This window comes from Lotus japonicus, chromosome 4 (assembly GCF_012489685.1).
Source record: "Lotus japonicus ecotype B-129 chromosome 4, LjGifu_v1.2".
NCBI lineage: Eukaryota > Viridiplantae > Streptophyta > Magnoliopsida > Fabales > Fabaceae > Lotus > Lotus japonicus.
Genome location: NC_080044.1, coordinates 13,841,209 through 13,912,878, shown reverse-complemented (window position 1 = coordinate 13,912,878; position 71,670 = coordinate 13,841,209). Strand labels below are relative to the sequence as shown.

Sequence of the window (71,670 nt, the reverse complement as noted above, 5' to 3'; positions counted from 1 at the left end):
CCAACCACTCTCTTCATTGCACCTCATTCTCAGCCAACCTTCTCCCTACAAGCCAAATGCTTCCACAAAAAATGAAAAATAAATTGCACTCAAAACTTCCTTGCCTCTTTCTCCACAATTGAATTGTCTCAATCCAATCAGTTAATAATTTTGTAAACCTATTAAATGGGGGGTCACTTTAAGTCCATGAATTTGACTCCAATTAAGTGAGGAATTCACATAGTAGGTAAAATAACTCATCAAAATTATCAAATAAGAAATTAATGGTTGCGAACTTGTGATCATATATTTACAAGTGTATAATAGATTATGACGTTCTTTAAATTTTAACTATTGATTTCTCAATTAATGGTTTTGATGGGTCTAGTTTACCTTCAATTGACTTCCACACTTTAAATCAAAATCAAAATCTAAATCAATGTAGGTTATTTTAGACCAACAGAAATATTATTGCTTAGTTAGAGATAAAAATGAACTAAACTTCTATCATAATTTAAGATGAAAGTTTGTTTACATTGCATTCAACTAGTAGATATATAGAGTAAGGAGAACGTTTATAATGAGAAATGAGAGAGTTAAATCTTAGCCGACCATTGAACTAACAATGGATTGTTTATATTAAAACATACACTTACGTGACTTTTATAAAAAAAAAATCATATGATTACTAAACCCGTTTAATCTCAACCATTTTTTTATGGTTGTACGACCATAATTTAATTATCTCATCTCTTATAATAAGCATTTCTCTTGCCTAATATGCCTCATGTTAAATATCATTTAAGCATTGATTTAAACAATGGAAATTGTGACTATGCAATTTATAAAATTATTTAAAATTCAATTATTAATTTCAAAAGTAATTAGGGTAGCTATTTTATTCAATGGCTTCATTCTTACTTTAAAGAGTTAAACTCAAGTAGAAAACAAAAACTGCACCCCCTAACGTTTATACTTGTATAGTTTGAATATATTGGACTATTGTTAAGGGTTATTTTACAACATGGTATGATCTACTTATACTTTCACATAATCAATTAGTTTAAACTCAAATATATTAAGCTCCTTTTATAACATATTTAGACTTTGGATCTACTTACATTTTCCCATATTCAATTCTTAAGACTTGGAAGCTACTTCCAGAAAAATAAAAATCTCAAAATTAATTAGGATCAAAACGTAGAAGAATTTTCAAACATTACTTAAATAATGTAGTAACTAGAAAACATAAAAAAATAAAAATTAATTATTATAACATAATAAATTCATTAATTACTGAAAATAAAGGTATTTACTATTCTTGAAATTTAGATAATACTACTCTGAAAAACATTTATTGGATTTGCTTATTTTAATAATAAATTAAATACTCCTTTGAAGTTTGAATGAATGAGAATGAGACTGAGAACAGTTTCCCACAAACTGTAGAATATCCAAATCCTTCAACCCCACTCTTTCACTCAGTCAACCGTCCTATACACGACATGTCCGTCCTCTTCTGTCCAATTCTTTGACCAAGTCCCTTTCATTCATTATTATTATTATTATTGTTTTTTCAAACAAAAACAACCCCTTCACTATGCACATTTAAACGCAACCCAAAGTTAATGAGAATCCAAGACACACAAAGCACCAAAGATAAAGTAACCCCAAACAGTGGAAAACAAAAAAAGAATAGAACAAATCAACCCACTTGCTTTACTTTACTTTTTTCCCCACTTTCAGATTCAAACCCGTTACCAAATCCACCATCACCTTGACTTTCTTTTCTTTCCAACCAAAAAAAAAAAAACAATTTACTAGTACTATAATGGTAATGGATTCTTCACAGTGTTTGTTTGTTTGTTTCAGCCTCGAAGACAACGAAAAAGATAAAGGAATCCAATCCAATATTGTAACACAAACCAAACAGCCTTTAGCTAAAATCTAATGATCATCATTCATCAACATCAATTACCTTTGAAATTGCTTGTCACATTGATTAACATGAACTTAAGATGATTCTAAAATGAGATTAGTAGCATCTGCTGCAGAGAGAGCGTGATTGTGCTCTCCTTCATAGGTCACTACCAGCATAGCAGCATCATCCAGGGCTCGTTCTACATGTTTTCTTGCTGGGCAACCTCTCACACTACTGCACTTGTAATATCCCCTGTTTTTGTTCAAGAGAAAACAACAACTCAGTAATAACACTAACAAATCACACACCCAGATTCAATATAGATCTCAAAAAAACACCATAAGAAGAAAACTAATCACTAATCAATAATCAATCACAAACATTTGATCAATTTAAGCAAGTTTAAGCTATATCTCAACACAAACACATACCAATAAGCATAAACAGAGTCATAAACAGGGGAAGAAGATTAAATTCAAATTATATTGGTATAATTGATGATGTACCTTGGATGAGGGGATCCTTTAATAGGTTTCTGACCATATTTTCTCCAGGAATAATCATCTGGTGGAATATCAGCCATCTTCAAGCTTATTGCTGGTACCCTCACAACCCTTTTCAACCTCATTTTCCTGCTGTATGCACAAATTGAGAAGTTGAGAACAGGGCATTTACTAAAATTTGAAAAAAAAATTTGAACTATTTTTCCTGAAATGATAAAGGAACGATTTCTAAGCAAGACCCAAATCTTAATTAAGCAATCAACTTCAACTACCTTTTTTTGGAACAATGACAGCGTCCAGATGAACTGCCACACTTTCCAGAACCCAAGGTTTCAGAGCTGCACTTCCTCTTTAAGGAGGATGATGACAGAGGAGGCTTCCCTGCCGTGATCTGAAAAGACCCTGATGGCGGCGGAGACGACGACGACGGGTGGTGCTTGGTGTCGGTGTCGCCAGTGAGGGAGGAGATGAAGGAGCTTGGAGCAGAGGTGTAGGATGAGAAATTGAGGGTCTTAGAAGATTCCTTCCTCTCGAGGGTGGCGGTGGTTGCTGCTCCAATTTCGGGGGGTTCTCTGTGGTGGTGGTGGTGGAGGGTGGCGGTGGAGGGTGGGATCTGCTGCAAAGGGATGGCGTTGAAGATTCTAGGCTCAGAAGGAAGGTGCTCTGTTTTTGGGACTTGGTTAATTGGAACAAGAGGCAGAGGAGCTCTTCTGAAGCGAGCATGGCCAGTTCTGGTTCGACCCAGAAGAGAAATCACCCTCTTGAACTTGGAAACTGCAACATCCGCAACAGCTCTGCAATCGTTCTCGATTTCTATGGAAGTAAGGTTGGGATTATGAGGTGCAGAGGAAGAAGAAGGAGAAGAGTGATGATGATGAAACTGCTTCTGAGTCTGAGACAGCAACCTGATGAGCTTCTCAACGCTCTCCAAACCAGAAGCGGCTTCCTGGACAGCATTATCTTCGGATTTGGATGTGAAACTGTAAGCACCCGTCATGAGCTCCACTGCCATAATAGTAGTTATTGCAGAAGAAACACCATGAAAGAAGAAGGAGAAACAGAGAGAGAAAAGGGTGTTGACAAAGAAGGAGAAGAAGAAAAAGAGGGTTTGGTATTAATGGTAATAGGGTAACCTGGTCAAATGGGTACCATAGGATTCGGTTTGTTTGGTCCACTGCTCTGTCATCACGCTACTTTGTTAGCTTTTACCGTCAAATGCAGGCGTTATTGCGAATAAAAGATTTCATAGGGCATAATGGTCACTATATTTTTTTGAAAGGGCATAATGGTCACTATGAATCCACAAAACAGTTTTTTATTTTTTATTTTGGGTTTTGATTCATGAATCACTCTTAAGTTTCTATAGTCCAAGTCCGCAGGTCGGCTCGCAAGATCGCGGACAATTGCAGGCTATAGTCCAAAAAATAGAGACCGCTTAACTTTGGACCTACGCGGAGCAGGCCAGTGCGGGGCAGGCTTACGAGGGTGAAAAAGGAGTAAGAGAGACCAAAGTCTGCGGGCCGGCTCGAGGGACCGCGGATTAGTGTGAGCTATAGCCCAAAAAATAGAAGATCGCTTAACTGTGGGGCGGGTCAGCGCGGAACGGACCTACTTAGGGCGGGGTTTGGTTGCGGTCATCACAATAGATGAAAGCATATCTATAAAACTTCAAGTATTTATGGAAGTATTTACAGATCGTACATCCAGCGAAAATCAAATACATAATTTTTTCTAATGAGAAGTGATACATCTTTACAATTTTTTTTCCTTAAAGAAACAAACTTTTATTAGTTATAAAAAGAAAACATACATCCTTACAAGCTTAGCATAATGTATTGAACTTTTAGAGGAGTCATTTTAAATAATTAATAAGCCATCGGAATTATTGAAGAAGTCTTTCAAATAATTAAATGATTCATCAGAACTATAGTTAACAAGTCAAATATTAAGACTATATAATAAATACATTTTTGACTATATAATAAATCCTTGTGCAGTATAATAAATTATGGTACTTTGAAAATTTTCGTCATTAATTTCACAGTTAATAATTTCATTTCCAAAACTAATTCGGAAATCAAACTGTATGGGTAAATTGTACACCTCCTTAGGATTTGTCTCTATTGATATTTACTTTATTATTTACGAAACACTAATCATTTTCTTATTCTATTTGGAACATTACATTGACCTCCCCGTACTTTATCATTATTACACGACTTCCTTTAAAATTTATTATTATAACACTTAATAATACGTTATATTATTTTTAATTATAAATGATATATAAATGAAAAGAGCTCAATGTGTTTTATAAAATAGAGATGAAATCAGTGTCATAATGATCAATCTTTGGGAATATGTGTACAATTTCCTCGACTACAAGACATAGTGGTCATTGTGAAGGGAGAAAACTTTCTTCATGATGGATTTTGAATCTTTAACTTGAGGAGTCATTGTGCATAATCAAAATAAGTCATCAGAACTTGGTGTCTATGGAGAATGATTTATTGAGATCGACCTATCTACTTAATGTGATCTCCGAGTCACGAGGAAATTAAAACGCAAGACATCAGCGACATGTTGGGAAGACAACATAGGTTCACTCCTATGTAAGAATGTTAAGGGATCTTATTTGGGAGGCTTGTCCGCCAATAAGGATTTTATTAGACAAAAGGGATCAAAACTGTCGACTGATCGAGAGGTGAAAAATTAAACTCATAATCTTTGTCCAGCTATGCCAACCTACGTTGGCACTAAAGGAATCATTTTGAATAATTAACTAAGTAATCATAATTTTAATTAAAAAAATTAATTCTAAGGTTATACTAATAAGTATTCTTATACATGTGTATAATAAATTATGGTATTTTCAAACTTTTAATTATTGATTTTACAATTAACGTTTTGGCTCTAAAATTAAGTGCTTGTTTAGTTCCTCGAAGTGGAATTTCAGAATTAATTTTAACAATTTACAATCAATCAGGGATCCATACTAGGGTTGTCCATCACATGACTTTAGGTGGGTCCGTACCATGAGAATTGACTTTGTCGGGCAAGAAACACCACACAACCTAGACCGCCACCATCCGTTTAGATTTTCGGATAGTTGAGTTTCAAATTAGGTGGTTAAATGGGTGTGTGGGGTGAGTGGTTCAGGTGTTGGGCAACTTGGGCTTTTCACCCAAACAATAGTGCTTGTCAAGAAGAAGATGAATAAGCGGCGCCGCTCGTCGCAAGTAAAGAGGACTGACTTGGAATCACCGAACAAAATAACCAATTTACGAGTAAGCAAAATGATTGAAAATGAAATAAGGGAGAGGAAACCCTAGTGTAGTACCTTTTAACCCACAAGCCTTTTTCCGAGGGAATGAAAGAGGAAGGATACACCATTGTTCATAGCCTTGTTTTACTTGGAGAGAGAGAGAGAGAGAGAGAGAGAGAGAGAGAGAGAGAGGTGCTGAAGTGCATAAGAGAAAGAAAGAAAAGGGAGAGGTGAGGCTAGGTGTTTTCAACTCAAGTGAGTGAATGAGATTATGAGAAAGAAGAAAAGAGGCTATGACTAGTGGCTTAATGCCCTCATAAATGGGTTGGGCTCCGTTCCATCTCTCCCTCCAGCCCTCACTCTCGTAGGAATGTGGGCCTGGAAAAGACTTCTATCACTATTTTAGTCAGTTCGTTTGGGCTGGAGTCCAAACAAAAACCGACCGCTCTAACCCAGTGAACCCATTTCATTGACCTGCCCCAAATTGCTACCAATCGTACGCGACCCAATTTATGGGGAAAAAGATGTTTGTTTGCTCGGGTTCGGTTCAGGCCAATAATTGTTGGACACCCCTAGTGCACACGGGTCGGATCAATCCAGTGGACCCAAATCTATCTGAAGCTGAAAAATATATATTGGGTTAGATTCATGAAATGGATTGGGATTTGGAAAGTAAAAATTCGATGAATTTGGTCGAATTACGGGTCGGAGAAAATGAAATATGAATCAAACCATGAACGCGAACATATGTAATTACTAGTGTTTTATTTGGATTAATTTCAAGTGTCTTACACTTTGTTGGGAAAAATTAATAACCTGCTAGTCGATTCCCACTCAATATCATGTTGTTTGACTCATTTAATTCCATTTGCATTACTCTTTTTTTTTGCTACATCGGAAAACTATTTGCATTACTCTTTGCCACTTTTTAAAATTTTCTTTTTCATTTTTAATATCTAATATTATTTTATTTGATCAATCAATCAAATCTCACCTTAACATCATAGCTTCGGGTTTAAAAGTAAAAAAAATGTGAAACTTGATCAAAACCAACCCAAGTACTTTTGATTCGTTCAGATTATATTTCGGCTAACCTGTGTAACCCCTGAAATCAATTATGGATGCTAGATTGATATTTGAGAGTCATAAGTTGAAACATAAATGTATGGAAACCTAAATCACTCCACTTAAACACACTATTTTCAATAATCAATTTTACTAAAATTAATATTATTACTAATCCACGAATGCACTAATTTAAGCATGGAACTACAAAACATAGTACATGTGATAGATATAGGGCTCGTTTGTTTCTGCTTAAGAAAAAAGCGATTTTGCTTTTGAATAAAATAATAATAATTTATTTTTAGTGATTTTTTGAAAAGAAAAAATTGATTTATGTTTACATACAAATATAATAAGTATTATGTACATTAAAAAGTAATTTTAAACTTTTTGAATATAAACCATAAAAGTGTTTTGTCATACTATAAAATATTAAAATTACATTATTAAAGGACATGATATATACTTTTTATATTAATTAAAATAATTATTTAAGGATAAAATTGCAAATATGAATTCAAAGCGGTGTACCATAAAGATAAAATATAATTGAATTTTTTTCTACTTCTTTGTAATTGATTATTTCATAAGCTGCTTATAATAGCTTACGCAAATAATCAGTTTAATTTATGTTTTCTTAAATGTTTTTTTTTTCAAAAGCACACAAACACATAAAAATATAAAAAAGTGATCATTTTTTATTAAGTGATTATTTTAAAACATTAGTAGAGACAAATGGGCACATAATCAATTGCGAGATTTTACAAGTTAATTTTTAAATATTTTCCTAAAAACTTCTTCTAAATGTATCTGAATATACTATTTAAATTTAATTTCAAATGATTTTACAAGTATAGGATACACAATATAAAATTGCAGTGTAGGACTGAACATTTGTGCGTTCCTCATACATGGGTGGGCTCCGCTCAAGTCAAAAGCTAGCTCGAGAATTAAGAATTACCCTATTTTATATTAAAACCATCTTGACCATATTTCTAATTAATGTGAAACTTCGCTGACAAATTTCAATACAATTATCCAAACACTTTCTATGTAACTATGTTCTTTTATTATAGCAAGCTACGCCTATTTGATTGAATTTTTGAATTTTTTTATTTTGTGTGTTAAGCGGAGGACGTTGACCTTTTCTGAGATGGTGGGGCCTTTATGGGGTTATAATTGATCTGAGGTTTTTTTTGATAGGCAATGGATTAAATATATTGAAGAGAAGTACAAGGGGTACTTGGAGGTTACTTGGAGGTGTGGTTGTAGGCGTGCGGTGAAGGGCAATGTGAATGTGTGTGAAGGAGAGCCGGGATCCTCTCAAGTGTAAAAAAAACTTGAGAGTGTCAAGTTTTACCATTTCACTATTAACTTTTGTGTAGATAATAAATGAAAAATAAAATAAAATAAAATTAATGGTGAGATGATGAAACTTGACATTCTCAAGTTTTTTTACACATGAGAGGATCCAAACCCGTGTGAAGGATGGGTTGGTTTTGACAGCATATGCAATATTCATAATTCATATGCTCAAGTTGACTTATATTGACACCATCACCATGCATGCGAATATCGAGGAGTGTTATTGTTGTTTTTCTTCCTTCGTGTTTTTCCCGTGTTTTCTACCTACTTTCCTTACCTCATCAATTTCCTTATCTGCTTTCTTCTCTTCTCAGCATCCTTTGAATTTTATCCACAACGGGTACGACATTTCAATAATTCAATTCATCAATTGGTGCATGCGTTTGAACGAAGACTTGGGGCAATTTTCAATATACGGTCCTTTAATTTGGAGTAAGAAAAGGGTGAGAGGAATTTTTAAGTAGAGCATAGTTAATTCAACTAAAGTCTCATTTGGAAAAATAACTTAATTAAGCGCTTATGATCATACGCGCTTTGATATAAGCGCTTATTCATAAGCTATTTTTAAAAATTTATTGAAATAAATTAAAAATAAGTTGTATATAAGCATAAGTTGTTTTTCATAAGCTATCATGAGTAGCTTATGAAAATAAGCTGAAAATAGCTTATGGCAGACCATAAGCTGTTTACATAAACTCTCCCAAATAATGACATAAGAGCTTATGCTGTCAGATAAGCTCAAATAAGCTCTTTCAAACTGGACCTAAACAAGTTGCAATTAGTTAAAATTAAAAGGTTTTTTTACTTTCCTCGCTAGTTTTAACTATGAATAATATGAGAAAATTTAGGCATTGAACTATTTAATTGATGCAAATTTACTCGTTCTATTCTTTAACACTTAAATTGCTAGCTCAAACCACATAATTAATTTTTCTGGCTAGCAAGTAGCAAGGGACCGGAATTGTATTCTCTACTACATTATGCAACTTTAAACTCAAAACTCAGTTAACTCACCAACTTGTTGTGAGAGTTTGTGAACAATGTAAAATGCTAAATACAATCTGATTCTCATTCAATAGAAACTTCAGTATTTATACAATGACTCAACAACTAACATACTCTAACTAACTTGAAAGACTAACTCAACAGAGCTTGGGCCCAACTACACCTATATTACAAACAGCCCAAGCCCACATACAACTAACACCCTCCCTTAAACTGAACTTACTTCAAGTAAGACAGTTTAACTTCAACTGATCACAGCTACACATGCCTAACTTCCTTCTAAGTCTTACAAAAGAATCAACCTTCAAAGGTTTAGTCATGATATCAGAAACCTGCTCATCTGTACTGCAATGCTCAAGTTCTATCTTGCCATCCTGAACCAAGTCCCTTAAGAAGTGGTACCTCACATCTATATGTTTACTTCTTTCATGTAGAACTGGATTCTTGGACAGCTTAATGGCAGAGCTATTGTCACAGAAGATCTTAGAACAATGGCTCTGAGATGAGCCAAGATTGTCCAGAATTCTTCTAAGCCAGATGCACTGACAAGCACACATGGCAGCTGCAATAAACTCTGCTTTAGTGGTAGAGAGACTTACCACTGCTTGCTTCTTAGAAGACCAAGCAATTGAACCAGTTCCCAGAAGAAAGACATAGCCTGAGGTACTTCTGCGATCATCAAAATCCCCTGCATAATCACTATCAGTGAAAGCCACAAGATCTTCATTTCCCTTCATGTTATACAAAATTCCTAGATCAATAGTTCCATTCAAATATCTGAAAATCCTCTTAACTGCCAACAGATGCAACTCGGTAGGTTTTTCCATGTATCTGCTAACCAGACATACAGCATACATGAGATCAGGCCTAGTAGCAGTAAGGTACATCAAGCTCCCAACCATTTGCTTATATTGAGTAGCATCCACCTCTAAACCACCTCCTCCTTTAGTCAACTTGCTGTCTGGTACCACTGGATTTCCAACTACATTGCTGTTCTGCATTCCAAACCTCTCAAGTATTCCTCTAGCATACTTCCCTTGACATATGAAAATCCCCTTAGAATTTTGTATCACCTCTACACCAAGAAAATAGCTCATCTTGCCAAGGTCACTCATATCAAACTCACCTTTCATTGATCTTTTGAATGCCTCAATCATTGACATACTGCTGCCAGTAAAAATAAGATCATCAACATAGAGGCTCACAATCAGAATCATACCCTCCTCATCATGCTTAACAAACAAAGTATGTTCTGAAGGACACTTTATGAATCTTTCTTTGAGGAAGTAGGACTTAATTTTACTGTACCAAGCTCTTGGAGCTTGCCTCAAACCATACAATGCCTTTTTCATTTTATACACCTTAAACTCTTCCCCCTTCTTCTGAAAACCCAGTGGCTGATCAACATACACTGTTTCCCCTAACTCTCCATGTAAAAATGCACTTTTAACATCAAGCTGAAATACACTCCATCCTCTTATTGCAGCAAGAGCCAAGATGGCCCTGATTGTGTCCCACCTAGCTACTGGTGCAAACACTTCAGTGAAGTCAATACCATGTTGCTGAGCATACCCTTTTGCTACTAGTCGAGCCTTATATTTCTCTACTTCCCCTTTCTCATTGTACTTGGTCTTATAAACCCATTTAACTCCAATACTCTTTGCTTTATCTGGTAAAACAACTAAATCTCAAGTATTATTCTTCTCAATTGATTCCATCTCTTTTTCCATTGCCTTCCTCCATTTCTCATCACTAACAGCCTCCTGAAATGAGGAAAGATCAGTCAAGGATGCCAGAACATTGAGGCTAAAATCTTCATCATCTAACTCTTCTCCACTAATAAACTCTCTCATCCAAGTAGGCTGAGCCATAATTCGTTTTTCTCTTCCTGATGAAGTTCCAGGCATTTCAGTTGCTGTGCTAGAAGACTCAACACTTCCTGTATTTCCCACAGTAGGATCTGAAGCAGCTTGACCTTCAGTTTGTAAGTCTGCCTGAGGTGATTGCCCTCTGGTGTCACCATTGGTACCATTATTTTCATCACTTAAATCAACAATGTCAGCTGTTATATCCTTTCCTGAGTGTCAATCCCACTTATCATCCTCATCAAATACCACATCCCTGCTTACAATAATCTTCTTTGTAACTGGATCCAGAAGTCTGTATGCCTTTGATTCTTCACTTACTCCAAGCAAAACACATTTGATGCTCCTATTGTCAAGCTTCTTCCTGTTGTTCTCAGGAACATGTGCATGAGCAGTACAACCAAATACCCTGAAGAAATGGACTGAAGGCTTCACATTACTCCATGCTTCCTCAGGTGTTACATCTTTAACTGCCACAGTAGGACTTCTGTTTTGAACATAGACTGCCCAATTCACTGCTTCAGGCCAATACTCCTTTGGAATTTCCTTCTCAGAGAGCATACTTCTGACCATATTCATGATGGTTCTATTTTTCCTTTCAGCCACCCCATTTTGTTGAGGGGTGTATGATGCTGTCAGCTGCCTCTTGATCCCATGCAAGTTGCAGAAATTATCAAAATCCTTGGATGTGAACTCCCCACCTCTATCAGTTCTCAAGCAACCAATAGCTTCCCCTGATTCCTTTTCAGTAACTGCTTTGAACTTCTTAAACACTTCTAGAGCAGAAGACTTTCTCAGCTAGGAAATACACCCAGGTTTTTCTACAAAAATCATCAATGAATGTGATGAAATATCTCCTCTTACTGTTAGATTCTGGCTGTATGGGACCACATATGTCAGCATAGATCAATTGTAGCCTTCTTTGTGCTCTCAAATTACTCTTTTATGGGAAAGGATCTCTGTGCTGCTTCCCTTTAAGACAATCACAGCAAATGCTCCCAGTTCCACTAAGTGTGGGCAAGCCTCTTACCATTGATTTATGAGAGAGAGTTTTCAGACCACTTAAACCAAGATGCCCATATCTTCTATGCCACAGAACTAAATCATCATCAATGGACACCTTGTAACAGCTAGGGGTAATGACATTATCCAAGACAACAAACATTCTATTGGAGGACATTTTCGATTGCATAATGAGTCCTTTAACAGGGTGATAGACTCTACACCAACCCTCCTGAAATACCACATTCAAACCTTTCTCCTGTAATTGTCCTACACTTAGCAAATTGTTCTTTAACTCAGGAATGTAATAGACTTCAGTTATTACTTGGTCAATCCAGCAATTTGCAATCTAATGTCTCATTTTCCTTTCACAGTCATCTTGGAATCATCACCCAATTTAACAGTTGTGGAGAAATCTTCATCTATCTCATGAAACCAATCTCTAACACCACACATATGATTACTACAGCCTGAATCAAGGAACCATACCTTTCTTTCTGAGATTTTCCCTTTGACTTCTGTGTGTGCCATAAGTAAAAGTTCTTCTTCATCGTCTTCCATTTCAACATAGTTTGCACTCTCCTCCCATTTAGGACACTCATACTGGAAGTGACCCAATTTGTGACACTTGTAACATTCGACAGTTTCTTTGTTGAAATTGCCTCTTCCCCGACCTCTACCACCTCTTCCAGATCTTCCTCGACCTCTACCAGTAAATTTTCCAGAATTTGACACCTTCAATGCTTGTTCTTCCTCCTTGTAGCCACGCATTCTCTGCTCATGAACCAGTAAGCTACTCTGCAACTGGTCAATTGTAAGAGTACCCACATCATTTGACTCCTCAATTGAACAAACCACATAGTTGAATTTCTCAGTCATGGACCTCAAGATCTTCTCCACAATCGAGGTCTCTGTGATTGCTTCTCCCTGTATCTTCATCTTGTTGGCAATTACCAGGGTTCTTGAGAAATACTCGTTCACAGTCTCTCCTTCTTTCATTCCCAGCACTTCAAATTCACGCCTTAGAGCTTGCAATTGAGCCCTCTTCACCTTGGTGGATCCTTGACACTTCTGCTTCATGGAATCCCAGATGTCTTTTGCAGAATCTTTGCAGAGAATGGTCTCCATGATGTTCCTCTCGATTGATTGAAACAGATAATTCTTGGCCTTGAGGTCCTTCAATTTTGCTTCCTCATGTGCCTTTGTTTGCTCCGGAGTTGGATTCTGAGGAAGTGCAGGAATCCCTGATTCAATCAATCCCCAATACTCCTTTGATCGCAACAGATTCTCCATGAGCATAGCCCAATGATCATAGAATCCATCGAATTTGGGAACCGATGGTTGCAGAAAGGTTGATTCCTTCGATTGATCTGCCATGCTTGCCTCTTCTTTGCTCTTCTTGATCAAGCTTCTTGATTGGTCTTTCTCTTCTCCGCCAAGATCCCAGTCGTTCTTCTCTACTCAGCGGTTCTCTTCTCTGCCAAGAACCCAGTCGTTCTTCTCTACTCAGCGGTGATCAAGCTTCTTGATCGTTCCTCTTTCTCTTCTCTGCACTTTCCTTCGTTCAATCACTCCCTTCCAATGGAACTGCGGTTCTATGGTTCAGACCCCTTGCGGAGCTCTGATACCAAATGTGAGAGTTTGTGAACAATGTAAAATGCTGAATACAATCTGATTCTCATTCAATAGAAACTTCAGTATTTATACAATGACTCAACAACTAACATACTCTAACTAACTTGAAAGACTAACTCAACAGAGCTTGGGCCCAACTACACCTATATTACAAACAGCCCAAGCCCACATACAACTAACACTTGTCACTTATATATTTATCAAACTCACTTTCAACCTCAAACTATATTTTAAAACAAAAATATTCAAACATAAATCACATTATAATCAACCCACATTGATTTAAACTCTGTTTTATAAATTCATACTAACCCAAACTATATTTGAATTGAAATCCAAACACCCATTAAATCATTTCAACAAAAATTAGTTGTAATCCGTTGAAATTATAAAGTTTTATTGCTTTCCCTCTAGTTTTAACTATGGATAATTTTGAGCAAATTTAATCTTCAACTTTTAATTGATGCAAATTAAGTCTCTCTATCCTTTGATACTTAAATTGCGCAAACCACAGCTAGGGAGCGAATCGTCTTCTTTACTACACGAACATCTTCCACATTTTCTCCATTCCTTTGGTTCACAAGTCATAACCACTATCTTCCAACATAGAGATTATAGACACACTTTCTCCATGCACCTTATCAACAGCTTCAAGAGAGATCTTCTAAATCTCTCAAGTTTCTTTGGAAGTAGAATGTACTGGACAATACATGATTTCATCTCCCGACAAATGAAAGTAGGTTCTTGATTTTTTTAACTCCAACAAATTCTCATTCTCATTAAGTGGCAAAATAGCTTTATTTTTAGGTCGAGTATAACCTTTCTCTATAACCTCAATCTCAAGCATTTTGATAACCTATATATCAATGTCTCTTTGTGGAACGACACTAATTATCATAATTCCTTTTAGTAAGACGAAGAAGTTGGAACAAATTTAAGACATGCTTACCATCTATCTGTTGGAAAAAATAGTGATATTTCAAAAGTTTCAAGTCCCACAATGCTTGTGTATTGTACTTTCTAAAGATTTAGGCTTAAACCTCATATTAGTCCCTGTCTTTGTGTCGCCGTCTGAACCAGGTCCCTGACCGGAAAAATTTGTGGAATCAATCCCTCTTGTTCAAAAACGTATGGAGCCAGTCCTCGCCGGCGCTTGGAGCTCCGGCGAGGGATGAAGTGGCATGCTGACCGTTTAAATTAAGGTGACGTGGCACTTAAAAAAATAAAAAAAATAAAAAATAAACAACACATCAGAAATTTTTATTTTATTTAACAAAAATTAAAGCCAATTAACAAAACTAACCCTAAAATTTAATTAATTAAAACAATTAACAAACTAACTCTAAAATAAAAACAATCTACAGGAGAACTTTCTTCCTTTGAACACCACCAAGAGCTGCTTGCAAATCAAAAGAAGAAGAGGTCGAGAGAATGTCATTAGCAGCTTCCATCTCAACCAGCGACACCTCCTTCACCTTGAAACCCTAAGCCAGGAAGCAAGCCATATCGAAAAGAAGAAGAGGAAGCTTTGTTTCATACCCATACCAAATCTGCCTTCTGCTTCTTCATCTTCTCCTTTGTTCTGGATCTGATTTGTGGGCTCAATTTTTGGGTGAGGGTGGGTTTCTGTGGTGGGTAGCGGTGGGTTTCTGTTGCGGATTGCGGGTGAGGTGGGGTGGGTTGCGATGGGTTCTGGGTGGGTTTCAGGGGTGGGTTGCAGGTGAGTGAGGGATGGTTCAGAAGCTTTGTTTTGGAAGAGGAGGAGAAGGAGTTGTGTGTGGTGGTTGCTGCGCTGTGCTTCAGGTTGGGGAAGAAGGAGAAGAAATTGGCAACCACAATCAACTGATGTTCTATGAACATGGCCACCGTGAAATGAATTAGAAAACCCATATGGGAAACCAGGCGCTCCACCATACATGGTCGCACCATGAAACCCATGCAATTATAAAACCACCAAATGCTAGTGACAGTGTGAAATTCCCAAATCTTGCTGGTGCTGCAGGGGCAAACCCTCCCAAACCACTTGTTGCTCCAAACCCATGTTGAGCAAAGGGATTCGGTTCAGGCAGAGGAGGTGATGAGGAAACTGGAATTGGAAGTGTCGAAGGAGGTGATGAGGAAGAAGAAGAAACTGGAACAGGAAGATCTCCATGGTTGGTTCAGATTTGGGGATTTTGGGGTTGATTTTGATTTGGGGAGTTAATTAGATTAAGTTAATTAATTTAGGGTTAGGATTAGAAATAGTTAATTTATATTAATTAAGCCTTAATTTAAAAAAATTAATGCCACGTCACCTTTATTTAAACAGTCAGCATGCCACTTCATCCCTCGCCGGAGCTCCGAGCGCCGGCGAGGACTGGCTCCAAACGTTTTTGAACAAGAGGGATTGATTCCACAAATTTTTCCGGTCAGGGACCTGGTTCAGACGGCGACACAAAGACAGGGACTAATATGAGGTTTAAGCCAAAGATTTATATACCAAAACTCTCTTATGGATGATGTCAAAGAGCATATTAAAAAGTGGGTCTCGCGCGCATGAGAATTGCACACATGGGCTGGGCTTGTTTTTGCTATAATTTTCTTTTATTTTTGTGCACCTTACCCGGAAATTCTTATTTTTCACAAGTTCACCTCATTTTTATCACCCAAAATTTATTGTGAAGGCTACTTTGGAATTAACGGATTTTCCCTATAAATAGAAGCCTCACTTCACTTCTCACCCTCTCTTCCTTAGTCCCAAACCAGTTCCTGAACAATCACAATTTTATTTACTTTCTCACCAGTTCTGTTACCCGAATTCGCCGAAGGAAGTTGTTTAATCCTGGGGAGGTGTTCTGGATATTCCGGGATAAAACCTTCAAGAACAGCGAATTCATTTTCGCGACTCAGCTTGTTTTGTTGCAGGTTCTGATCGTGGTGTTGTTGTTGCTGTCAAGATTGCTGTTTGGCGTCAAATATCCAACACTATCAACTTATTAAGTGTTTCTCTTGACTCACTAAACTTTGTTAGAAAAGTAAGATGTAGAAACTCTAGAAAATGAGATAATACTATTATGTTGACACGTATGCTACATGAGTTGATCTTACATTTATAATCGAGTAATCCACAACAATTACATACTCAATTAAAATACTATGTAGATATAATGCTAATGATTGGTTTTAAGTGGTTACTAAAAAAAAAAAATCAACTCATGTCACGTAAACACTACTATTATTTTTTATTTTATAAGGTATTCCCACAATCGACAATCATAAAATTAATATTCTCAAGATTCGGAAATTACATTAGGTGGATAGGTTAACAAATCATTCTTCATACACACCACCCTGAGATCGAACTCTTGAATAAATACTTAAAGATAAATCTACCGACTGTGTTGGACCTTGTTGGCTAATAAACTATTATTTTTAAATATTGCTGGAAAAATTTAACCTGCACAAGTAAAAAATTGTGTAAAGTTGCACAATCACGTTTTTACCAATAATAGCAGGTTTTTCAATTTTATTTAAAAAATATAATTAAATACTTAATTATTAGTAAATTTTTTAATGATGGTTTAGGTTAATACTAAGCTCTCTCAAGTCTCCATCCTCTCCCAAAAACCCTAATACCCAGATCCCTTCCATCCATAGCCGCCGGCCACCACTCTCACCCTCTCTCCTACCCGCGTGGCCGCCACACAACCACCGTCATCATCTTTCCATCTCCACCATCATTCTCTTCTTCACGACGCTGGCCGCACATGGTTATTGCCGCGGTGGCACAAGACACAACAGTGAGGAGGCGCGGTGGGGGGTTTTGGTCATGGAGCGGTGGCTGAGGGTCTGGTGCGAAGAAATCCCCTCCCTTTTATCTCCCTGTCTTCTTCTCGGCTCTGTTCTGGGTGGGGATTTTTAAGTTAGGTTTCTGGGTTCGTGCTTGTTTGTTGGGTAATTGATGGCTTAGTGTGGTTGGGTATGGAGGCCGGTGTCGGTTGTTTTCCGATCTGGGGTTTCTGGGTTCCAATCTGGTATTTCAGGCTTAGTTCACCAAACCCATCATCACCCATCACCCAAATGGTGCCCCGGTGCTCATGGAGGAACCCACAGATTTTTAGATAAAGAGAAAGTGGAGCAATGGAGCAGAGCGATGACGATCTGGCTCACCTTCCTTTCTTCTTCTTCCTTTCATGATTTGTATGATTTATGGGTTTGGGGTTGAACCTGGGTGGGTGTTGCTTGAAGATGAAAAGCATTGATGAAAGTTGAAGATGGTAAAACTGAAGAATGGGTTGGAAGAGAATGGAAGATTGATGGTGATGATGAAGAAATTCTCGGTTGTAAATTGAAATCAAAATCATGAATGGGCATATGTTGATTCTTGTCTTCTAAACATGTAATTTGGATCTGAAATGTTAAATCACGTTGATCTTACCTTCTCCCAGTTTTGATTTTTTTTTTCCTATTATTGAAGTTTCTTAAAATTATTAATTATTATGTGCACTCTTGTGAGTTTTCAAAGTCCGGGGAACGAAGAAGATGGATGATGAAGGGAAAGTTTGTGCAGCCTTAAGGACAACTTAGTCATTCAATATTTCATTGTACACAAACTCTCAAATTAAGCATAGGTAGTTTTGTAAAAATGCAAATAATTTTCACCATATTGAATCACAGCCGTTGGTTCCTTTATCAACTTAGCTGTCTTTTACACTCCCAAATCACTTACTTACGTTTAGCTTTCCAATAAGGCAATAACACTGAGACTTTTCGTGACTCTTTTCCTTTCGAAACGTATCTTATATTCACCGTTCTGTTCCTTTGGGATTCACCATTTCACAATCTTCGTGATTCACCTTCCATTAGGTACGAATGTTTCTTTTTCTGTATTCTTTCTTCTTCTGGAATCTGGATTCGCCTCACCCCCATGTATCCTGATCTCACATAATCACATCCTTCGCATTTCCTAAATTTGAAATTGGGAATCAGGGCTCGGCGAAACGACGGGGATGCATCAGTTATGAAGGCGTCGTCGTTCCATTCACCTCTTCCGGTTTCCATTCAATGCTGCTTGAAATCCCACCCTGCAGTTCAACAGTTGTTCCTTTAACAGTGGATGGGTTCTGGCTGATGGAGGTGTGGTGGAAAAGAAGCGACCGAAGGTGCGTTTGGTGTTGCCGACTTGAGGAGGCGATGACAAGGTCTTCCATGAGGGAAACCTGAAAAGGGGGCAGATGACTTCTTCTGTGGGGTTTTTGCTTTGTTGCTGTTAAGCTTTGATAGAATGGTGCTAGGGAAGAAATCTCCTCCATTTCAACCTCGAAGTGCTTATGGAGTTAAGTGTCATAGATTTAACTTCTCCATTTTCCAACTGATTCTATCTGTTTCTTTTTTCCTTCATTTTCTATACTAATTATTCCATATCTCATGGCAGTGACAGGTAAACAAAGTCTTACAAAATGATTGGACTGATCGGAAGTGTGTCAAGGTGTTGCTGAACTGAGGCAACACTATACTATCGAAACTGTCAGAGGAGGGCATAGATTTGTGCGTGATAGTGGTTCTGAGCTTCTTCCAAATACTGCAATTGAGGTTTGCTTCCATTGACTATTTTTGTAATTGTATTTGATCTGATTTTACCAATGGGTAATACATATTCACTTAAAATTAATTGTGGAGCCTTGCCCTCCATCCTCCCAATTGACTGCATTCATTTATGTTTCCACAGCCATGTCGATACATTTTCTCACCATCATCGCAGATGCCGAGGTTAACCTCCCCTCTTCCCCTTTGATTCTCTCAGCTCAACTCTTATTCCTTTCGACTCTCACGCGAACCATCAGAAATTGACAATGCTTTGTCCTTATCCCTTTCTCTCTCTTAAATTAACATTAAGATTTCTCTACTCCTTTGTGCAACATTGATCTGCTACTATATTGATTAATCATTGGAGAAAAGCATACCAATGGAACAGGTATGATGATAAAGTATAGTTGTGATGAAATTCCGTCGGCTCCTCACAGTATTTCTAAAGGTAACATTTGTGTTTGTGCATGTCTGTGTGTTCTGAATCAAATTTGGTTCCTTTATCAGTTTGGGAGTCACTGTTTTGTTATGGATATGCAGAGTGTTAGGGAGAGAGGTTTGAAGCTTTGTTTTCTTTAACCTGCTTCGTAATTTTGATTCTGTTGGCTACAAATGTTAAATTACAAAACATAATAGGAAAATTACCCAAAAGGAGATGAATGAATTAATTATTTGGTTAATCTGTGGAGGGTTAAGAATAACATTCCCTGAGGAAAAGAGTTTGGAATGTTATATGACTGAGTAGGCAAAACAGAATTGAAAACTGAATGAGAGAGAGAGAGAGACAGAGAGGGAGATAGCATATCATATTTTTCTTTTCATTTCGTTACTTCTCCTTTGCTGCTATTGTTTGTTTGTTTTTTTTCCTATTTCGTTACGAGGCAACATGGTTCACATCATTTTGCTGCATATATTAGCTTTTAATTAGAAAGAGTCCTGGAAGGTTAGTTCTATTTTTTCAGGTTAGTCCTGTATTTCTATGATTGGCTACAAAAGGTACGTGAGTTAGAAGCACAATCACACAATAACAGAAATGATGTTGAAATGAGATTCCAAACAAAAATTCTTACCACTTCATAGTATACCTTTATTGTATTGATATTTAACCATTGCGATTTCTATTTTGATTGCTAAATTTAACCACTTAAACGGGAGTTACGGTTTAGAAATAAAGTCACTTTTAATTAGCTAATGAAGGTTTCACAGTTACAAAAATGAATGGTCATAATGCATTAAGTGTGTTTAAGGGTCATTATTATTTGTTATGTAACCAGTAAGCATTAGCTTTGCCTATTTAGTATTTTTAATTGAGGTGTTAGTGTATTGGTTATGAATTACTGTGTTAATATGGAGTGTCTTCTCACCTGCATGTGTAGGATATACGAATGAAGTGAAAAAAAGCTTTAGAGCATAGAGTTCCTGATATCACAGTCACAGTGAATCCTAAAAAGGTATGCTCTGTGTTAATGTATTGTCTGATAATCAATATTTATATCCACCTAAGAAATCAAATGTAATATTTGAGGCAACATTTTGCACTTTCAGTGAGAATATTTTTTATATTTTAAGGAGGGTTTCTTTGAAATCTGCCAAGAAGAAGGCGAGAAGTTCATGAGCCTCATGGTAAATCCTATGATCTCATCCTATAATTTTTCAAGATTGAACGATTGGAGGTTATCATGTTAAAATACCAACCATCAAACAGTTTTCCATTTTTACAGGTAAGCAATTTCTGAGTGTAGTTTGTAGACGGTTTTTGATTGTAATGTTGTGGTTGGAGAACAACTTCAAAGAAAGTCATGCTTGCCTGGAGTTATGATAGAGACATGGCCCAATGCATAAACTGAAAAGAGATTGGTCTATTGCATGGCTTTTCTTAGTGCTGTTGTAGTTCTTTAGCCAGCACTATTCTGATATGCTAAGATTGATGTTATTTGACAAGGACTGGTGCTATTCAAATTTTTATTTCTTAGTGAAGACCTTACACAAGGGGGGTTTCTTTCTACTAGGACTGGTGCCATCATCTTCTACTTGAACTGATATTTTAATGTGAGTTACAAATGAGCCCAGAAGGAGATACTGTGAAGCATACACAAGGGGAACAAGAACATGTTTTGATGTTATCTTTCCATTTCTGTGTAAATCTATATTACTCTCTTTCTATGTAAGACTTGGGCTGTTAAAATTGGTGTTCTCATCACTTTTTCTTAATTTGATTTTGCAGCTTTCACTTTCACTCCCGTTTCAACTGAGGGATGTTGTGGATGAGTAGATGGATTCTGCCTATTTTGATCTTTAATAAACTGATATTGCCTGTTTTGGATTATGATGTGTGAAAGCTTTTCATTTAACTATTTACTTTAAGTGATGTGAATTCCTTTCCAGGTGAACCATATGCAGAACTTCTCTGATTGATAACTCTGTTATTGAGGAGGCCATAGGTAAGTATGGAATTATGAGACCGTATCCATGAGATCATGACGGTTAGGCCTCATTTTAAGGAGGCAAACAAACTTCCTTTGGCCATTTAAGTTCAAGGCTCCTTTGTCGCGCTTAAAGAAGAGGAACCACTATGTTGAAGGAGGTAATGCCGGAACCAGAGATAATTATGTCAATGTGTTAACCAGTGCATGAATTAAGCAGTGGCAATGTCCAGAGATTAGGGCTAATCAATATTTTGTAGGCTTTAGAACAGGATCAGACATTTTCAATTTGAAATTTAGGAAATATAACACTTTTCTGGCTTTCAAAAATCATTTTGCTATCTTCAAAAAAAAAAAATCATTTTGCTAAGATTGAATTTGTTTTCCATACTTTAAGTTTGAGTGATGAGTTTCATGTGATAATATATGGATGTGCATGTTCCCGACTCGAACACCGAAAAAACACATGTCTTACACAAAAAAATATATGTTTATGAACGTCAATAATATAAACATGAAAACTATTGGCTAAAATTCATTTTTAAATGGTCAAAGTTTGTTGATGTAAAGACAAATCATAATAAAATTAAGAAAAAAAAACAATGATTAAATGTATTATATAATGTATAAAAAAACAAAACACTAATAGAAACTTCAATAACTAAAAATAAGATTTAGTTGTTTGTCCCCCCAATTTTGTCAGTTTTGTTCGCCGACATCCCAATTGTTTTTTGCCAAATCAGAAAAATAACTTTATTTTAATTAGAAAAATAACTTTATTTTAATTGAAATTGAAAACAAATGTAACTATTCTTTCTACCTGACACGATTGATGTTAGTGTAAACTTAGTAGTTACATATTATGAATAAAAAAACAAAATAAAAGTTTATTAAAATGTTATTAAATACGTCTTAAAACTTCATATTAACTTTCCATTTTTTTTTATCTCAGAAAAAACATTAGAGCAATCATTATTCTCTATGTTACTTCAAATCTGCATATTAAATTATTATATAAAAAATTGTTATACAAAAAATGCAGCATTTGGATTAAACAAGGACAATTTTTCAAAGCATAAAAAAAGATAACACAAAAAAAAAAAGTGTTTCTACAAATCAAAACAAAGCACATTTACAAAGGGAAATAAAACTAACATATTTATATTTTTCTATATCTAAAATTAATTTTATTTTTTAATCCTTTTTTAATTCATAAATTATCTTTAAATAAACAAAACAAAAATAACACATACTATTCTTCACGAATTCATGTGATTAAAAAATTTTAGATCCCTTGCGGCATTTATGAGACAAATCATTTCAAGGCTCAGAGATGATATTAAGTGGGTAGACATGTCTCAACAAGTCTTTCTTCATACACATTACTTGCAAAATAACTTTCAAATTTATGTTTTCTTATATCTAATATTTATTTATTTTTTATTTTAATTCATAAAATTTCTTTTGATAAATATAACAAAAATAACATAAAATTTTAAAAACTTTACGCTATAAACAAAAATTAATATCCCCGTGCAACGCACAGGTAAAAGTGTTTATGAGACGATCATGTCAACAATTAATTAAGATAAATTGGTGTTGTTTTTTTATATGGTTATGGAGGAACAAAGAAAACTTTCATTTAAAGAGCATAAACAACAGCTATAAGATGAAAGAACGAACTCAATATTCGCAAGCATTATTTTGAAGTTGTAGTCTGAACACTCAAAGATATTATAATATTTACTAATAAGCTCAGTTTCAACCAACTTTTTGGAGGAGAATTTGTTATTGTGGAATGACAATAACAACAGGAAATTTCAACTTCATGAAAATATTGTATCACAATTTTAAAAAAAAAATTCAAAACAAAAAGTCAAAACTAGCTGAAATAAATGATGAAACAGAAGCATCAAAATTGACATTTACCACATCTAGAAGAGGTCGATCCCAGGCTAGAGGAAGCTCCCTAGAGGTTGGGCGCATATGAGGTATTTGTTGTCACCAAAGATGGACGCGATGCAGCAGCACGTCACAACAAAGAACCCAACGAAGCGAGAGGCTGGTGACGGAACATGTATTTCAATCCCCTTGAATGGAGTAACATCAGCCAAGGTAAAAACAAATCACAGATAAAAATCATGCATATAGATAATACAACCCACTATATTGTCAAGGCAACACGCAAAAAATAAGGGTTGTAAAACAAGACAAGTTAAAAGAATGTGGTGTGTCGTCTCATGGGAGACAAGACACCGCAGACACACTAAATCCATCACAATGCCATGACCAAACAAAAAAACACATTTATAAAAAAAAAACCTTAAAAAATTCTTATACAAAATAATATATTAATACAAAAATATCTTTTAAAAAATAACGCAAAAATAATAAAAACACACAAAATAAATAAAAGTGAAAATCCCCCGTGCATCGCACGGGTAAAAAATACTAGTAAGGTTAATAAGAAAGAGGGTTAAGGATAAATATTATAATTAGGAAATTTGTTTTTTGATTTTTTTTTGAAAAAACCTGGAAAACCTACTATTGTAGGTCAAAAGGCACTTGTGTAACCTTACACAAGCTTCTACACGTGTATGCTAAATTCCTCCAATATTGCTAACCTATCTTTGCGATAAGGAAAATGTCCAGTGAACTTTGCCATGTGGCTCATTTTTTATTTTTTCATTTAATATGTTGGAGGCTTTTAATTTGTTGTGTGAAATCCTATGTGTTATGTCTAAACTAGTATTTTTTACCCGTGCACGGGGGACATTCTTTTTTATTTTGTATTGTGTTTTTAATGGATTTTTTAAAATTATTTATTTGTATGAAAAGGAGAAAATTGTATTTTTTGTGATAATTAGGTATTTTTTGTTTATTAAGGTCTTGTTTGGTACCTGTATTAGGCATAATAATATAGGCTTATACAATACATTATAGATTTATACATTGTTTGGTGCAAACATTGTATTGTGTAAGTTTATCAATCAATCACTCTTATACATTAAAATTATGGATTATTCAATCCACCCAATAAATAATGGATCAAGCGTGATAGAATTGTGATGTATAAGGCTACTTTTAATCAACCGCCACCCTCCACTGCCCCCATCACCACCGCCTTCACCGCCATGCTCTACACTGCCACCACCACCACTGCTGACATGGTTGAGCATGCCGGAGAAGATGAACAGATTTCCACTGTCACCTCCAAATTTCTCCCCATATCGGTTGCAAAGATGGAGAAGAAGAAGGGTATAATAGGAATGTTACTTTTCCTGCTCCTTAGCCCATTTTCATCGCATGTGAGGGATGATTTATGACACAACCCTGTCTCAGTATGGTTTTCCTTTTCCCCTTATTTTCATGATTGATCCAAACAACTCAAAATTGTATTTTCCAGCCAAAATTAGTGATGTTGTATTCCTTGCACTCAAAATCACCCTAAACAAACAAACAGAGCATAAGAGTCAAAGGAAACATATAAGAAGGAAGAATGAAAGTACATATAGGAAGCATGTCTTAGAGTCAAAGGCAACATATAAGAAGTAAGAGTGAAAGTACATATAGGAAACTTTTCTTTTGCAATAAAAAACTACAGTAACACCATGTCATGCCATGCCATCACAACGAAAACTCAAAGCATATTCTTCAAGTCTTAATTTCAAAAACAAATTGATGCAGGACTAATATCTATATTCTACAATTATAACATTGATAATTTACATTGGGAAAACACCACCCACTTAACTACAGATGAAATGGTATTAGATATGTATCAAGCCATGTATTACCGGTCTGTTTGCACGTTAGAAGTTAGATAATTCAACAAACTTCTTATATTGGTAACAAAATCTGCAACCAAGCAATAAAATGTATCAGCAGTTCAGAGATTGAACTATAAACGAATAAACTCTTATAAAAATTTGTGATACAGATCAGAACGCACAAACCCTTGGACATTTGGAAATACTTATATAGGAGCTTCAGAACATGTGAGAACCTATTTGACCAAGGTAGCTTCTCAAGATTATAAACTTTACGAAAATTGCAGAGTTCTTGTTAAGAACACTTCCTTAGTCTTTCAAGTTTTACCTGATTCAGAAATTAGCAACATAAAGAACAGTCAATTTCTAGATTCAACAACTAATGTCTATGCATCCCTCAGTTACCTTTATCTATCTCTTAATTTAAAAAAAAGATTCAGACATGGATATCCACATTTCCTTCCACTAAGGAAAGATACTTGATTGTAGCATTATGCCAACAGTGGTTGCAGTGATAGTTTTCAACATGTTCCGCAACAATGTACTGCTTCAGGAAATCCACCATTGTACAACCAACTATTTGTAACATGCCACATTTAATAATCACCGTATTGGGTTAAAACCTAGCTAGCTTAAATTAAATAAGCATTCATGATCATGCCCTCAATCTTCCTGTAAGCAAATTAGAGAAGGAAATTGAAGTGAGGATATGAACTCATAAAAGCTTGACTTCACTAACCTCTATGACTTGGCTAATTGGCAGGCAGTGAATCTATTCTCCACCCTTATCTTGGATATGCTGTTCTCAAGCTTCAAAAATTGAAACAAAACACAGAAAAAAGAGTAATTCGTTTATGTTCTAATCAAGAATTACCTTCTAATCAGAAATTTGTAACGAAAACGTGAATGAAGTCCGACAAAGAAAATTCCCTAACAACGAAAGGAAGGCATAGAAGAAAAGGGGTTGAAAGGAGAAGGTGGGAAAAAGAAAGTCAAGAGAAGGGAGGAGGAGTTTGTTCTTACTGGATTTAAGATCGAAACTCCCCACGCTCCGGGTTCCTGTCGCCGCACCCTGCAACCTCCATGGTTTGAACCGCTTTGCATGGGGATCCATCTCAGGTCGTGAAGGAGCTGCACAATGCACCAAAAGAACAAAAAGATCTATGAAAGAGGCATGTTTTTAGTGCAATAATCTTTGCTGTTAACAGATGTGAGCAATAGCATCGAGATAAAAGATTTAAATATTCAAATAAACTAAAGACAACAAAATAGAAAGAGGATAGTTTGAATTTCTCATTATTACCCCTATTTTTCCTTCCACAGGTGAACATGTCTTTGAAAAATTGATCTGCAAAAGTTAATGAAGTAAAACATACAGATTATATGTTAGCAGGGAGTATGAAGAGAGAATAGATGCAGGGGTTCTTGATCTTTGTTGAGTACCTTGTAATGGAGATAGAAGGATATTTTTGGACATCCTAAGTACTCTTCTTCTCAATCTTGCCTGAGATGCAGTGTTCTTCCATGGCTAGTTCAGAGTACGTCAAATAATCAAGATGGCAGTAAAAAGGAAAACAAAAGCAGCTACCAAATGGTTTTTAACACACAATCAAAATAGTGGGCACGAACCTGAAATTATGGATGAAAGTGGCTCATTTTGATCATTTTACCATCAAAGCATATTGCTGAAAGGTGTGCTGAGAATACAAATGATCATAAAACAATTTTAAATCAACCAATTCCTCCATAGCCTCCACAGACATGGTGCTAAACCACAAAAACATTGCAAGACTATTAGAGCTATCTGTGCATTGGAAAGGTATAATCATAAAGTTGAAGGGTTGAATCAGGAAAATAACCTGAAAGAGCAGATAAAACAGATGCTGAAAGTAGAGGTAGGGTAGAAACACCATCGTTAATGAATGAATTGATTTTGCCGAGAAGAGTCACACAGAGAAAAACCATATGAGGTAGATCGCAGGTCGCTCCACCACCGCCTGCAAGAAGCAAACTAAAATCCCCAGAACAAACAACAATAAGAGATTCATAAAGCCCAGAAGATGAAATCCGCCTACAACCATATACTTCTCAATGGGCGAAATAAGGAATAACCTGGTCAATCTCATCTGCCTCGCCTCGCTCGCGCTCTGTTTCAGTTTTGCTCACACGATCTGTAACGGGGTTAGCACGGAATTGAGGGATAATATGAGAAGCAATGAACAAAAGGCTTGGCTCCACACGGCTCCCTCCCCCATTTTCACCAGAAACCAACACATATATACCTGGTGAAGAGGAGGCGAGCAGTAGGTCACAGAGGAGGCAGACGCGATGACAAACAAAAATGCAACGAAAATCACGAAATGCGGTGCGGAGAAGCTTCTTCGCTCGAACGCTTCCTTGATAGATGTAAATGATGACTGCCTCTCCTTTAAGATGAAAACGGTAATTTCTAAGAATCCATAACGCCAAAACATAACGCACGATGAAACTTCAAGCACTGAACAACCGAATGAGGATACAGAAAGCCAAGATTGAAAGCATCCAATCCAACGACCAAGATCTGATCTGAATTAATTATAACAAAATGGATGAAGAATGAGAAACCAAAACATCAATGAAATACAGAAGGAGATCAAGATTGCTGGAGGATTTCAACGGTCGAGATTTATTCCGTATCTAATAACTTATTGTGAATCAACGGCTGAGATTCAATCCAAGTGAAATAATAAAGGACATTTTTACCAAAATATCCATGGTCAAGTTTCATAGTCTTTAAAATTATTTATTGATTGACAGATTTACCCTCAAGGTTGCAAAAACTCTTCCTTTATATAGTTTATAGATAGATAGATTTATAGATAGATAGATAGATAAATACTTCCATGAAAACAAAGAAAATAGGAGTTTGTTTTTGCTGAAAATAAAATACGATCAATTGTGAGATTAACCAATATAAGGCCCATCCTACGTAATTCTGGACAATAGACAAAGCCCAAAGGCTGATAAGATGACCAGGAAGAAGTTTGCTGGCTTCGAGCAGTGTCCAAATACGGACATTATGACACAAAGCTTGATAGCGAACAAAAACAAAAACGGAAAGTTTGATTTATTATCAGCTTTATTGTAAAATGATTTGTCTTTTTTGATTTGTCTAATACTACTACATGCCATTTTGTACAAGTTAAGAAGTTTCACAACATAAATAAATATGTCATTAAAAAAATAATAATAAATATGTTTAAAAAAATGGATAAATTTGGAATTAGAGAAATAATAAATAAGGTAATAAGAGAAAATTAAATCGGCAAATGTAGTTATATACTAATGAGTAATAACTAGCTAATTGATGCTAATTTTTTTTTGAATTGATTCAAGATTTAAAGATTCAATCGAAGTCGGATCGTGGTTGAACCGATACTAGTTAAACAATATTTTTATTATTATTTATTATAATATGAAATATATTTACACAAATATTAAGAAATTTAGACTAATTAAATTATAACTTATCATAGATTGTTCATCTTATACAATTTATACCATAAAAATAGATAATAAATGGTTAAAAAATAGTTTTTAAAATTAAAAACGAAAAAATAAAAATGTGTTATTCTTGTTTATGCCTATTTTTTTGGTAGATGCCTATGAGTATCTATGAAACTCTCCTTTCATGTTTGATTCTTGCAATACATTGTATGCATCCAACTACAATATAATAAAAAACTTTTCTCAGTAAATTTAAAAATACACCTGGTTTTTTGTGTTTTTTTACGGGCAAACCACTAATATAACATTGATTGAAAATTGAAAGGGAAGGGAATATTTATCTTCTAACAAGATTAAACCTAAACCAACTGGACCTTTCTCGACCCATACATTATTATGAAAAAAAGACAAACTTTGTCATAAAATCAACCGCCATATTACACTCAGGGCCGGCCCTGGGCTGTGGGCCCTGGGCTTGTGCAAGCAGACCCACAGCCCAGGGCCTCCAAAAAGAAGGTCCAAAAAAAATTTTGATTTTTTTTACAGTAGTTATTCTTAAAGAACTGCGGTAAATAATCTATCTATTACAGCGGTTCGGACCGCTGTATAGTCTTTTACAACGGCGAGCTCTACAGCGGGTCCGAACCGCTGTGAAAGGAAAATTTTAACCGCTGTAAAATGTATTTTTTTGGCGTAATGTTTCCATTAAACTTTCTTAAAAAAAAATTTAGGGGTCCATTTTTATTATTTACCCAGGACCTCCAAAATGTCGGGATCAGCCCTGATTACACTTTGTTTCACATGAACAAAAGAGTATGAGGCCACATCAGAAATGCAGATAATTAGTATGATGTTTCATGAATATTAATGGGATAGCAAGGAGAATATTGATACAAAATTTAATATCCTTTGACGGATAGATCCTCAAGCCCCGTTGACCTTAATTACTCTACTCTGTCCTTATCATAAAAAACTCTACTCCGTCACGCATGGTAACTTTGAACTTAGAAGCCTGGTTTCAAGGGCATGGTAATAAATGGGTCTAAGTACTTTCAACTTACAATTAAACAACAATTACGGAAACCTAAATCGTTCTTACCCAATAGAACTCCTACACGTGTACATCTCAAGCCTCGCTTTGAACTCTAATCCAAATTGTCACCTCCTTAATTTTTTTTTTGATAAGCGTCACCTCCTTAATTAAATGTGTCTGGAAAATAAAATAAAAACAGTGAATATTCATAACAATTTGAACATTTAAAAACCAGAGAAGAAAAAAGCACCACCATCTTCAACCTCGCGTTAACTCAATGTACAGACAACACTAAGCTCAATCCAAATCGCTTTCCATTGCTTTGTTTCTTCAATCTTCCAATACTTCCTTTCTCTCTTCGATTCAGTGAGAGAGAGAGAGAGAGAATGAAGTTCTCACCGTTGCAGCAGCAGAATCGCCGGAGCAACAGCTTCAGAGGAGGAGGACCGCCGTCGTCCGAATCCTCCGGCGAAGTCACCGGAAAGTCGCCAGCGTCCGCCTTCTGGCTTTTCCTCCATATCGCCTGCTGCGTCGTCAGCATCATCATCGGATTCCGCTTCTCCCGCCTCTTCTTCTTGTTCCTGTTTTCCTCTTCCTCCACCAACCTCAACGCGGTTCCTCTCCGCCGTGGAGAGGAAGTCACCGGCGCGGTCAGCTTCCATTCCACCGTCGACGCGAGTGAGACTCCGGCTAACAGTACTGTTCCGGCAGGTGGCTCCACCGGCAGTCGTGTGGTCGTGGGGCGTCACGGGATCCGGATCCGGCCGTGGCCGCATCCGAATCCGGGTGAGGTGATGAAGGCTCACCGGATAATTGAGCGAGTTCAGGCGGAGCAGAGGGCGTTGTTTGGAATGAAGAACCCTAGGACGGTGATTGCGGTGACGCCGACTTACGTGCGAACGTTCCAGAAGCTTCACTTGACCGGCGTGATGCACTCGCTGATGCTTGTGCCGTACGATCTGGTGTGGATCGTGGTGGAGGCTGGTGGAGTCACCAATGAGACTGCTTCTATCATTGCTGAGTCAGGGCTCAGAATCAGCCACATTGGCTTCAATCAACGGATGCCGATTTCATGGGATGCTAGGCATAAATTGGAGGCCAGGATGCGGCTTCATGCTCTGAGGTGAAAATTTCTGGTTTTGTTCATCAAAATTCAAATGCTGTCATTCCAAAATTTGCATAAATTTAGGTGGTGCTGTTTTCCCTAGAATAGTTGCTAGGAAATAGTTACTCTATCTCCACTGAGCAACCAAACCAGGCAATGTTTGGCCACTCATAGACTTACCTGTTCATTATGCTGATAGTGTGAAAATTGAAAATACATTGTTCACAAAAGAAGTCTCAGGACAAAGCTTGGTTAGTCGGACACCTTATATGATCGAGACCTCCCTGATTACAATAAGTGTGATTAGAGTAGATTATGTGGGTAGTTAGATGGTTTTTATGTTGAGATTGGTCCATTCTATATGTGAGTGATTGGCCGAGCAAATCACGAAACTACTCCGGTTGACCACGTCGTGATGAGATGCGGCCATGTGGTTCGATCAATTGTAATAAATGACCCTGAAGATTGAAGACGGTGAATCTTGCCGACCAATGTACAGTGTTGTCAATTAGTGGTTATGGGCGCTATAGCACAGCGCTCTGAGAGCTCACTGCCATGCCGCTATTTTCCGCTTTGAGGGTTTGAAATATTGGATTTTTGGCTTTCTGCTATTTTCCACGATCGGTGATTGACAACACTGTCAATGGATCAATTTGATATAACGGTCCATACAGGATTGTTTTATTTCCCTCCCTTATTCTTTCTTGGTCAGTGTTCTTGAATGATATGAAGGTTTTGTTCTCTGATAGGTAAACCTTTTTATTAATAATTAATTTGCCATGTGATGGAACAGGATTGTGAGAGAAGAGAAGCTGGATGGTGTTGTGATGTTTGCAGATGATAGCAATATGCACAGCATGGAGCTATTTGATGAAATTCAGAGACTGAAATGGGTGGGGGCAGTTTCTGTTGGAATACTAGTTCATTCTAATACAGAAGAATCTTCATCCTCACAGGGTGAGGAGGAGGGCCCGCCGATGCCAATACAAGGTCCTGCTTGTAATGGGACCAGTCATTTGGTTGGGTGGCATACCTTCAATTCGTTACAATATAAAGGAAAGAGTGCTGTTTACATAGATGACCGGGCTCCTGTGCTGCCCAGAAAGCTTGAATGGTCTGGGTTTGTGTTGAATTCCAGGTTGCTTTGGAAGGATCATGATGATAAGCCAGACTGGATTAAGGATCTTGAAGCGTTAGATGGAGATGGTGACTATATAGACAGCCCACTGGTTCTGCTGAAGGATACCTCTGTGGTAGAGCCACTCGGCACTTGTGGACGCCAAGTTTTGCTTTGGTGGCTGAGAGTTGAAGCACGCACAGACAGCAAATTTCCTCCTCAGTGAGTCCTCTCTTCTTGATTTATAATATAGAATTTACCTATATTTGACTATCATAAAGTTGCCCCTTGAATCATATTACTATTATCAAAATATGTCAAGCTTTTTATGATTCTTTTTAATCATAAATGTTGATTTATTTTTATATTTATATGGAAAACTTCATGAATAAACTTATAGATTACCCCATATATGATAAGTACTTAATTAAGCTGTTTACCTAACACAACTACGTTAGAATCCCATGCTTCCAATGTGGAACTTAGGTAAGCCCTTTGATTAGTCCTTAATGAACACTGCAATGCCGGCGTCACCACAAGCGCTGCTCATTTATGGCTGGGAGACAAGGAGGAATGCTCTGATACCAATTAATAAGAACTTTTGGAGAACCTCTTCACAAAAGCTAGGCATAGTACTTTTGGAGACTCAATGCTTTATAAACCCCACAGCAGAATCCCCTACTCCAAATGTGACTCAAGTTCCTTACCTTGCAGTTAGAACCTAACATACTCCAAAATTGTTGAGTTTCAGTATTGAACTTGTATCTGATACCGATGTGTGCACCATACTCTTAAATGCGTATCCATGAAGCATTCTCCCACTTTTATTTTTGAAAAGAAACTATTACCCGATACCGTAGGGATACTCCTTCAATACATTTGAATTATAGCTTCTGATATAACCTTGTTCTTCATCATGTTGTTATAAAAATTTAAAGTGCATAGTCAATATTCATTCTTTGAAGAGAAACAAAATGAACTTTGAAAGGATAGAGGATATGGCTTATGTGTTTTCCGGCCTCCGACAATTGTTTGGGAATGATAAAGATTATACTGGTTGTTGGATATTAGTAAAGTGTAGATGACCTACTTGATGATGGTGGTGGACTTCTTTTGGCTGAACTGTATCTGGATGAATTAGGCTTAGAAGCTATGCTTTTTTGAATGAAGGGAATGAGAGAAAGAAAATAATAAGTTCAGTATTTAGAGAATAGATAGTAAACAATTGAATAGAGTCAAACGCTTCTTTTAAATAGCAGTAACGAGGATTTTTACATGTTAACATTGATTAGGAAAAATATGCAAGTTTTGTGACATTCAAGGAAAGAATATATTGTGATATGGATAAGGGAAGGGGAAAATGTGTATCTGTTACTTAAACAGACAACATTTATCACTAACCTGTTACCACCGTAATTCATTTTGTTTTTCTCTAACCCAATAACGGCCGGCCCACAACTTCCCGTGCTCTGTGAAAGTAGATAACTTCTTTTGGGCAATAATCTTTTGTCATTGGAGCATTCAGTTTCCCATCAAACATCAGTAATTACGTGATACATAAGTCAGTTAGTCAGTTAGTTTCCACGTTTTGCTGGACTGCCGGGACACTTAGAAGAAAGGACAAAATAACACTCAACTGTATATCCTATAGCTTTATTTGATGTAAATTGTTGTTTCATGTCTAAGCGAAAATACTTCTATTAGAACTTATGTCCATAATTTCTGGATGAATGGACTTAGGATCTTTGCATCATTGTCCATCAAATATTTTCCTACATTTATATTTGTTGTGTCCTAAAAACACAAATATGACTTGAGACACTGATACAAAATGAACTCAGGGATATTGCTGATTTAAAAAATTGTAGAACATGAGACTACCATAATATAACATAAAATTAGTATAAAATTGACATAAAATACAAATCTTAAACCAAGTAAGCATGTTACTATAAAAACGTTATAATTTATTAAATTATTCTATGATTTATTTGTATTGGCATAAATGTCTGAATTATATAATGTTCAATCCAGTAAGACTACTGTTTTGAAGTATCCTTGCTTCCTTGATTGTTTCACAAAATGATAAGAGCATTTTCTGAGTTCTGAGTTATCTTTTCTATAGTTCTTCACTAAATGAATACCAAAATAATAAACATCAATCCAAATGCAGTGTATAAATAAAGTTGTTACTTGTATTGTATGGTTCTTGACAGAAAAAATGTCACTTTGATTTTTCATTTGTGTTTATTGAAATCAGATTTTTCCAGTCCAGTAATTTTTTCTCTTTAGAGCAGTCTGCATTCTAATGATAATGAAGATTTAGTTGAGAATAATTCCTGTTGGATTGCCCTGCTGAGAAAAGGCAAAATGTTTGTGCCAACTATAACATGTATAATAAGGATCCTTTTTTGCACCTCAAGGAGAGGGTGCAAGGGAGTGATATCTTTGGTTGCTTGCAATGGAGATTTCCAAAAGGTTGAGAAAGGGCTTTGGGATCCTACTTCAACCATCAGTGCAAACTCACACCTTCTTGTCAGTCCATTGCCAAGCCATGGAAAAATGTCTATGGTCCTCTCTAAGCATGCGTGATCACAGACACACATATATATGCATTAAATAAGAGGGATCTAGTGAGTTATGAGAGGATTTTCTCAGTTAGCCCTTGCATCAAAATTAATGGCTTAGATCAAAAGAGTATTGGAATCCTAGGAGGAAAATTCAGAAATTGTTAGAAACAAAAAAAGGAAATATTTATTGAATACCGAGAATAGGAGAGAAATGTCTCCTCCAAGGGTTTCCTTTTACAACAGTCATTGCTTTGTTTTCTCATTGATAACATCTGAGTCTCCTCTCCCTCCTACCCTTGCTCCCATTTAAAGTAAACCAGACCTGTCCTTCCAGTCTCTCTAACTAACTAACTAACTAACTAACTAACTAACTAACTAACTAACTAATTCTTCCAATTTTATATTGATACTCTAATTAAATTACTTGTAACTACTTACTATGAGCAGTTGGGAAAGTCTAACAAAAACCGCATTCACAAGTTATGTGACCTACCTGTTTATTTCTGGTTTCTACCTACTACTTCCTTGGGAAACTGAAGTAATTTCCCAAATGCATGGCATTTTTTCACTTCCTAAAATTTTCTCTAGAAGTCATGAAGTTCATTTCATAAACATCATTGTTATTCAAAGCATCACATTTCAGGGCTCATCTTAGTCAGATTCTCAAACTTGTAATTGCAAAGGGTCATCCACCAAATTTATCATGGATTCATATCTTCTCAAAATTTCAATTATATGTTTACTGGGATGTAACTGACCATTTGATGTGATTTCATGCAGATGGATAATCGACCCTCCTTTGGATATCACCGTTCCATCAAAACGCACTCCATGGCCAGACGCTCCTCCGGAGCACCCAGTTAAAGAAAAAGTGCTAATTGGCACACAAGAACAGACAACCAAGCATTCTACAAAGACTAGAACTTCCAGATCTAGGCATGCCCGTAGTAAAAGAAAACATGACACCAAAGTGATAGGTGTGCAAGTCTCTGCACATTCTAAATCTGAACAAAACTAAAATGTTAATAACTGCAATTTAGAAATATATATTGCTTTGTGGATATGAGATTGCTGGCCCTCATTGATAAGAATCTGGATTTAACAAATGAAATAGCTGATGTTCTTACTGGATACATCCACTTGGGTACCTTCGGGGTGGCCAGCATTTTGCATTCGAGTCTGATTTTACCAATTTTTTACATAGATTTTTTTGTTGACGTGATATATTCGCATGAAGCAATGCCAACTTTGTTTTGCAGCATTTGCTTCATTGAAGGAAGCTTGTAATATTTTTTTCAATATAATACAAGTTCGGCTCAACTCTCAAGTGGAGTATATAGTTGTTTGTTCCTTTTGTAAAAAACATTATTTTTCCTGCTCTTTTGTTTTGCCATAAAGGGCAACTTTCATCATATCTAGTAGAGCTATGAAGGTTCTGAAGTTCATTAATCATCATCCATGAATCAGCCACAAACATAGCCTCCACAAAAACGAAGTAATGCCAAGTTTGGTAATTGGAATGTTGAGAAATGCTTTCAATGCCTTGCCAAATCACTCTGTTTAAGCACTTAAATAATTACTTGTAAAAGTAAACGATCCAGATTATCATAAGTGCATATTTAACATAGATATAATCATACGCATGTTAGATATAAATTTAGTGCATATATCGTGTTTAATCAAGAAAGACAATTATAGAAGTACATACGATAAATTGTGTCTAACCAAGAACTACTATATGGAATAAGCATTCATATGTTTGTTAGTATGAAAAAAAATGTAAAATCATAATATCATTTCATAGTTTATGCATCATTCTAGAGAATTAAAAATCCCTTTCAAAAAAAAAAAATCAACATTTCTAAAGAAGTGGGATTGGTCATGTGATTTTCTCGGCCAATCACCCACATATAGAATCTATCAATATCAACATAATGACCATCTAATTACTCGCATAATCTCCTCTTTAGCCAGTGTTTTAAAACTCGGCTTTGTCATTAATTCGGTGGGAGGACTGATTATTGGGTCACTAATCGGACTAATGAGTCATCGGTTCGAATGCTTGACTCAATGTAAATTAAAAAAATTAAAAAATAGTGCATATATATATATATATATATATATAATAACTGACATGTGTAATCAACAAATTGAAAGGTGGTGTAGTGGTAAAAGTTTCACAAATCTTCCATGAAGTCCTGTGTTTGAGTCTTCCCCACCAACTTTTTATTCTCAACAGAAATTAAAAAAAAAAAATTGGTGACTCGTCGAACTGACAAAAACTGGTCGAGTCAACTATTGAACCGACTGAGTCAAACCAGTTCTAATTGAGTTGTATGCAAAATCGATCCGATGTTCGAACCAATTAGGTGATCGAGTCCTAGTCGGACCAGCCGATCCGAGCCGAGTTTTAAAACTATGCTCTTTAGTTGATCGGATTAGATAGCCCTTCGGGCAACCAACCAACCTCGAGGAACTGGACTGTGACTCTTCTATTACTTTCAATACAGAGAAGTCCATTTTCGTCATGATCGATCCACATATCACCTACCTCACTTGTGTATTAGGTATGTACACTTGATTTCAGAAGCTAGAGTAAGGTGTCTGACTAACCAAGTTCGGTCCAGAAACTTTTTTGTGATTATTTGGCACCCACTGTGGGACTTGGTAAAACTTTATCATGCCCCATTCTTTGAACTCATGGTCTTTGTTGAACATAGATGGTACTCACCAAAAATGGGAACCTAATGAGCTCAATCCACACCGTGAAGAAGGGATCTTAGAAACCCTAATTCGAGATCTAATTGCTAATCTATATGATTTGCGCAAACAAAATCAATTGTTTCAGAATCAAGTAGCTAACCTGACTCGTGAACACACAATGAGGTAGGAAGAACCCCAAGGTTAAGTCATCGTCGACTTTCAGCTTTTCTCAGATGAAATTTCCTCTACGAAGATCTCATGTAATTTACACTACTCAACCCATGCTTTCTCGACTCTACTTAATAGTTTTTTCAAACATTCCTTATGGCTATTATGATGAGTAATCATACTAAATTGGTAAAAACTTACTTATTCTGCTTAATTCCTATTAATTCTAAAACTTCTTTCACATGGCCATTTAGGGGGAGATCTTTGTCAACTTTGCCATGATACATCTTATTGTTTTTTCTATTTTTAATTTAATTTTTGGTTCTGGTTCTTAAGGATTTTGGTCTCAGTTCTGTGGCAGTCTATTGATATTATGTCGTTTGGTCATTTCATGTGCATGACTGGGTTGTGTCTATGTTTTAACAGGTTTTGTCCGGCTCGACATGATCCCATTTCGGTTGAACCTGTAGTTTTTTTTGTTTCAAATAAAGACCTCTCTCAATGGTGTTCGGTAGCGATGGCAATGCGTCTTGGGTATCCGTAAAAATACACACCGTGGGTAGGACAAAAACCCGCTAAATGGGTATGGAGTTGAGTATGAGTAAATACGCGTAAAAAGTAACGGGTATGAGTATTATAGTACCCAACCCGCCTCATACCTGCACACTTATATTATTAATTTTTTTTATTATATACACACATTTGATAGAATATTACCAAACTTAAAGCTATAATTACCTAAGTCACTCTATTTAAAAAATAAATGACTAAGTAATGTCTTTATATTACATATATCATTGCTAATTTACTCCACTTATTTTTAAAATAAGTAAGTTAGTAACTTAACATTTTATAATTATTTTTAAAAATTATAAATTTAAAACTTTCTCACTTACTTCATTTGAAAAATAAAATGGGTAATGAGAAAATCAAACAAAAAAGCAAAAGATATAAGTCTAGAATATCCATGGTTGAGAGACCACGCTAAAGAGTTGCTCCAATACTTGTTAAACAATCAGCATATGCATTAGCTTTTCTAGGGATATGACGCATAAACTCTCTCCGATTCTACTTCAGAAGTTGGTGAATAACAAGAAGGTTATTGAAATATAAATAGAACTTTGACCTCTCATTTGATAAGGACTCCACAATCTCCAAGCAGCCTTTTGAAAATTTTTATACTCAGTTGAATGAATTTACTTATAAGTATTTGGATTTACTTTTATATTTTAAATAAATTCTTTTAATTTTTTATTGAAAACAAATAGTGAAAGTTGTATTTTTGTTACCTAAATTGAGGGTAGTGCGTATTGGTACGAGCATATAGGTGCTTATACGGTACAAAGACGAGGAATCGAGTTGCTACGGGGACAAATACGAGTAATTTTTGAAAATACGAGTATAGGAACATAATCGGGGAAACCGACCAGGGGTGGGAACGGTGAAACTCCGGTGGGGGGGGGGGGGCTGGCGAGATGATGGTCTTGACGGTGCTTCGTTGTTCGTCGCGCCTGGGAGGGGTTCCTTAAGTTCTACATGCCTTGGCTTTTGTAGAGTTTGAGGTTGCGCGGTTCAAGGCAGTCATGAGTGCCTAGTACGTCCTCGAGCTATGTGTCTTTGTCTTGGTTGCTGAACCATAATTACTTGGTTGTCCGATCGGGGTCGATCGTCCCTATTATTGGTCGGGTGGGGAGTGGACGGTCTTGCCGACTCCTAGAATAGTAGTTCCCTAATTCTGGTCCACTAGGATAGTGGAGCTTGAACTAAGAGTGTGGTCATTCTATCTTAGTTGGGTAAGGAGCGAGCAATTTTACCGACTCACAGAACAGAACATATACTATAATACTCTACATAGACTCTACTTATTGTCATTTCTAGTGTTTGGTGTTCGTTTTGAGATTTTTAATGATTACAAGTGTACAACAGAGGTTGTTTGTTTGACATTAAAACATGCAATTATACTTGTGCAATTTGTTCGTGATTGAGGTTTTTGTGAGTTTTTTAATTTAGTGGTCGAGTTTTAACTAAGTTATTTTGTTAGCTTGATCATACCCATGTTAAGGAAAATTCTCTCTCACCTTTCTATACATTTTAAAAAAATTTCTGTCGGAAAAACTTATAACATACCTTAAAAAAGAACAATACCTAGAACGCATTTTCAGAAAAATAATTACTTCTTAAACTTAAACACCATAGCACATGGCATGAAGAATCAAAAATCTAGAATCTATCTTCCTCGGGACTAGGTTTTCTGGAATGGCAGCATATTCACATAGAAGTCATGATCCTATGCCGGGCTGGCCACAATTTTCCCTTTTAAAGAATCCAGTACCCATTCATAAGTTGAAGGGTTTTTATGTATTCAAATTTCATTTTTTTCTTTGATATCATTTTCACTAATTTTCTACTTCTATGTATTTCTTTTTTATATTACATTATGTATTATATCTTTAATTCCACTCAATTCTCTCGCCATGAAGAATTTTGTTAGGAGAGATAAGGGAGCTCATGGGCCGATGAGTAAAACACTAAGAGATATCGACGCCACATCTTAACCCAAAACTTTAAGGCGTTAGGTTTATGAGTCACATCTCTTATAAAGTCTTCTCCTCACTCATACTTAACCAATGTAAGACTCCAACTCCACACTTGAATTCTCAACAATTTTTTTCACAATGCATAGACATCTCTCAATGTCACCCCAATACATCAGTAAACTCACTCTTACAAAGCAAATATTTAAATGAATTAATATATATAGCTTAAAGTGCTACTAAAAGGTGCATCTACAAACAAAAAAACATAAGTCTAATAAACAGTCGTGACCTCCCTCTTGTTTTACCATGCTAGGTAATACATGAATTCTTCAATAATTCTTTGTTTACCTCCTTTAAATACTTATTCCACTTTTACAATTAGGGGTGAGAATATAGCCTGACAGGTCGGGTTAGTAGCCTGCCAAATGTGGGTTGGATTGAGCCAACCCACTTTTGAGATATGGGTTAAAAATCTCAACCCAACTCATATTTTGACGGGTTAGCGTACTGGCCCATTTTTAAGAATATATTGGCAAAAAAAATGTTTAACTAGCAAAAAGTAAAAAATGTTACTCCAATTTCCTTCTACAATGAGCATAAAGCTAAAATTTGCAATTAGCCAGATTTCGATTGTGATTACCACATATTTCTTTGTTTCATATCAACCTTGTCGTTGAATTTTTATTTATCTCAACTAGATAATAATAAACAATAAATGCTCAACAGAATTCCAAATTAAGAATCAATTTCACAATTACACCAAGAATAAAAATCACAAATAAATAACCAACTCACAAATTGCAAAAATTCACAATCATCACAACTCATAAATATCTTATAAAACAACAAAAACACAAACTAAAGTCCAACAATCTCACAATAAATGCCATTGGCCCGCTAAAATGCTGGTTGGGCCGACCCACTATTGATATTTGGGTTGAAAGTCTTAACCTACCCCGCTATATAAGATGAACCAAACAGACCAGCCCAATGGATCAAGCTCATTAAGCCACCCCTAATTACAATTCAGATTCACTAAGTGTATAACTATAAATCTATAATATAAACAATATTATCTTGCATTCTCCTTCAACTGATTTTACCCAATAAGTTGGAAAAAACAATTTTATATTTTAGTCGGAGTTGGTTTGCCCCAAATCCCAAAAAAACTTAAAGCATGGGCATTGAAAAATGTGAGCCGGTAGATTGGATGATCGGACACGGATATTTTGCTAGTTATGATTTATCATTTATGAAGCAACCTAACATTCCAAGAGGTTGACAAAAAGAAAATACATGTAGTTACAAAAGACTGACAAAAAAAGAAGAAAAAAACTCCAAAAGAATAGCTTAGTAGTTATTGAAACTTACAAGCTACAACCTCCTTTGTCAATGGATTACCAACTCCATGATTGAATTTGAGGATGGAAGCTTTATCTTGAGGTTCACGAAGAATATTGTAACGAATTTACGGTGTGAACAAATTGAAGGTTCAAGTTTGAGTAAAGTAGGGGTTTATTAAGATATCAAAAGGCCTTAAAAAAAGAAAAAAAAAACTACAGCCATATATACACAGCCAAAATTTGGCCAATTCTTTGAATAAGATGATGTTGAGGAATTATATGGACCAATTTTTTTTTCCTTAAATTATCCCTAACTTATAGTACAACTGAATATATGTATAATATATTTAAATAATATAATTTCATTATTTTGAAGATAAGGGGATCTAGTTTTTTCCAAAGTCAGGGGAGCCATCCCCTTGAGTACTGACTTTCTAAGTGTTAACAAGTTGAGAAGTTATTACCTATGTCGTCTTATATGTGATCCATGCTACCCTTACTTTGTGGCGGTTGTCAGATGCAATCACACACTCCATATCACCGACTTCTTCAACTTGTGGGCATGAAATGAGTAATGAATAATGCCATTGAACATGTAATCCAATCGCTTTTTCAAGAGTTACATCTTATCTGCCATTGTGAGATCGATTTTGAATACACCTGACCTATAAGTTCGCCAAGAATCTTCTTCAAAGTTTATCCATAAAGAGCACCTCAATCAAGCACCCCAATCAAGCACCCCAAACCAAAGTAAAAGTTAAAAAGGCTTTTATTTTCTTTTATCAAGCTTTTGAAGATAAAAAAGAAGAGGAAGAGATTCATTCCCTTCATTGCTAAGGTCCTTCTATCACATAAAGCAAATTCAAAGAAGCCCATTAGAATGTTATGGTTCGTCGATCACCATGGTCACTCGTATTCACAAGTAGTTTTAGACATAATGCTTAGACTTTTTTGTCACTTTGACTCAAAGGCCTTGAAATTGTGGATTGTTGTGATTCATCCATCATGGTTAGCCAAATTCATACATGTTTTTGATTGTCGTCAATGGGTTGACATTGTTCACATTTTCAATTGTGACCAGCTCCTTCATTCACTCCAGCAATAAGCCAAGCGCGTATTCATGGATTGGCTATAAACACCACTTAAACTCTAATAGATTCCTCTTCCCCATCATTATTGTAATTAAAGAGGTTTCAGTAAATAAGAAGCACCCACACATTGTATTAAACATGTACATTTAGAGTTTTAGAAGACAGGGTAAAACACGTTCTGACTAATTGAGTTTTAGCTTTTTAGGAGAACTCACTTATGAATATTCCTTTTTTAATGCATAATACCTATCAAGCCTGTCAATTTTTATTAGTTATTGGACTGGTCTCTCCCTGAGTAGTGCAGCTCAACCTCTACCAGGAAGGATCGTCGACCTAGGCGGGTCGACTCTTGATGTCTAAGACACGCTCCATCCTTATACAAAGGACCCGGTGTCTTGCGGACATGTGTACCGGTCTCGACCTGAGCATGGTGGCTCGACCTCTACCAGGAGGGATCGTCGACCTATGCGAGTCGACTCCTTAGCTTAGAGTCGGGCTCATCTAGATTAAAGACCCAATAGGACAAGACAAAGCCCAAATGTAATAGATTTAGGGTTAGGGTTTAGCCCCACTATAAAATGCTAAGCATCCCCCTCCCCCCACATTCAATAAGACAAGTTCTCATTATTCTTATCTTTATTGTCTTGACAACTCTAAACCCTAAATCTAATAGGGGAAGGTCCGTATAAGAACAATTATATTAAGTATAGTTCTAAACAATTACAAAATAAGTATTTTAAAAAGATCTAACTATTTATTTTGAGAATTGTAAATTTGTAACCTCTAGTACCATTGTATGATTGTTTGCATATTTTAATATAGCTAAGTTAAAATTATGATGACTACAAGTATTTCACTTAATTTTATTTCTATCTATTTTAATTTTAACTTCACCGTAATTTATCGTTCTACACCCATCAAAACTAAACATGCACACATCCTTTCATAAACTTGGAATCGTGTCTAATGCCTCATATATACTTGTTAATTTCCATGACATATTGAATGATACATATCAATATCATACATGAATGACGTGATCAATAAATAATTTACATCCGTCTATTTTTTACTTATATTTTCATTTTTAATTTAAACGGAGGGGGTGAATGGTTAATTTAAAGAATTGAGGGCGTTAATAAAATTATATATGTATTACATTATATTAATAACATTTTATCATAATTTTGTTAAATGGTACGTCTGATTAACCTAATTTCATGAAGCTTCCTTTTGTACGTTTTAGTGTTTTCACATTCAGGAAAAGGGATTAAGCTTCATCTTAACCCAGAAATTCATTGTTCATCATCTTCATCAGCATCTCCCTCACCAAAATAAAAACCTCAATTCATCTTCCACCATCCAAATATGGAAAAAAGAAAAACAGAAAACATTCATTGTTGAGATGTAATATTTGCCCACTTCCATATTTAAAGGCACTCACTCAAATGTTCAGTTTCTGCAACTACAACAAATTCTTCTTCTTTTTCCTTGCACCCTTCTCACCTATTTCAGTGCTTAACCTCCAAAAAACCCCAATTTCTACTTTTAGGGTTCTATTCAAATTTTCCATAATGATGAAAACCCAGATTCAACTCCTACATCCCCAATGCAATAGTTCATTCTCCTAACATTCTCATTCCATAAATTTCACATCTTTTTCTCCAACCGTGTTGAAGGCTTCAGAAGAAAAAGATGGATTTGAAAAGGAAACATCTTTGTCGTTGTCGCCACGATCACCTCACCCGTCGTTGTCAGCTTTCACTTGCTCTCAAGTTAATGGTCCCAATCTCCTCCGTTCTCTTTCACGACTTCTTCTCAGTCACAAAGTCCTTTAGATCTGATGAATATCCCTCCGACGACACCTTCCCCCAAAGAAAAGAGGTTGATTGCCCTGTTTGGGAGCAGAATGACGAAGGACCTGGCCAAACAAATCTGGAACCATTATTTCTCTTGCGTCGTTTGTCTTCTTCATGCGTAGTGTCTCTGGGTTGGCATTAGAGTGGAAGGGATATGAGGGTTTGCTTTATGATTTGGGGTTTGCATCCGAATGAGGGTTTGCATCTGGATGAGGGTTTGCATCTGAGCGCCACCGATTGAAGCTTCGATCGAGAGCATTATCACGTCCCAACATCACTTTTGTCGTTAGAGGCCAGTAATCGCGTTGGCCACTACTATTGAAGGGAGCTCCACCACTACTGAACCTGTCCTTCGTCTTCTCTAATCTTTGTCACCGTTCCAGACGTCGAGCCACCCTCTCTTCCTTCCCCATCACTAGCAACGAAACCCTAGCAACCAAAAGGCATCTCCAATTTGAACCTAGTTTCCTAGGGGAGAGATGGAAAGGATGAATAGTGGTTGCTAAATTGGATGGTGGAGGAAGAAGAGGAGGGTCATTCTCAATTGAAACATTAGTTGAGGAATACTAAGTATATAATGATATTAATAATAATTTTTATATGACATAAAAATAAAAAGAGAAAATACTTAATTAATTACATTCTGAATTAATTTAATTAGTACACACCATCTCATGTATCATACCCTACTCTGACTTAAGGTATGGTAGTAATTACCATATTCCTTTAATTTGTATTTACAATTTCATTATTGTTTGATTTTTTTCAAACGGTTAATATAGTTTGTAGTTAATCCAGATCACTCATCATTACCAAAAAAAAATCCAGATCACTCCTCATATATGTTGTGAAAGTTAGTTGGAGCTTTGCTTGATTGATTTGAAAGTGAACGCAATCTCCCTTCCATGTGAAATCGCTAAACGACTACCAGATTATACACATGACAATGTCTGATTGGCTACACAGAAAACTTAGCCATTCACCATCATCTAAATAATGGAAAACTACAAATTTCTTGCTGGTCTAAAGGTTTTTTGTTTTTCTTAATTTCATAGGAACAAACATATATGTCATCGATTTAAAAGAAAAAAAATGTCATGAACCATCACCAATATATTAAAAATATGGTTATGTAGTTAAAAAGGATAAAATAAGGAGTTTTTCTTTAGCTCAAAACACTTAAAAATTTCCTCAAGAAACATATTCATGGTCACCACTCACCAAGGGTTCATATTTCAGGTCCCGTTAAAAATTACTTCATTCATTTAAAAATATATGTTATTTAAGAGAATTGATCAGATGATTAATTATTGAATAATTTCTGGTGTTATTAAAATTTAATTTTCAATTAAAATTTAAATATATTTAACATCCTATATTGCACATATACATTTGTATTTTGTTGGTATTTCACATGGGTGCACCAGCTGTCGACGGATGCATGATGTTCTTCACCGGTTGGGTTTTTCAAGCTCAACGTCGACGCAACCAAAGTTGTATCTGGTGGGCTTATGGTGTTGCGTTTCGCAACCAGGATGTGGAAGTAGTGGTTGCTGCAACTTGCAATTTCAAGTGATTGTGTGGACTCGGAGGTGGATTTTGTTGAAATTGGGGAAATAATAATAAAAAAAAGGTTTGAAGCTGACTAGTGAGAAAAGTTACTTTAACTTTTGTGTAGAATTTGATTGTACGTCTTAGAGTGGTGCGAGTTATAAATGAGAATAACTGACGTATTTCTTTTGATGAGATTAACTTTATGATTTTTCTTATTTCATTTAGTTGAGATACTTAGAAATTAGAATACAATAGCAAAAAATAATTAAATTTGTGAATGCTTTTTTATGTGGTTTTTCTAGGTATTCCCTCAACTGATAAGTATGAGACTAATCTCCCAAGGCTTTGAGACCACATTAAGAGTGTATGTCTCTCCAATAAATGTTTCTCTATATGCACTGCTTAGAGATTGAACCTGGGTTGAATGATCATCGTTTTCACTGCAAGCTAGCTGCCTCTCCCGCGTGTTCGCGTTGTTCTCATCCAGTGGAAGATAGCATCCACTGTTTAAGGGATTTCCCTCACTCCCGTGAGGTCCGGCTTAGGCTCAATGCATTCTCCTGGCCTGGGTTTACATCGTCCAACGTTAGTAATTGGGTTCGCTTGCAGTCGACAAGCCCTCATCGGTTCCTTTTTGCTGCAGGGTTGTCGGGTCTATGGAGATGGCGCAACACCACTGTCTTGGGGGATAATAATTGGAACGTGGAGGTCAAGGACGGATCTAGACCTTATATATCAGTGAGGCTAAACATAAAAGAAATTATAGACTAAAATATATTGAAATTTTTTTTTTGAAAAAGAGAAATATTATAGATAAAACCATGAGATAAAGTTTCTCGTGGAAATAGAAGAGTTTACAGTTCAAGACGGACTAGGCTTACAACGAATTATAACAAAAGAAACAAAGTGAAAACAACAGTACAGTAAAGAAACAAGAACAATAAAACAGAGAAAATACAATAGGAAGACAACAATCTATACTATACTAATAGTGGAGGCCGAAAAATAGGAGGTGCATGAGAAATCCACAGCAGCACATAGCAGGTTACAACAAAATTTCTTCTAATGAATTTTTGAGTAGATTGCAAAGTGCTGAGTGAAGGTTTTGTCGTTTATTATAATTTATATGTTTGAGTATATTCTTCTTTATATATGTATTGTATTGGATGACATGATGAACACAATAATTTGAGTGAACATTAATTTCATGATAGATATGAACAACAGACACACAGTATCAAATACATTCAGGAAGAGAATATAATGAAAGCAACACACAGTTGTGAGAGCATATAAAATAGAAGCATATAAATATTTTTTTGAAAAAAAAAAAAAAAAAAACTGGTAGCCACACCTTGCCACAACATGGGCCCGCCCATGGTGGAGGTGGCTCTAAGGTGGGTCCGTCAAGAGTGCAAGGACTATGAAAATTGGCTAGGTAATGATGATATGGATGATGGACCTGCTCGTTGGACCACACCACCGTCGGGTAAGCTCAAGATTAATACTGATGGTGCTTTCTGGGGCTCGCTTGAGAGAATGGGCATGGGTGGCTTGATTTGAAATGATGCGGTGAGTGGATCGCATGTTTTGTTGGTGGTAGTAGGGGCGGGGTCAGCGTTTAAGGCTAAGATTTTGCCCCTGAAATATGGTCTCTTAATGACCTGGAGTATGGATGTGCATGATATAATATGCGAGTTTGATTGTCTTGAGATCATGGTGGCCTTGCGTGATGACAAATTGCATACCATAAGGATGCTTTGGATCTTTGGGAAGTTAAACAGTGGCTACAGCGTAGTTGGACTGTCCAACTTGTTCTTGTATCTCCAGGACTGCTAATGATGCAGCTGATTACCTTGCCACGTTGGGTGTTGATCGCCAGTGCTCGGTTACTCGCTCGAAGGACTCTCCTTCCCATATTCTTACTAGGAATTTGTTAACTTTGTAGTTGTCTTGTGCTTCTTTTAATTTTTCAATATATCAAAAAAAAATATATAACATCAGAATAGTTTAAGATATACTGTAATCAAGATATTAGTAAGAAATTATTATTAGATGCATTTATCTAATTCTAGATTTTAATTATTCACCATCAACTGAGGCTCTCAGAGGTCACATGGTGTGTATATTAATTATCTTATTTTCCCCTCTCAAAATACATTCACCACTTGCCTAAGTAATTTCTCTCTTTCCTCCTCCCATTCATCAACCATTCAATCAATCCCCTTGGAGTATTAAACCACTTTATTCCCTCTATATAAACCACACTCTCCCCACTTTATTCTTCACCCAACAACAACTTCCTTCCCAAGTTCCAACCTTGTTTTCCTCTATTTTTCTCTCCTTCCAGCCATGGCAGCAATCAAGGCCATAACCGCCTTGCTTTTCCTCTCCTTCACAATCTCATTCTCTTTAGACATGTCCATCATAACAATCACTCAACAACCTAGTGTTCCTCGGACCAACGAGGAGGTTATGGCCATGTACGAGGAGTGGCTGGTCAAACACCAGAAAGTGTACAACGCCTTGGGAGAGAAAGACAAGAGGTTCCAAGTTTTCAAAGACAATTTGGGATTCATTGATGACCACAACGCTCAGAACAACACTTACCAACTCGGCTTGAACCGGTTTGCGGACATGACCAATGAGGAATACCGGTCCATGTATTTGGGTGCAAGGAGTGATGCCAGGCGCAGGGTCATGAAAGCGAAGAAGAGCATCACCGGCGGTCACCGGTATGCGTATAACGCCCGTGACCGGTTGCCGGCGCACGTTGATTGGAGGTTGCAAGGTGCGGTTGCTCCGATCAAGGATCAGGGAAGTTGTGGTAAGTGCCTCCTATAATTTTGCCATTTTGTTAGGTGGTGAGATAACCTTTTAATTTATTAACTAATTAAATTGGATTACTTATCGGATAAGTACTTGTTTTAAATTCAAACTACAAGACAACAAACTTTATATTATTGTGTATTTTAAGGTTCTAACTTCTAAGTGCTAACTGATTGTTAGTATATATTATTGTTGTTAAGAAAGGACCACCAGCTGCATATTAAAAGAAATTTAGATGGTAAGAATCTTTTTTCAATATACTTTGAAAGTGATATAATTTGTTCTCTATATATTCTTATAGTTATATTAACAATATAAATTTTGAGTTCAAAAAAATAAAATAAATTTACCTTAAATAAAACAATATAAATGGCTAATTTTAGTGCATTATTTCTTTTTCAGCTATTTAGCAAACTACAAATAATAAATAGAAAAGAGAATACCATATATGAATTGAAATTGAAAGTCATATATTTACATATCATAATTAAATCAATTTAAATGAAAAAGCTAAAATATAAATCAATTATCATTATATTGAATGAAATATTTACATGTTAATTATAATAAAGTCAATTTTCTACCAATTAGATTAATTTTCTGTCAAAAATGATTAATTTTTAAAATTATTGTGTTTATTTTCTTTTAATTAATTATAAATATATTTTGGTCATATATTGTTAAGTGAGTACGAGGGTTGAGTTGAATGAAGGGTGAAGGGTCTCGGATTTAAAAAGTGAGTACACAATAATTCAATTATTAATTAGACATACGCGCATCAAAAAAAAAAATTCAGACATACTTTTATGACGTTTGAACTTATTATGGGTGAACAATATTTCTTTATAAAAAAAAATTGGTGGATAAGATTGCAGTTTGAAGGGTAGAGGTTGACCTTCTGTTAAAATGGGACTGTCAGGTTCTATTTATTTTAATAAATATTTTTTTGGACTGATGCAGGAAGTTGCTGGGCGTTCTCAACAATTGCCACAGTGGAAGCAGTAAACAAGATAGTCACAGGGAAGCTTGTGCCTTTGTCAGAGCAAGAACTGGTGGATTGTGACAGAGCCTACAATGAAGGCTGCAATGGGGGCCTCATGGACTATGCATTTGAGTTCATCATTGGAAATGGTGGCATTGACACTGAGGAAGATTACCCATACAAGGGTGTTGATGGCACATGTGATCCAACCAGGGTCAGTATCCAATTCTTGATAAAATAAAATAATAAAAGATTGAGCTTTTCTAAAATTATTAATTGATTTTTTTTTCTCATGATTTTGGGTGGTTACAGAAAAATTCTAAGGTAGTGAGCATTGATGGGTATGAGGATGTTCCACCATATAATGAGAAAGCATTGAAGAAAGCGGTGTCTCATCAACCCGTTAGCGTTGCTATTGAGGCCTCTGGCAGGGCTTTGCAACTCTATAAATCGGTAAGATTACTCTTAAATTTGGATTAACTTATTTTTTTTAGAATCAATTCTCTCAATTGATATTGATATAGAACCAATTATAGAAGGATTTTTAAACATACACATAATAATGTCAAGCAATGAGTCTTTGAATTTGATTTGAGACTAACTTCCTAAGTTAGTGTTTGCAATGTAGGAATGTGGTAACTAGAACTATGTTCGAAGTCAGTGTTTCGATCAACTTATTTTTCCCTAAATTTTTCATGAAAGCTTGTTCCCAAATTTTGACTTTTGAATCAAGAAAGATTTTCAGACATGCACCTAATAATGTCACCAATGAATCCTTCATTGATTTTGATTTGGGACTATGCTAGTGTTTGCAGTGTAAACATGTGGTCAGGACTATGCACATTGCACAACATCATATATATGCTCTTAAATTTCTTTTTTTCTTTCTTTTCAGGGTGTATTTACTGGTCAATGTGGGACAAGCTTAGATCATGGTGTGGTTGTTGTTGGATATGGCTCTGAAAATGGTAAAGATTATTGGCTAGTGAGGAACTCATGGGGAACTCACTGGGGTGAGGATGGTTACTTCAAGTTAGAGCGTAATGTTAAACACACCTACACTGGCAAGTGTGGAATTGCAATGGAGGCTTCATACCCAGTGAAGAATGGCCAAAACTCTGCAATCTCTACTTCAGCTTATGAAAATGCTGAAGTCTATGTTAGCAGTGCTTGAAATTGAAACATCTCCATCATTACTTTGGAACCACAAGGACCAAGTATTGAAGGTGCAAGAAAGTGGTGACTGTGTTACCTTAGATTTGGGTATTGGACATGCTTTAATGGGCTACTCTTGTACATAGATTTCATCATGTGGAAGTTGCACATGAATATCAATTTGTACTCATTTTCACTTATTGTTATTTGATTTCAATGTTCAATCTGAATTTCAATATGCTAGTTATATTTCTGATATAGATATTTACTGTTTGCCAAGACCCTGTACTTTATTCTTCACTAGGGAAAAACGGTTTACTATTATAATTGCATAAACCAGCATCTTAAGGTACTAGTTTTAATAATTTGTTTGCTTTTTTTTATACTTCAGATTCAATATTATTTCAGTTGCGATCTGATTAACCCGCCTAACTCAACCCTAACATCTTCGGGTTGGATTGGATCAGGTCCAAGATTAAAAAAAAACATAAAATTCTCTGCAACTTAACCTAAAATGTTTTGATTTGTTTGTATTTTATTTATACAAAAAATTCATTCAACTCAGCTCTTGTGCAAATATAAATAGATAGATTTATATAAATAAGAAAGGTTGAGAAACAACCCCTCTCAACAACATGGGTACAGTAACCTGGTCGGCAAACCATATCCATTTCATAAAGAACCAAATCACTTTCAAAAAATTGGTTAACCGGTTTTAAAAAATGGTTATTTGGTTCAAAACTGGTTTTGGACTATAATCATTATCTAAAATAAGTTTTTTAAGAATTGAACCAGATTAACTTCTAAAATTATTGAATTCATTCTTAATTTAAAAAAATAAAAATCACCCTCTAAATAACATTTTCTTTTGAGGGATTGAATCCTATAAATACTTTAGTAATGAATGAATACAGTACTTTGGTAATGGATGAACATCTAATACCTTAGTTTCTAGACGTGAAAAAACTTAAAGTGATTTATTAGATTTCTTAACTGGTTGTGGAACCAGTGAAATCGTGGGATCTCAGGAAAACCCTAAGTATTCATTGGGTTCGTCTCGGGCCGAAAAGCTTGGCTCACTAAAGTCATGCAATCATTCAAATTATCTTCCAAAGGTTGACTACAATTGATTTGTCTTGAATTAGGGTGCTTGTAATGAAAGACTGTGAAGGAATCTTTGCACAAAGCTTTAATGAATACATCGACAATTTGTGTATTGAAGTTGGATGTATCCTAGTAGTAACCTTTTCGTGGATTAAATGATAATCAATATCAATGTGCTTGATGCGAGAATGAAGCACTGGATTATGATTATGAGGCCCAGGAAACACAGTTTGATCAAAGGAACAATAGTACTTTTCCTAGTGGTTGGACATCCTGCCCAATCTGCATCAAAAAAAAATTAAGATTGAGATAAGTATCGGAGGCCATAAGTTAGTGTTCCTTTTATATTATGCAAAATGTGTTTGACAACATGAAAATCCTTTTTGGTCAGATTTTGAAAATGTTGGATGATAACATGCATAATAAGTAAAAGTGGAGAGAGCCATATAAGCAAATTCGGTAGGATCTACAGGCTCACTATTGTCAGATAGTTTAATAGCTTTTGGGTGATGAGAATGTTAATCTTTGAGACTTCTCCACATCTTGATTGTCTTGACATAAAAAGTACGATGTTAGATATGTGCGTTGCACATACATATTTTAATTTTTTTTTAGTAAAATTATATTTATTTTAAAATATGAAATGCAAAGATTTACAAAATAGTAAGTTAAATATTAATGATTTCATACCCTAATAGTCTAATACCTCAGCATTGAGGGTTTCTAAATCAGCAAGAACTGAGAAAGGAGAATGACGATGGCGATGAAGACCCTAGCTTCGAGGGCACTGTCGAGGCAATTCTTGTGTGTCCCCCTGCCCTAGTCTATGACCGCTGGCCGAAAGCCAAAGAGGGATATACATTGAATGTGGATGCTTTTGAGCAGAAGGACAGTGGGCAGTTGTACTTGGGAGGAGTTCTCCGCGATGAAAATGAAGATTGGATACATGGTTTCGCTATGAAGATCAAAAAGAAATGGATGATCCAGTATGGGGAGATGAAAGACTGTGAAGTGGGAATGCGCAAGTATGTGATGTACCAGAATCAGCCCAAAATCACGTTGTTTTGTGATAATTATGATGTGGTCAACTGGGTGAATGACCTCTTGGTTCTACCCAACACGGAGGTGCACAATCATGTCAGGAAACTGTTGGTCATAGTTGGCAGAGTCAGAAAGCAGTGTGCTGACCAAGGCACTGTATTCACTGTTGCGCGCTTATGTGAATGGAGACTGGAACAAAGTGGCACACAATATAGCGCAACATGCTATTAGGAAGAGAGTTGACTGGGCAGACTATAAATCCCCCAAATGACATTATCAAGGCCCAGCTGCAGAAGGACAAAGATTCTCTAAGTAAACCATGAGGTTAGGGTTGATTGTTTGGAGTCATCAGCTTTTTTGGAGTCAGCAACTTTTTGTGAATTGTGTGTGGTTGCGCTCTGTTTTAGAAACTAGGATTTTGTATCTTGTGTGATTCTACAGTTTGTTAATTGTGTGTGATACACGGATAAGCGATTCTACAGTTTGTTAAACTTGATTCAACCGGTTATTAAAATGAATTGAGCAATTTGCGTTTCAAAAAAAAATATTAATGATGTCAATATTTATAGTATTTGCTAATAATTAAAAAATTGTGTAGAAATAGAACTAACAATAAATCATACAACTAACTTAATTACTACATTTAAAATAAAAAAATTAATTACTCATACTAAATAAATGTAAATTGTTTTAAACAACCTTACTTTATTAATAAGAGTTTTTTGAAATAAAAAATTTATTTTGATTTCTTAATATTATTAATTTTACAAAATATGTCAATCAAAAATATATGTTTCATAAATGTTGTGATTTTTATACATGTATGTAGATACACATATATAGATAGTAAACATGCATTATAGGTGTGTTATATAAACATGCATTTATACTTCTTGAATGGAAATACTTTGACTCTATGAAGTAATCTAGAAATGTCTAGAGGTATTTTGAATTTCTATTATAAATATGATAAATATATGTAAAGAATTACTTACATATTGTTATCAAATAATGATTGATAGTTAGAACTTTGATTTCAATATTTCATTTTTTGATTTATTATTATTCTATTAATTTATAAAAAGGCTAAATACGGAAATTAAATCTAAGGTTTTTTATTTGAATGATATTATTTAATAATATGAGAAATATTTTATCAGACTATATTTATTGAAAATGATGATTTTCAAGTTATTTTAATATTTAACTATATGATTCAAAATGATCACACTTAATGTTCATATGACTTCACTCGCGCCCCTTCAGTCGCCGTCATCACTCGCTTTCGCTCTTTCCCCATCGTTGCTCATGGTCTCAAATTTGTGACGGGTTATGGCTGATTGGTTTTGGTTCTTTGGGTTTGCTTCCAGCATTGGTTTTGGAGGGGGAAGCAATGTTTGACGGGAGAGGCTACGAGGGGCCCTCCATGATTTGTGAGGAGGACGGTCATGGGCTCACAATAAGGAGATGTTTATCTCCTTCTCCTTTTCCAGGTGCAATTGGATCTTTTGGTTTGCACGATTTGGGTGACTCTTTGTTGCAAGTGTCGTGCGACTGATAGATTGTTTGCACCTGTCGTTTGCTTTCGACTTTAATAGGGATCTCTCCTAGTGGTGTAAACGTTAGAGGTTGCTTTCTTGGAAGGTCTATAGAGGTTTTTAGCGCGTCTTTGTTGTAGTGACTGAGTTTTAGTGGTTTTTATCAGGTATTTGTTGGCTCGACTACTGTACCCATGTTGGGAGGAGTTGTTTCTCAACATTGTATATATATATATGTTGGGAGGGGTTGTTTCTCAACATTGTTCATGTGCGTCCCGCTGCTGTTGCAAACCCTACCGCGGGTCATCGAGTTGCTTCGCACCGTTGTGGCAAAATTTTACACAGCGAACCAAAGCCCCTTTTCTGCTCGGGTTGCTGAAGTTTATTGTTTGTTTTATTTGAGAAATGTTTTGAGCAAGTATTATTCTTCTTCTTCATGTTCTTGATATATCTCTGTATGAGCAAGCATTGTATGAGTTCAATTGTTGTATTTTAAGCATTGTGATATTGCTTATTTAGGGATTGTTATCCCCATTGATGTAAGTGTTATGGCTTGAATCTAACTTACCCTTTTACTGTACCCATGTTGGAGAAATATTGAAAATCAACTTTATTGAAGAAGGCAGGATTAAAATATACAAAATTGGATAGAAATAGAAATACACAAATGATATAAAAGAATATTCCTTTCCTAAGCTAACTAACTAATAGAAATCCAAAGTGAAATCTGCATCAATTGTAATGAAAAAGGAATATGAGTAATTACCGAAAACAAAGGAATGTGAGTTACCATGGACATAGCTCCCAACTCAAAGAAAATGAACCAAAAAAAAGAGGTTATCAAACGTAGAAACTTTAGTACGTATTTGCACAATTAGAAGAAAGTGCTATTGGACTGGTGGAAGTTTTAAGCTATTCTTGGAATGAATTGTTAGCCAATGCAGAGGAGAAATTCACGTGTTCTTCCCATTCTTGATCTTTGCAATTCCAAGTAAATGAAAGCCATCTGATTCTTGATGGAAGAGAGGTACTGGCAACAAACTGAGATCCATGTTTTAGCTTCTGAGGTAGCCCAGACCAATAGGTCCTTTAATCAAAGGCTCCACTAATTTTATGTGTGCTTTGCTTATCTCTTTCTTAGGAATCTGTCACTAAAAATTGTTGTCAAATACATGTTGATGGAGTATTCTCAAATAAATAAAAACACATTTAAAAATATTAATTTATTATGTGCACATTTATTTTTTAATTGTAACTTTCACTAAAATCCCTTTGGGATTCCATCACTTTACTAACTCTCATATGTTTTAATTTTATCAAATCATCTGCACATTAATAATTGTGCATAATCCCTACGTATTAATTGACATCAGTTTCAATTTTTTTAATAGATTTAATGGTGTTACATAGTCTTTAGTTAAAACAAAATAAAAAGACACATGAGTGTGCATAATTATAGAAGTTAGAAAATTAGTTTCATAAAAGTAGTACTTGAAGAAAATTTCTAAAAATATATTAATTTTATTTATTTGTGCACCTTTATTATTCAATTGTAACCTTAACTAAAATTCCCTTAGGATTCCATCACTTTGCTAACCCCCTTATGTTTTACTCCCTCCGTTCCTTAATATAAGAACCAAGCAACCACTTCACATCCTTTAAGAAATTTAGCTAATCTAGATAATTGCATTAAATTTGTTTTCAATTTATATCAACTTCCCAAAGTTACCCTCCACCTATTATTCTTAATTTCTATGCATCATTGATGCTATAGCAAGTGGAAAGAGAGAAAAATTCAATTAAATAATGACATTCTTGTCCAAAAATAATTAATTCTCCACAAACTTGAAGTTGGTTCTTATTAAAAGGACCAAGTACACTTTCTATTTGCTTCTTATAAATAGGAACGGATGGAGTAATGTAATCAAATCATTTGCACATTAATACATTGTGCACAACTCCTTTGTATTAATTGACATCAGTTTCACTTTTTTTAATAGACTTAATGGTGTTACATAGCCTTTAGTTACAACAAAACAAATTTAGTTAATAATTGTGCACAACCCCTACGTATTAATTGACATAACTTGTTGCTTTAACATTTCTTTGCATCACTACCCTCTCCAATTTTGTTTCATTGTCTACTGTACTTTTATGTTTTTCATAACAGGCTATGCACTATGGAGACTTTCTAAGCCACCGGAGTTCTCAATCTTCTTCCACGAACTTACAAAACCTTGATGAGCAATGTTGGGTTCTTCAACCGTCGTCTGTTTCATTCTTCTTTAATCCACACTTCTAAAGATGTATGTGTCTCTTTTGCAATTGGATATCTCTCATTCTTTTTCGGTACCAATAGAACAAATCACTTGAAATATTTAACTAAAAGTCTTGTCCATATTAGAAGGATATATGGATGAGAGGCAATGATATTAATATTTTAAGGATAAAAGAATTCTAAGAAGAGTGAAGGAATAGATACCACATCATGTAAATATCGAAATCATGATTTGGGAGCTTGGTCATCCTCATCATTTGTATCGTTACTGTTGCAACAACTATCATTCATAGTGTGCATTTTCCCAGTCAATTCAGTTTATCTTCAAAGTTGTTCAGCTATGGAAGAGTTCCTTCATCTTGATTATTTAAACCAAATTGCAAACACAAATTCTTATTTTTGTGTTTCAAAGCCACGCAAAAAAATTGATGCAAGTTGAGTCTTCACCTAATAAAATAGAAATTTGTAAATTCAAGCATGAAAGTTTAAAGGAAGGAAATGCAAATTTAGTATACAACTTTCAAATCATGATTCCTTTACACATTTGTCTTGCTTTGCTTGTTTCCTCATAACAATCTAATTTATTCTCTTCTCCACTCGTACAGTTTGAAACTGAAATTAACAAAAACCAAATTATAATATTCTAAATTAGAAGCTCAAACGTTGATAGACACACTCACTTTTTAAAAACTCGGCAAAAGACAAAGAAATGATCAAATAAAAGGAAAAAGCAAAAGGGGTAAGCAAAAGATACAGTGAAAGAACATTCACCATTTGAGAGTTTGATCAAGCTTGAAGGGCCTATGACCGAATCTACTATAAACCAAATAAAAAACAAAGATAAATGTAAGAAAACCGGCAAAAAAGGTATGGAGCAAAGAAGTATTTATACATGTAGGTTAAGCTTTGAAGAAGTTGGAAGGTTTAAAGAAACTGAAGAATATTGAAGGTCTCTTCAAAGGTTTTTAGAACCCCTATGAATGAATGCATTGATTTTTACAATTAAGTTTAGTGAATACAATGCAAAAAGACAATGAGGTTGCTATGAAACGGACAGATGTGATTGAATCTTGGAGAATAATTTTCATTTTTACCAAAATAACCACAGTCAAATTTTCAATATAGTGTAATAAATTGTTGAATTAATTTTTACCCTCAAAGTTGCAAAAACTTCTCCTCTATACATACATATGAGCAGTGCTATTTGGCCCGACAGGATTTGGCACGAGAGTGCACGAACAACAGTTAGTGGCGGTTTCAAATCGCCACTAATTTGCGGTGCCAGAAAAAAAACGCAAGGTTTACACATTTCTGGCGGTTTTAAACCGCCACTAGTTTACTGTGCCAGAAAAAACCGCAAGCGTTAAACATTTCTGACGGTTTAAAACCACCAGAAACTTACTCGTGCTCCTGTCGTGCTTACATCCTCGTGCACTCTATCATTTAACATTCAAGAAAATGTTAAATTTAAGTGTAGTGTAGAGCAAGAAAATCTCCTCCTCCTCTTGCAAGCATCTTTCAGTCTGCAACCGTTCTCCACAAAATTGCATCCTAGCTCATTCATATGCGTCGACGTTGTCGTTGTGAACCCTATCGCAGGTCATCGAGTTGCTTCACGCCGATGTGACAAAATTCTACACAGCGAACCAAAGCCTCTTTCTGATCTCTTCGTTCGCCACAATGACCCATTTGACATTCTCCCTTACATGCTCGGGTTGCTGAAGTTTATTGATTGTTCTATTTGAGAAATGGTCTTGAGCAAGTCTTCTTCTTCACGTTCTTGGTATATCTCTGTATGAACAAGCATAGTATGAGTTCAATTGTTGTATTTTAAGCATTGTCATATTGCTCCTTTACGCTTTGTTTGTTACCACTGATTTTGTGCAGAGAGAGATAAAGTAGATGGAGTTTGAGGAGAGAGTTTTATTCCACCATCGTTTGGTTTTAATTACTGTAGCGCAGAGAGAGGGGAAAGAGGGTGATTCATCTGCTTTTTCTGGTCTTTTCATTTTGAAGAGAGATGCAACTTCATCACGTTTTTTCTTTCCTTTTACCTTTATGTCCTTATGTCTTTTCTGAATACAATTATTTTATTATTTTATATATTGGTCCAAATGTCTTTTAATATAAAATATAACTTTACACCTCATTCTTTCTCTTCTCTTTCTCTTCTATCTCTATTATACCAAACAACCTACAAATCTACTCTATTTCTCACATATTTCTCTCTACTCATCATCTCTCTTCTATACTCTCTCTTCTGTATCTCTCTCTTCTCTACCAATCAAAGTGTTAGGAATTGTTATCCCCATTAATATAAGTGTTATGACTTCAATCTCATCTATTTTGATAAAATAAAAACATTGTTATTATGTTAAACTCTAGCACAATCTTCGCTATGAGACCATTAAGGAAAAACTTACCCTTCTAGAAAAAATACAACCTTCCTACACTTGGAGTTTCCTAATGTCATTCCCTAAAGCCGCTACAGTCATGGTGCAGTAGTCATATGTCTTAATCTGATAGCTCCGATTTAAAATGACCACTAGAGACTAAAGTTGATCTTTCAAATCTGAGTTGTCTAATCGCAGAATATCCAAATCCTTTGTGGAGCCTGCTGGAGTGCTAAATTTTTTTGTTTGGAGTGCAGAGCCATGGGGGCTAGGGACAGGAAATTTCCTATATATAAGACCAAATACAATGGTTTGTTGAATTTACTTACTCTCAACACTATTTTTTCTCTTTCCAACACTCCACATCATCTTCTCTCTCCATTTCAACACTCATTCAACTTTTACCCACTCCAGTGGTTTTTCATTCAACACCCTACCCCACCACTCATCCTACCCCACCACTTTTTTATTTCATATTTTTATTTAATTTTATATTTTTGTTTTTATGATTACATAAAATTACAATTATCGATTTAAATTAATTTGTTGGGATTTTGAGGACATTGGTTGGAAAATTGATTTGGATCTTGATAATTGTTAGGATTTTGAGGACGTGGCTTGAAAAATTGATTTGGATCTTGATAATTGTTGGGATTTTGGTAGTTAAATGGGTAGTTAGAAGAATTCTGGGTGTTGAAATGGTAATTGTTGTAATCCATTTCAAAACAAAGGCTTATAAAGATAATAAGATGGTGAAAAACTTGGTTTTTTTTCTGTGTCCAAATCAAACGAACCAAGTATCTATTTATAGAGGAAAAAAAATCATGAATTTTGGTTAAAAAAAAGTTTCCATTAAAAAAAAATTTCGATGAAATAATTGAGTTCAAAAAATAAAGATGATAAAAATTCAGCGACTCAATCAAAGTCAGCCACGTGTCACACTCAAAGATTCCCGTCAATTTTCTCTCTCCTCCAGTAGGCTCCCACGCGCCTTGTTTGCGCGTGGAGAGCACGCGCCTGACATTTCCCAATCTGAAGCCGTCACATGGCAGCCGGCTCCCCTCTCAACATTGTTGACTCCTCTCAACACTTTTCTCCCCCACCTCATCTTCAACAAACCTCAACCAACCACTGCACACCCTCAACAAAATTCAACCCCCCTCTCAACAAACCATTGTATTTGGTCTAAGCCAATGCTTCGAGTGCTTAATTTGTTTCATTTCAGTCTTTCTGATTCCTTTTTGTCGCACCGGAAAAAACAACATCAACACTACCAAACAATTTCAGCTAAATTGTATCAGCCTTTGTTTTGTACGAGCAACATGAGCTCAACTATACGTGCAACTACGATTTGATAGATTCCTCTTAATTTACAACCACTTATAACCAATCCATTGCGGATATGACTGACCCGTTGGAAAATGTTTTCTTCACACCTCATTTTGAGGTGGAAGGAGGTGGAAGAGGAGAGAGATAGGAAGAAAAGAAAAAGTAAGAGAGAGAAAGTATGAGATGTGATAGATGATAAGAGGAGAGAGGTAGAAACAAAAATATGTGGAAATGAAGTGTTTAAAAGATGAGGTGTGTATATATCATTACTCTTTCACCAACCATCAACGATATGACCAAATAAACAAATCTAGGCAAGTGAAAAAGTTCACACTGGGTTCAATCATTGATTATTCTTATTTCATATAGACGGCACGTAAAGATTGGCAGGGAAATTTCCTAAGCAAATGCTATACAATAGACCCCCTTTTAAAAGGTTCCCATGACTAAATGAATGGACCAAGTAATCGTTTCATCAAAATAATGTGCCCAGGGAAAAAAAAAAAGGTATAAAGATTACCATGGACACTATCTTCAATAAGGGGAGAAAAATTGCATTCTGTGTAGTTTAAAGAAAAGGGGGTTCCTCAAAAGCAAATGGATTAAGAAAAGAGAAGAATGAAAGATAGAAAATAGATGATAAAATGTGAAATATAGATCAGTATAACCGCATTGCAAATAATGAAGGGAGATTCATGCAACATAATGTACCTAAAATTCCCGTTATTTGACTAAGAATTCAGAAATAAGAGGCATTTGTACAGAAACAGAAAATAAAGGAAAAGGAATCGATGCAATGAGTCCTTAAAACCCCAATATCTCACTTGAGCTGAATCCTTTGCTAACGCGTAAAAAACATTCAGGAATTCCAAAGTCTAAACAACTACACAACTGGGAATTAAACATCCAGTTGCCCATGGTAGACCTCAAAGCAAACTTTTCCAGCTGCTATCACATCCTCAGATTGCACTATCTGTCAAAATATACTGCAAATGATATCTAGCCACATGTGGGTCTGTGTCTTAAATGAAGCAAATGAAGTTTCAATTAACCTGTATTTCAGTCATCTGAAAGGGTTGTGCTTTCTGCTGATGCCCGCTTTCCATCATACCGCTAAAAGTGAAATAAACAAAACCAAATCTTTATCAGCAACAAAGGTATAATTATATTCAAAACACCATCGAATGAACTCAGCCATAGAAAATTGATGAAAACAACTTCACATGAATGGAAAATATAAAATTTACCATCTTTCCAAATGAAAATGGTACATATTTGTATCTGATCATGTGAGCTATTTGTCTCCTCATAGTAAGAGTGAAGAGGGTCACCCAGTAGAAGAGGAGAATTGGCCAGAAGACAGGAACATCAAAGGCACTAAAGAAAGTCATCACAAATGCAATGCAAAATGCCTTCGTGATTGAGTACCTGTTCGGAAAATAAAATTGAGAAGCTTCAATAGAAATAAGTCTGCAGGTCAAAATCCTAAGGGTAAAAGTGTAAAGGGATAAGTATCTTCCCTAAGTTAACAAGGAACTTGCTTCCAGAATTTAAAAGCACAGAACCCAAAAGAAAATTATCCAAATAGCACTCACTTATTTATGTTAAAAAATGACACAATCTTCATGGAATGAAGTAATACAACATTTTCAAACACTAATTTTTCAAAGTATCAAAGCCAGCACAAAAGTATAGACATTGACAAAGAGCAATAGAAACTTTAAGGAAAGGACTCAGTCCATCAAGATCTCTTTTCAAAATTCATAATTGTCAGACAATGCAATGCTATTTTGTACTGTGGGCACTTGAACAATTCATAATTTGTGTAAAATCACAATTACATTCTTGTCAGAAAAACACTAACAGATCTCTATTTGCTCATTTCACATGTCTATACTTAGTTTCACACACGATAACAATTTCTCAGATAAATTTTTACAGATAGATAACTGTAAATAACACAACATTAGTAGCTTAAAAAAATCACAATTTTCATAGAGAAAAATATAACAATTAGTTGTACTGATCTTTTCTATATTTTGCAGCTTGATTTCCTCTGAAACTAAAACTAACAGATTGTGCAGCTCATTTGTGTTTTATATGTATGTCAGGGCTCAGATTATAGTTATTGAATCGAGATTCAAATCATGAATCAATTTTTTTTTATGTATCGTAAGATACATGATACAAAAAAATCAAGTTATAAATGGAAACATAAGCTGATATTTCATATAATAAATATTAAACTAATACAGGACCCAAGCCATAAATCAAAATAAGAAGAAAAATAGTGGGTGCCTATACTTAATAAGATGAAAAAAATGCAAATTACTTTCCTACTACATATACTTAGATTCTAGTAAATAATTATAATCTAACTAATTGAATCATTCACCATCCCCAAGGTCAACACTAATCTGTAGCAATAACAAATTTCACAACAGCAGTAAGCAATTATCCCATAAGGAAACTCAGTAGTAGATGGAGAGAAGCACAAGGGGACCGAAACAACAAAGGAGACATGTTTCTTTGGTGAGCCAGAAATGTCACATGAATCGATAGTAGTGAGGACTGAGGACCAAAGTAGGGTTTGATTTTTAAGAGAATGGCCATTTCTGGCCTCTTCTGTAAAACTTCAAAAAAGCACCATAAACCTATACTGGCCACACAACTCAACCCGACTAAAGTGCAACCTGCACGCAACTTTGAATCGTAAGATTCACCCGCGAACCGTAAATCATATGACTCATCACTGAATCGGAGATACTAAATGAGATTCAGGTTCATTTTAGATCCATACTGCGATATGTATCGAAGCCTCAAGAATTTGTATCTATGGCTCAGAATTTAAAAGAACTTGAAATGCAAGGGAATTATATTACATATATTTAATTTCCTTAGATTGCAAAAAATTCTTTCTTCAGATAACTAATTGTTTGAAACAAGGAAAAACTTGTACATGATGGGCATTTAATTGTCCCAATAGATGTAAGGGGACAAATAGATTGTCAGCTTGATGAACGGCAAGAAAACGCTAATGGATTTAAGGTAAAAGCTTTACTGAGCCACCTAAAAGAGATGGTCAGTGTCGTTGATCTTAGCTTCCTTTGTTAGCACCAAAGCAATGTCCTATTAACTCGGCTGGACAACCATGAGTGGCTTACTCTTTAGCTGCAAAGACAATTTGCAGAGACAAATAGATAAGGAATCTGTGCTATTATTTGGAAAATTAGAATTAGTTTGATGGCCAGCATAGCATCGAGGAGCTTTGGAGATATAGATTAGACAGAGTACACAGGCAATGAATATTGTTTATGTAAGGTGACCGACCATGTTGCGTGATTTCAGCGACATCCTCGGGATCTGGAAGGGAGTGTTTCTTTCATGAAGGCCGACCGACATGCCAAAATTTCCGCTGAATGTCGTTACATTGAGAATTAAATGAATGCCAGAAATCAGGAACATCATAATTGACACAATGACTATGGAGGTCCACTCATTAAATGGTGCAAACCATACCAGTATCATAAGAAGGGGACCGAGCAGAGTTGAGGGATACTCACTTTCAACTTAGCTAGGTCTCCTAGGTTTACTATGTGAACAAATATGCCTTGGAATTAGGGTCTGGATTCGGGTTGTGGTAACCATGATTAATCAGAATCACCCTAGTTTGGTTCTGTAATGCTGAAACAGATCTTTCAGGGGATCACCATGCAGAGGCTGCAGCACAACGGATCGCGCCAATTTCTCGGCTACTTACACTTGATCACTTCCTCTATATTATAGCAGCAAGGGTGGGTGGTGAATCCTCAAACACAACCTCAAACTGCATGCACTATATTGATTTTCCATCTATACTCAATTTTCAATTTTCTACACCATTGACATATAAGAACAACAACAACTCAACCAATAACTCATCATCACAAACTAATCGAATCGAATCATCCAAGATTGTCCGAATTGATCTAAAATCCCAAATCCAAAATTGAATCGAGGAACAAACCCTAGAAACAGAAATGGCGAATTGGGAAAGCGAAAGAAGGAGGACGGGAAGTTACCAGAACTTGAACTCCGGGAGGCGGCGAACGAAGGGGCGAAACTCGTCGGAAGTGGAGGTGGGGAGGGAGGGGCCACCGGAATCTTGAACCTCGGGATCGACCTGAGGGGAAAGGAAGCCGATCAGAAGGTTGAGGATGTAAATGCCGAGACCGTAGGAAACGATGTAGAATCCTTCCACCATGTAGACGCGGAGCGCGTACACCAGCGCCACCACCAGGCACCCCAACCACCGCTTCGCCACGTACGGCGTCGCTTTGTCCAGGAGGTGTTGGTACCGCCGTGACACCTCGAACTTCCACCGCGATACGGCGGCCGCCGGGGATGTAGCCTCCGCCTCCGCATCCATCGCTGGGACCCACTGGCAGTTTGTGATAGACAATTTCCCCTTCTCTCTCTCCTCGGTTTGCGGGCGAGTTTGGTCGTCGATTATTTGCACTTTTATTTCTTTTTATTGCCTTTTCTCCTTTTTCATTCTCCTTTTATTGCTAGTACGGCTATTAATAAATTCAATGCTAAATAATGCATTTTTTTCAAGGATAATTCTCGGAAAAATTTATTTATTATGGTCCTCTAAAAACTTGTGTAAAGTTACACCAAAGCATTTTAATCCACTATAACAGCTTTTTAAAAAAAAATTCCAAAAATCATATTTTCTTAATCAAACATTTATCCTTAATGTGTAAAAAAAAACACTTATTCTTAATCTTATCATCTTCATCACTCATCTTCTTCACATCATTTTCTTCAACCCATATTTCAGAACCTCACCCCAGATCTGAAACTCAACCCCAAATCTTTTCCATCTTCCTCCCCTCCTCATCACACAGGAATGTTGAAGAATGAAACAAAAAAATGAGTTTTCAGATCTGGGTATGGTGATGGTGGTGCACCGCCGGCCACCACTCCTCTCCTCCATTCAAAATCACGGACCTCCATCACCATCCTCAACCAATTCCAGAGCCGTTTCTTCGAACTCCACCGCACTACACTTCAACCTAGCAAGATCGAACCAGATCTGGGAATTCTTCTTCAGATCTAGAGATTGTGGCGGCGCGAGAGAGGAGCAGCGAGAGAGGCGCAGCGGATCGGAACTCGTGATCTGCCTCCTTCACCGTCACCAGCCACCGTCGTCGAACCCTCACCACAGATCGACCCATCTACCACCTTCGCGAAACTTCCATGTCTCGTTGACAACCTCCTGCGTGATCAGGGAGAGAGAGAGAGAGAGAGAGAGAGAGAGAGAGAGAGAGGAGTTGGTGGTGCGTGATTCTGGGTGAGGAAAGGAGATGGCGCGAGTTCAGGGAAGAGAAGGAGATGGTGGTGGTGGCGTAGCCATGGGAGAAGAGGAGGTGGCGGCTATAGCAGAAAAGGAGAAACTCAAAGCCATGTTTCTGGATTTTTTGCATTTGAAGTTTTCTGGAGTTGAAGTTGAAGTTGTGGATCTGGGTTCTCGGTTTCGGTTGCAGGTGGGGATGGATTGCTGGGGTTAGATCTGGGTTTTTTGCTTCGTGGGTTGATGAGACAGAGATCTCCTTACTCTTGAATGGCAGTTTCTCCATGAAGATTATTATCTGGTTCTAATTTTTATCAAGTGAGGCGTACAGATTCAAACTTCATGGATATACGATGATGATTGCTTTTAATTGCTAATATTGTCTTTTCTGTTGCATCCCATGGTGATGATTCTTCTGTAACACTTGGCTTTGATTGAATAAATATTTTTTTTGATCCCAAATCAATCACAACCACCACCTCTTTCAACCGCACAAAACTCAGATTATGGACATAGAGAGCTTTGTTGCTATTTTTTGTTCTCAGATTTTGGTTTCTATTGTCATTTTCAAATGAGTTTTGAAAAATCAGGGTTTAGGTTGTGGTTGAAAGATGAAGAATGATGGATGAGGTTGAAGATAGGTTGATTACCGTGAAGATAAGATGAAGGGTAGGGATTAGAAATTAATCCCAGATCAGGAAGGAGCAGAATAATTTATTCACTAATTAACCTAATCCTTTATTAATTAATTTACTAATATATATATGTTTTTTTATTTTTTTTTAAAACCTGCTAAACCTATTACTGCAGGTCAAAAAGCAAAGGCAAATTATGCGGTACCCATAATATTTTTTGGGTGTGATACCCACATTAAGTTATTTAATAGATTATTACTATGTTGTTCAATGTAAATTTTAGATTTTCAAATTTTATTTTACTTTTCAATTAGCTCTATTTCATATAATTCATTTTTTAATAAAAAAGGGATGAGTAGTGAAGACGAACGATGATGGTGGCGATACGCGTCAAATGACCATATTTGACGGAAGAACAAAGGTTGAAAATCATAACAAACGAATTTCACATCTTTGGCAATGGAATACTACATTACTATGATATAATCAAATCGAACTTTTTAATGAATATATAAGTTTTTACAACTAATTTAACTCATTTTGGGTACCACGCCTTGAATTGACTCAAGGTACCAGAGCAAGCACCAAAAGCAAATGTGTAACCTTGCACAAGTTTTTAGAAGACCATAATAAATCTCTCCATAATTCTCTTAATTAAGTTAGAGATGTTGGCCTATAGTCAATGCAATCTCCCCTACACTTCATTCGGCAAACTGCAATTAGTAATGGAGGCACAAGTGGGGGAGGAGCCACGATGATGCAAGTGCTTACGGATGGGAGTTGGAATCGAGGAACTAACCGTATGGGATGCGCTGTGATGGTATTGGATAAAACGGGTCAATGGATCTTAGGCGTTTCGGTAGGTTATGGACATTGGAACACTTTCTTAGTAGAGTTTTTGGTGGTGGAAGCGGGCTTGAAGCATTGTTGGGACTTGTGGCTTAAGAACATTTTGTGCTCCTCTTATTGTTCCGGCATGGTGGATGTCCTTCAAAACCAAGTAGATGTGCGGACGTTTTGGGCGAGAGATACTATAACAGGAATTTAGGCATGCTTGATTGCGATTGGAATGTTTACTTCATAGCCATTGACAGGGTAGAAATCATGCAGCTGATCTGCTTGCACGCAGAGCCTCTCATGAAGGTTCATCTTGTCGCATCTAGGGGATTCCTCCTTCAGGGGTTTGTTGCTGCGCTGTGACATGATGTTTTAGAGTAGTTCTTTACTTCGTTTTTTACTTTCCTATGTAACCCAAAAAAATTAAGAGAAATGCTAGCACATTGGTTTGTTTCTCCGCTGTGTTTTCAATAAAGCCCTGATTTTTCCATCTATAAATACTGCTCGATTTTTGCATTGCTTAAACCCAACAACATACAAAATTCTTGAATCGATTTTGAGCTAATAACATTCTTTGAAATGGTTGTTGTGTTTAATGATGTCATGGAGCTTCACTGTGAAAATGAAAATTGGAGCATTATTGTCAATGTCATAAGAATATGGTACGACTAGGATTTCAAGAATGCAAAACTGCCCCACTCTCTTGAGATGGTTATGATGGCGGATGCAAATTAAAGGTTTGAAATTCTGAAGAATTTCCTCTCTCTTTTTTCGTTTTGATCATATGGTTCTGATGACACGTTTTCTATGTTTGAAGGGAAATATGATTCATGCAACCATTAAGAAGATCTAATGTATAAATTTGAGAAGTCTTTGATAGACGGTCACGTTTACAGTGTTTCATGTTTCGTGTTGGTTGATAATGATGGGGATTATAAGACTACTAGGCATAACTACAAGATTGATTTTCTATTCAAGACTGAAGTCCGTCTAATAAATTACTTTCCCATTGATGCATTCCCAGACACGTTTGTGTCTCTACCCGATATTACTGTCAGATTTGTTGAGTGGGTGTTAATATTTGTTTGCATTTAATTTTTTAAAAAAAAAGGTGACGATAAGATTGAGAGTGGTGTATAGGTTAATTTTTTTATTTGGAGGTGAGTGTTAATGTTTTTCTGCATTTATGTTACATTCAAATTTCATGTTAAATTTTCATTTCGGATTGCGATGAATGGGTGTCAATGTCTGTTTGCGTTTGAACTTTTTTAAAAAGGTGACGATAAGATCGAGAGTTGTGTATAGGTTAATTTTTTATGTAGAGAGGTGAGTGTTAATGTTTTTCTGCATTTATGTTGCATTCAAACTTCATGTTAAATTTTCATGTCGGATTGCGGTAAGTAGGTGTTAATGTTTATTTGCATTTGGACTTTTTTTAAAAGTAATGATAAGATCGAGAGTTGTGTGAGGTTAATTTTTTATGTGGGGTGAGTGTAAAGTTTGTCCGCTTTCGAACTTTATGTTAATTTCTTCTGTCGGATTGCACATGGTGTGTACTAGTAAAATTAAATAAGGGTGCTTAGTAACATTATACTATAAATAATTGTTATCTTACTCTTTGTGAAACAACCTTAAGCAACAATATTTGTGGAACGGATGGAGTAATTTCTTATGTCGGATTGCGGTGAGTGGTTGTTAATATCTGTTTGCATTTGAACTTTTTTAAAAAGGTGACGATAAGATCGAGAGTTGTGTATAAGTTAATTTTTTTTGTAGTGGTGAGTGTTAATGTTTTTCTGCATTCATGTTGCATTCAAACTTCATGTTAAATTTTCATGTCGGATTGCGATGAATGGATGTTAATGTTTGTTTGCATTTGGACTTTTTTAAAGAGGTGACGATAAGATCGAGAGTTGTGTATAGGTCAATTTTTTATGATTTAAAGTTTAAATAATTTAACCTATACACAACTCTCTACATAAAAAATTAACTTATACACAACTCTCGATCTTATCGCCACCTCTTTAAAAAAGTCCAAATGCAAACAAACATTAACATCCATTCATCGCAATCCAACATGAAAATTTAACATGAAGTTTGAATGCAACATGAATGCAGAAAAACATTAACACTCACCACCACAAAAAAAATTAACTTATACACAACTCTCGATCTTATCATCACCTTTTTAAAAAAGTTCAAATGCAAACAAATATTAACACCCACTCACCGCAATCCGACATAAGAAATTACTCCATCCGTTCCACAAATATTGTTGCTTAAAGTTGTATCACAAAGAGTAAGATAACAATTATTTATAGTATAATGTTACTAAGCACCCTTATTTAATTTTACTAGTACCATGTGCAATCCGACAAAAGAAATTAACATAAAGTTCGAAAGCAGACAAACTTCACACTCACCCCACATAAAAGATTAACCTCACACAACTCTCGATCTTATCATCACTTTTTAAAAAATTCCAAATGCAAATAGACATTAACACCTACTTACCGCAATCCGACATGAAGTTTGAATGCAACATAAATGCAGAAAAACATTAACACTCACCTTTCTACATAAAAAATTAACCTATACACAACTCTCGATCTTATCGCCACCTTTTAAAAAAAGTCCAAATGCAAACACAACAATGGTAGGGATAGGATGGAAAAATGTAGAAAAAAAATCACTTACTGGAATGTTATACTTGGTAATATGAAAAAGATAGTGGGATGAATAGTACCAGGCATTGCTTTCCGAATGACATTGGCTTGGTGATATTATTCAACCAAGCGAGCTCCCCTTCCACATTGGGAGCCACTTCCAGTTTCCCTTCATAATTTACCTCGGTATTCTCGTCGTAGTAGATCCTGATGCTAAACTCCCCCACACCATTATATGTGTAGTGCACCATAACATCTTGATTAATGTGGTTTTGTTTGACGAATCTCCTGGAAAGCACCTTCAAAAAGCAATGGACACATTTTTGAAAAACATTACAAAAATATTTCCTGCAGGATCAATCAAAAGGACGCTGCCAAATTGCCTCAAATCTGGAAAGTCTTTGACAAACGACCTAGGTATAACAATAAATTCCTACAAGCAATATATGTCGATTATGAGAGAATGCACGAAAAATGCATTTTTTATAGCATGGAGAATGAAGTTGGTTAGCAGAATGCATTCTTTGTGGAATATCCCTTTGACAAGCAATTGATTGCACGGTCATTAGTATCACAAAGTTTAAACGGTGTACACAAGTTAGATGTAAATTCCATCTTACAAACGCAGATCATAAATCCACTGTCAATTTCTTTACTAAAAAAAATTACTGCATACATTACTTCTCAAACGAAATCAAACCATACCAAAATTCTAACATTTGTCAAGTCGGACACAGTCTCAATCATAGAAATCTTAGAAATCGCAGGTTCACAATCTAGAAACTCATTAGGGAAAAGTTGACAGGTTGTAAATTTCAATTCAATTCCTACAATGACATACTATGTACCAGTAGCACATAGTTATACATCTAACCAAAATTTGTGCTGGTCAAACAGTGAGTAGATGTGCAGGCATGCTTAAAACTACATTCTTAAGTGCTACCTTTTATTTATGAATTTGGGGAATAGTTTATGGAAATTGAATTCACAACCCACATCTTTAACCACTCATGAAGTATTTGATTCTACTGTGAGAAGCCTCATAATCAATTCTTCTGGGAAGAAGTTGCATAGTATAGCTTCTTTTGTTAACATTTTAATTTTATCTCGTGTGACCACTAATCTAAATACGCTCTCAATTAGGTAGGCTTTTAAACAAAATAAGGAAGAGTTAAGCTACAAGGCAAACAATTCAGATAAACATGTGAAGGCTGAAATTGATGCATTCAAATCAAAACGCAGTGTCAACAACTAAAGCTTGTAAACAACCATGATTCACCAAGCATGGTACCTAGATTCCACATTATTTTAATAGCTTCAGTTACTTACTGGTATTGCCAATACTAAACAAAGAAAAATGGTGGATAGCTTACCCTATGAAGGTAATGTCTACTCATGAAGCAATTCCCCCCCCCCCCCCCCCACTGGTAGGGTTGATAGCTTGGCTGGTTCCATGATGAAAATCAGAAAGGGATGTTTCACCCACAAATTCTCTGCAACAAAAGGAAATGTTAATAGGTTTTTTCGTGTAAACCCAGTATGCATATATTAGATGCACAATAAGTGCTAAATAAGAGAGCTTACAAAGAGATTAAAAAGAAAGAGATGAGAGACAGAGG

The 71,670-nt window shown here is 35.9% G+C and overlaps 4 protein-coding genes and 2 long non-coding RNA genes across 17 annotated transcripts; 3 read left to right on the top strand and 3 right to left on the bottom strand.

Annotated features, from left to right (window-relative positions):
* Positions 1-1,784: 1,784 nt before the first annotated feature.
* On the bottom strand, positions 1,785-3,582 carry LOC130711819 (probable WRKY transcription factor 15). Of its 2 annotated transcripts, none has more exons than XM_057561578.1 (3): positions 2,676-3,582; positions 2,407-2,535; positions 1,785-2,152 (listed from the first exon to the last, which is right to left on the bottom strand). In XM_057561578.1, exons 1-3 carry the CDS (start codon positions 3,413-3,415, stop codon positions 1,993-1,995), a joined length of 1,029 nt encoding a protein of 342 aa, XP_057417561.1. In that variant the 5' UTR covers positions 3,416-3,582; the 3' UTR covers positions 1,785-1,992. The 2 variants fall into 2 exon arrangements, with proteins under 2 accessions (XP_057417561.1, XP_057417562.1); XM_057561579.1 differs by having other exon boundaries at positions 2,407-2,532.
* A 13,580-nt stretch (positions 3,583-17,162) lies between these two features.
* Positions 17,163-21,982, top strand: LOC130711079 (uncharacterized). 6 transcript variants are annotated; one of them, XR_009010561.1, is made up of 7 exons: positions 17,163-18,450; positions 18,574-18,919; positions 19,019-19,176; positions 19,313-20,621; positions 20,716-20,793; positions 20,892-21,308; positions 21,395-21,982. It is a non-coding gene; the product is annotated as an uncharacterized LOC130711079 (long non-coding RNA). The 6 variants fall into 6 exon arrangements; XR_009010560.1 differs by lacking the exon at positions 21,395-21,982 and having other exon boundaries at positions 17,164-18,450; positions 19,313-19,618; positions 20,547-20,621; positions 20,892-21,381; XR_009010559.1 differs by lacking the exon at positions 21,395-21,982 and having other exon boundaries at positions 20,740-20,793; positions 20,892-21,381.
* Positions 21,983-24,513: 2,531 nt separating this feature from the next.
* LOC130714504 (uncharacterized) lies at positions 24,514-27,952 on the bottom strand. 5 transcript variants are annotated; one of them, XR_009011301.1, is made up of 10 exons: positions 27,476-27,952; positions 27,223-27,374; positions 26,993-27,130; positions 26,807-26,891; positions 26,667-26,711; positions 26,387-26,494; positions 26,103-26,173; positions 25,546-25,691; positions 25,391-25,451; positions 24,514-25,040 (listed from the first exon to the last, which is right to left on the bottom strand). It is a non-coding gene; the product is annotated as an uncharacterized LOC130714504 (long non-coding RNA). The 5 variants fall into 5 exon arrangements; XR_009011300.1 differs by having other exon boundaries at positions 25,550-25,691; positions 27,476-27,951; XR_009011299.1 differs by having other exon boundaries at positions 25,391-25,691.
* A 2,131-nt stretch (positions 27,953-30,083) lies between these two features.
* LOC130713654 (beta-1,4-xylosyltransferase IRX14-like) lies at positions 30,084-36,053 on the top strand. Its single transcript, XM_057563438.1, has 3 exons — positions 30,084-31,005; positions 31,781-32,326; positions 35,455-36,053. The coding sequence occupies exons 1-3, from the start codon at positions 30,269-30,271 to the stop codon at positions 35,690-35,692; spliced, it is 1,521 nt and encodes a 506-aa protein (XP_057419421.1). The 5' UTR covers positions 30,084-30,268; the 3' UTR covers positions 35,693-36,053.
* A 12,114-nt stretch (positions 36,054-48,167) lies between these two features.
* LOC130711399 (cysteine proteinase mucunain-like) lies at positions 48,168-51,125 on the top strand. The gene is made up of 4 exons (XM_057560992.1): positions 48,168-48,756; positions 49,719-49,954; positions 50,053-50,193; positions 50,636-51,125. Exons 1-4 carry the CDS (start codon positions 48,282-48,284, stop codon positions 50,912-50,914), a joined length of 1,131 nt encoding a protein of 376 aa, XP_057416975.1. The 5' UTR covers positions 48,168-48,281; the 3' UTR covers positions 50,915-51,125.
* A 10,098-nt stretch (positions 51,126-61,223) lies between these two features.
* LOC130710971 (protein RER1A-like) lies at positions 61,224-65,101 on the bottom strand. 2 transcript variants are annotated; one of them, XM_057560383.1, is made up of 4 exons: positions 64,640-65,101; positions 61,826-62,006; positions 61,631-61,691; positions 61,224-61,551 (listed from the first exon to the last, which is right to left on the bottom strand). In XM_057560383.1, exons 1-3 carry the CDS (start codon positions 64,984-64,986, stop codon positions 61,638-61,640), a joined length of 582 nt encoding a protein of 193 aa, XP_057416366.1. In that variant the 5' UTR covers positions 64,987-65,101; the 3' UTR covers positions 61,224-61,551; positions 61,631-61,637. The 2 variants fall into 2 exon arrangements, with proteins under 2 accessions (XP_057416366.1, XP_057416365.1); XM_057560382.1 differs by having other exon boundaries at positions 61,224-61,691.
* Positions 65,102-71,670: the final 6,569 nt, after the last annotated feature.

Excerpts from the sequence above, each read along its gene's own strand:
- LOC130710971 (XM_057560382.1), bottom strand. The coding sequence starts at position 64,986 with ATGGATGCGGAGGCGGAGGCTACATCCCCGGCGGCCGCCGTATCGCGG. Across the intron at positions 62,007-64,639 it reads CTCCCGGAGTTCAAGTTCTG|GTACTCAATCACGAAGGCAT; the intron begins GTAACTTCCCGT and ends TTTTCCGAACAG. Across the intron at positions 61,692-61,825 it reads CATTTTCATTTGGAAAGATG|CGGTATGATGGAAAGCGGGC; the intron begins GTAAATTTTATA and ends TTTCACTTTTAG.
- LOC130711819 (XM_057561578.1), bottom strand. The coding sequence starts at position 3,415 with ATGGCAGTGGAGCTCATGACGGGTGCTTACAGTTTCACATCCAAATCC. Across the intron at positions 2,536-2,675 it reads TGTCATTGTTCCAAAAAAAG|CAGGAAAATGAGGTTGAAAA; the intron begins GTAGTTGAAGTT and ends TTGTGCATACAG. Across the intron at positions 2,153-2,406 it reads AAAGGATCCCCTCATCCAAG|GGGATATTACAAGTGCAGTA; the intron begins GTACATCATCAA and ends GAACAAAAACAG.
- LOC130713654 (XM_057563438.1), top strand. The coding sequence starts at position 30,269 with ATGAAGTTCTCACCGTTGCAGCAGCAGAATCGCCGGAGCAACAGCTTC. Across the intron at positions 31,006-31,780 it reads ATGCGGCTTCATGCTCTGAG|GATTGTGAGAGAAGAGAAGC; the intron begins GTGAAAATTTCT and ends GTGATGGAACAG. Across the intron at positions 32,327-35,454 it reads GACAGCAAATTTCCTCCTCA|ATGGATAATCGACCCTCCTT; the intron begins GTGAGTCCTCTC and ends GATTTCATGCAG.
- LOC130711399 (XM_057560992.1), top strand. The coding sequence starts at position 48,282 with ATGGCAGCAATCAAGGCCATAACCGCCTTGCTTTTCCTCTCCTTCACA. Across the intron at positions 48,757-49,718 it reads CAAGGATCAGGGAAGTTGTG|GAAGTTGCTGGGCGTTCTCA; the intron begins GTAAGTGCCTCC and ends GGACTGATGCAG. Across the intron at positions 50,194-50,635 it reads CTTTGCAACTCTATAAATCG|GGTGTATTTACTGGTCAATG; the intron begins GTAAGATTACTC and ends CTTTCTTTTCAG.